The 60,948-nt window shown below is 33.9% G+C and overlaps 7 protein-coding genes across 9 annotated transcripts; 3 read left to right on the forward strand and 4 right to left on the reverse strand.

Annotated features, from left to right (window-relative positions):
* Positions 1-11,624: 11,624 nt before the first annotated feature.
* Positions 11,625-25,494, forward strand: LOC148301062 (aquaporin AQPAe.a-like). 2 transcript variants are annotated; one of them, XM_088273864.1, is made up of 6 exons: positions 11,625-11,809; positions 19,563-19,756; positions 20,727-20,951; positions 23,419-23,556; positions 23,639-23,719; positions 24,779-25,494. In XM_088273864.1, the coding sequence occupies exons 1-6, from the start codon at positions 11,734-11,736 to the stop codon at positions 24,923-24,925; spliced, it is 861 nt and encodes a 286-aa protein (XP_088129990.1). In that variant the 5' UTR covers positions 11,625-11,733; the 3' UTR covers positions 24,926-25,494. The 2 variants fall into 2 exon arrangements, with proteins under 2 accessions (XP_088129990.1, XP_088129991.1); XM_088273865.1 differs by lacking the exon at positions 11,625-11,809 and adding an exon at positions 18,800-18,865 and having other exon boundaries at positions 24,779-25,050.
* Positions 25,495-29,148: 3,654 nt separating this feature from the next.
* On the reverse strand, positions 29,149-42,466 carry LOC148301063 (eukaryotic translation initiation factor 2 subunit 3-like). Its single transcript, XM_088273867.1, has 5 exons — positions 42,375-42,466; positions 40,001-40,175; positions 32,662-32,898; positions 30,271-31,144; positions 29,149-29,301 (listed from the first exon to the last, which is right to left on the reverse strand). The coding sequence occupies exons 1-5, from the start codon at positions 42,444-42,446 to the stop codon at positions 29,244-29,246; spliced, it is 1,416 nt and encodes a 471-aa protein (XP_088129993.1). The 5' UTR covers positions 42,447-42,466; the 3' UTR covers positions 29,149-29,243.
* On the reverse strand, positions 37,544-39,188 carry LOC148301064 (histone-lysine N-methyltransferase SUV39H2-like). The gene has a single exon (XM_088273868.1). The coding sequence runs from the start codon at positions 39,085-39,087 to the stop codon at positions 37,681-37,683; it is 1,407 nt and encodes a 468-aa protein (XP_088129994.1). The 5' UTR covers positions 39,088-39,188; the 3' UTR covers positions 37,544-37,680.
* A 254-nt stretch (positions 42,467-42,720) lies between the features above and the next one.
* LOC148301065 (cullin-5-like) lies at positions 42,721-48,056 on the forward strand. The gene is made up of 4 exons (XM_088273866.1): positions 42,721-42,875; positions 42,956-43,511; positions 44,117-45,741; positions 47,240-48,056. The coding sequence occupies exons 1-4, from the start codon at positions 42,867-42,869 to the stop codon at positions 47,375-47,377; spliced, it is 2,328 nt and encodes a 775-aa protein (XP_088129992.1). The 5' UTR covers positions 42,721-42,866; the 3' UTR covers positions 47,378-48,056.
* A 143-nt stretch (positions 48,057-48,199) lies between these two features.
* On the reverse strand, positions 48,200-49,859 carry LOC148301066 (uncharacterized). The gene is made up of 3 exons (XM_088273869.1): positions 49,645-49,859; positions 49,151-49,560; positions 48,200-48,422 (listed from the first exon to the last, which is right to left on the reverse strand). Exons 1-3 carry the CDS (start codon positions 49,725-49,727, stop codon positions 48,235-48,237), a joined length of 681 nt encoding a protein of 226 aa, XP_088129995.1. The 5' UTR covers positions 49,728-49,859; the 3' UTR covers positions 48,200-48,234.
* A 1,994-nt stretch (positions 49,860-51,853) lies between these two features.
* Positions 51,854-57,857, reverse strand: LOC148301067 (trophoblast glycoprotein-like). 2 transcript variants are annotated; one of them, XM_088273861.1, is made up of 2 exons: positions 57,668-57,857; positions 51,854-55,687 (listed from the first exon to the last, which is right to left on the reverse strand). In XM_088273861.1, exon 2 carries the CDS (start codon positions 55,684-55,686, stop codon positions 54,496-54,498), a length of 1,191 nt encoding a protein of 396 aa, XP_088129987.1. In that variant the 5' UTR covers position 55,687; positions 57,668-57,857; the 3' UTR covers positions 51,854-54,495. The 2 variants fall into 2 exon arrangements, with proteins under 2 accessions (XP_088129987.1, XP_088129986.1); XM_088273860.1 differs by having other exon boundaries at positions 51,854-55,694; positions 57,668-57,856.
* An 811-nt stretch (positions 57,858-58,668) lies between these two features.
* Positions 58,669-60,622, forward strand: LOC148301068 (c-Myc-binding protein-like). Its single transcript, XM_088273862.1, has 2 exons — positions 58,669-58,850; positions 58,928-60,622. Exons 1-2 carry the CDS (start codon positions 58,836-58,838, stop codon positions 59,168-59,170), a joined length of 258 nt encoding a protein of 85 aa, XP_088129988.1. The 5' UTR covers positions 58,669-58,835; the 3' UTR covers positions 59,171-60,622.
* The last annotated feature ends 326 nt before the right edge of the window (positions 60,623-60,948 follow it).

The raw sequence follows: 60,948 nt of genomic DNA on the forward strand, positions 1-60,948 counted from the left end.
CGATACAGGATATTTATTTATTTTTCGTATACCAATAAATTACAAATTACAATAATGTGCCTTTACTGATGTTTCCCGTACCGAGGACATATTAAAAATATATATAATATGAATGAAATTTTTTTTTGCAATCAAATACGACATGGCCGAATGATGCGATCTATTTAAAATCTATCCACTTCTATTATCAAATTATGAATAGCTCTTTTATATCTAGTTTAATTTCTAATGACTTTATGGATAATAGAGAAGCGGGTTGTACAACTTTATTGCATAATAATCAAAGTTCATTAAACTAGATGAAATTACGAGTATATTAGATTTAGCGTTAGATGTGTGATGTGTTTCTGTGTTTTTTGATTTTGTAGTTCTACATATATAGAGGGCATTCTAGCAGAACGCACTAAATCATACAAATATGTTCCCAGATGATAGAGTTTAAAGAATTGAATGCAGATACCGATTTGCATATAATACTAGTAGTCAGTAGTTAGTTACTTATAATAATGGTTCTGTATTTCAATTAAAACGACTGGAATTTAATACGTTTCTGGTTAAATAATTTTATTATTAATGAAGTTTTGGTAGGTTGTTTCAACTTATAATTTGTATTTAATGTTATCAATTTATCACACGACACCATCAGTCTGATATAACTCAAAATAAATGTTTTTATTAAATCTAGGTTGGGAAATTTATGGCCCATTTATATTATGGTGAAACGTTTTTCTTTACTTTCCTATCCCAGTTTCAGATTTGATGACTCATCAAAGGTCGTTCACATAAGCTTTTAGTTTTTTCATACCGAAACATTGTGACCCTTATGACCGTATTTCACCTATAACAATCATTCACGACCATTCTGAGCAAGAGTAGGTACAACACGAGAAATGAAGAAAAGAAAACTTTAATAACGGCAATTACCACATCACATATTTTTACTTTGTCTGCAACTGCTTTGCGCAGCGACTTAGTGCTACAGTAGAACCACCCTCTCAAGATTTTAAGCCAATATAAAAATTTTATTTCTATATATAATGAATTTACCTTGTTATAAACCTCTTATTTCTGTATTGAATTTTCCTTGTTATAAACCTTTTACTTCTTTATCGAGTTTACCAAGATTTCAATCCAGTATAAACCTCTTATTATCATCAATATTGAATTTTTCCTGTTACCTCTAATTTATATTTTGAATTACCTTGTTACAGACCTCTTTTTCTGTATTGAAATTACCAAAATATCAAGCCAGTATAAACTTATTATTTCCTAAATGAATTTACCTTGTTATAAACCTTTTTTCTTTACTGATTTTATACAGTATAAACCTTTTATTTCTATATTAATTTTACTTTGTTGTAATGAACTAATCTTTTTATAAACTTATTAAATCTACAATGAATTTACAAAGATTTTAAGCCAGTATAAACCTCTTATTTCAATATTGAATTCACCGTGTTATAAACCTCTTAATTTTACATGGAATGAACTAAGATTGTAATCCATATAAACCTGCAATTTCTATAATTTATTGCATTTACCTTATTGTTTTGTAATATGTTACGTATTATTTCCCATTTATCTCCCATCATAAAATAACTAAAGTACTCCAGCTATCTTTTCTGTAGTGTAAATAACTTTTCTTTTTTTTAGTGTCTTAAAAGATCTTTGTTTCAATTATTATGATCCTATGATATTTTGAACATTCTTCCAAAGCACTATATTTCGAAAGCTTCAATATTTTTTTTGCGGCAGTTTGAGAATTCAGCTTTCAACGCCATCAGTACTGAAAGGATGTAGCATCGTACGATTCTCATGCGCAAATTTAGGTGGAAATTTCTATTACTATTGAGGTCACGTTTTTTGAAGAAGCAGCTTTTCGCCACTGCTGACCTGACTTTGATCTCTCGGGAATGGTCCCACTCGTCATTGAGCCGACTGCACACCAAAAAACAACACACAAATTCATAGGGAATTTAAAATCTGTACTTAGTTACCTTTTTAGATGTGAATAAATACTCATTACTTAAATAGGCTTACCATAATTATTATATGAAGCTTTAAACCGGGACAAGTAGGGGAAAAAACAAATACAGTGGAACCTCTTATAACGAGCATAATTCGTTCCAGCATCTTACTCGTTACGTGAAATACTCGTTAAGCGAAACATTTTTTCTCATAGAAATCAATGTAAAATACGTTAATGCGTTCAATACCGAAATATTATTAAATTTTTATGTATTTTGTTTACTACCGTTTACATATTTAAATATTATGTAAAACAATTACTTTTAAATTGTTAAGGAATGTAACAACTTCGAATATATATATATTTTTAAATAATAATAAAAAAATCTTGAATGTTTTCGCAGATACTTCGTGGCACATTTTATAAACTTTATAAAATAAAACAACTTTGTTTTAATCACTTTTTATTGGTACACTTTTTTCAACCGGTTTCAACAAGAAATTTTAGAATTAGTACATAAACCCTGATGATAATAAGGTTCTTGTGACTCTCGAAACTTGTCGTGTGATTTATATATTAAACAAGTGATTTATTTTTATTTTTATTTTAATAAATATAATATAGTAGCTGATGTGTTTTTTCTCAATTTCTACCAAAAAGGCGCCATCTTGTTCTCTTAGTAATATAATATTTATGGTTACAAATATGTATGTATGTAAATGCTTTTACTCCGTTTCTACCCGTATGACCGCTGTCACATTTCAATCTCTTTTTGTTATAAGACCGACATCGGATGTAATACAAAACGTGAGTACAGAAAACCCCTTACACTTCACTCCAAAGATGTATTTTCCATCCTCGAATTTCAAACTAGAATTTTTTAGTGGTTGACAGTGGTATACGGGTCAAGCGGTTTTATTTATACAATATATTAAAACACATATCGCTCACTCCTTTCAAGAACGTCATAAATCAAAAATCATCCATTTTCAGTTGTGATTGTTTTTGGAATCCCCAGAAAATGTACTATATCTTAGCAAAAGCGGCATATTTTTAACTTAATATTTACCCGCCACAGGCCAGAAAATGATGTTTTTGCATTTTGAAGAAAAGGTATGTTTTAATATTTTTTTAAAATATACTTAATATTTTCCAAATGGAGAAAAAACCTTCAGGTTTTACCTAAAGAGATCTTTTGCACAGTAAAAAGTTCAATATATGGCTTGATATTTATTTTCAGTACATTGTATTATATTTTTAAACTTTAAAAACGTTCTACTGAAAAATCAAGTTATTTGATTTATGACGTTCTTGAAAGGAGTGAGCGATATTTGTAGTAAAGTCATCTTCCGTACAAAGTTGTACGGAAATAGGAAAATAGTGTTTGTAGACACATTCGTGGTAGTTCACACAGCGAATGTTTTTGCCTAGAATTTTCACTCATGAATTACATGAAATTATAGTAATTTTAAACATAAAGAGTAAATCCACTCACGAGTAGGCATAGGCTATGAAACTTAAAAAGTTGAAGCCTGAGTAGGGTCATGATAAGCGGTGTTGCATAAGCCGTAGCTAGAGTCACTTGGACATTAGGTAATTTAAAAAAAAAGGTAGTTCATACAAATATGTAATTGGAGACTATTCTTCATAATAATATTTTTTTATTCATATAGCGCCTTTTACGTCAAATGCTAACTTAATGGTGCTTCATTGTGATTGAATTGAGGAAAAGGAGATAGTGCAAATTATTTAGCAAACAAATGTGTTCTTAGTTAGTCAGATTTCTAAAGATCATATTGAAGGAAGAGCATTCCATGCCATTAGGCCCACAATAGCAAAGGCATGCTCGCCAAACTTTTACAACACCACCCATCATATTCATACTTGGACTCCAACATTATAATTTTTATAGCCTGTTCTTTTAGTGAGTGGGTAAGTACATAAATATTTTATGTAATTCTTGAGTGAAATTTTGTAGACAAAAACTCACTTCTGCCGGCCCCAAAGCTCGAACCCTCCTTATAAAAGAGAAGGGTTTGTCGTGGGGCTAATCACCCTACAGCAGTGGTGGCCAACATTGAAGATTCCCATACAATGTTCAATAATGATACTGAATGCTTCGAAACACGTGTTACCATATATTTTAATAATAAGAGATAAATTTATTTTTAAATAATAATAAATTTGGATAATTTATATTGCACCATTTTCGTAAAATCCTACCTCAAGAGCACTTATTTAAGAAGTTAACTTAAATATTAGAATAAGACATTTCTGATGAAAAAAATCAGAATCCTGAAAAACAAAAGAACTGCGCTCACTTCATTCATAAAATGTGACGAGTGGCAAAAAATTAAAAAAAAAAAACAAACTTGATTAATTTATTTTTTCTAAACTATGACAGGCATTCAAAAGTACGAAAAATCAGCACAAATGTCACCTCCTACCCTCGTCTCTCATCCTTCTTCCACCCTTAACAACTTATTTTTTATTCATGAACCTATTATTTCGGTGTAAGTGGGGTACTTTACTATAATTGCCTCCTTAGGGAGGAAACTTGTAGGAAACGATAATTCATGTCTTTTTATATCATTTTGATTGAGGTCAATGGTGACAACAGACAACACTTTATCACTATCCTACATATGAATTCACTCCATTAAACAATTAAATCAGTTGAGAAACATTATATCATTATTAATGACTGTTAAATTAAGATGATATTGTGTGGAATGAGCTTTCTTTGAAATATATGTAAGTACCAGCTAAACTGGTCGTACACAATGAAGCATGGAGTTGGCAAAAAAATTATGTAATTAGACTAAATGTGGTCGAAATACAACGGTTGTCTCTGAGATAAATGTAGGGCCAAACGAGGTATTATGGATCAGTTATCAACATTCATATTTATTTTTTTCAATATACTATACAAATGATAAAAACATAAAAAGCAAACAGATTTTATATGCGTATAACACTCCAGACACAATGATTCTTACTTTTATATTTTTTTACAAAATTTTTAATAATATTAGTATTTAACCACTCACCGAGATTTTAACCTGTAGACATAAAAAAGACGTAAATACTAATATTACTAACATTTTTGTAAAAAAATATAAAATTAAAAATGACTAACCACAAAGTAAATGCTTTAAATATTAACAATATTGAGAATACAATGCTTCTTCATTACATCGTTTGTAAACGTAACGGAATGTCCTCTTACAGCCGCTATGGTGACATTTTGATCCAGCAATGTTAAATAATTTGCTTTAAACAGATTCGTAAGATAAAAACTTTTGTAACAATTTGCAACCTCTTTCAACTTAGGTATTTTTAAGACCTCATATAAGGACTTATTGTAGAAGAGAGTCAAAGTTTAGAAGGCCTTTCTTAATTAGTTTTATACCTTTGCCGTGTAGAACACATTTCGCTCACTCCTTTCAATAACGTCATACCTATATCAAAAAAATTAGAAGAACTTTTTAAAAGTTTAAAAATATAATGAAATGTATAAAAATAAATATCAAGCCACTTATTGAACTTTTTACTGTGCAACAGATCTTTTTAGGTAAAACCTGAATGTTTTTTACTCCATTTGAAAAAAAATTGTGTTTATAAAAAAATTAAACAATACATTTTCTAAAGAAAATGCAAAAACAACACTTTCTGCCCTGTAGCGGGTAAATATTAAGTTAAAAATATGCCGCTTTTGCTGGGATATAGTACATTTTTTGGGCATTCCGAAAACATGCACAACTGAAAATTGACGATTTTTGATATACATATGACGTTGTTGAAAGGAGTGAGCGATATCTGACTTAAATTTTAGCTTTTTATTTGATGGGTATATCTACTACATTATATAATTATATTTCTGTACGCTTTCATCCGTTTCATACACTTAGGTACATTTATATTAACGTTTTGGCATAAGAACGCTACGCCAAATATAACTTTTAGCTAAAACCGCGCATCGTAAGTCGTGAATTGAGATAATTTTGAACGCTAATGATAATTCTGAGCCTCTTCATATAGAACATTTATGAATGTTTGAAGCTGAACTGGAATTAAGATTGTCTTTGGGAGAATAACATTATGAAGTTAATTTTTGGTACTAGAAAATAATTTCAAAAGCTTTCTGGCACACATATTTTTAATTGAATGACTATAGTAATCATGCAGAGGTTTATGAAATGGAAATGAATTAGTGATACAAAAATGTGAAAAATCATAATCTTTAACATCATACTAATAACACGTTCTAAGTAGCAAACCAATATATGTACTCCACATAATTGAAAATTTATTCCATTCACTCAATTGCTTTCCAAAGGCTTTTTACAAATTATTATTTAGTCATTCTCACGTAAACCATTCTCTCCACAAGTCTACACTACACTACTTCAAACAAAAATCTGATTATCCTCTACACTCCGATTATCCTTAATTTATTTTTATATTCCCTTCTAATATCTTTATTTTTAATTCTGTTAACATCGATTTTTCAATACATTCATCTGAGGGATCGCAATTCGATTTCATTTGAGGGACCGGTTTTGCGGATTCTATGTTTTGTATAATAATAAAATAACCAACGTATGTTCCATACGTTAGTTATTTTTCAGATCAAATGTTTGAACTGATTATCAAAACGGAATGATTGATTATCCATAACGAAACGTACAATTCGAATACTATAATTAACATCGTATTCAAATAATTGGTTAGCAACATAATTAATAAATAATCTATGTAAATAAAAAAATTAAACGTTCGTTCATTCAAAACCTCAAATCTCCAGAAGTTATTCAGAGAAATTTACTATAACTTGTAAAAAACATGCGATTTTCGAAAAAAAAGTTTTATAAAGCAATTTCAATGGCAGAAACATACATACAGTATCAAACAGATTAATTGAAACAAATCTTATTTTTGTATTTTTTTCGTAAAAAATGTTTTGGGGTGTTCCTCGTATTATGGACCAGGGCTGCTTCTTTCAGTGACTGAGATGATGAATAGCGAGAAATATCACTGGAAAAGATACTGCCAGAGATACAAAAACGAAGGTCGAATATTAATGGAATATTTCAGCAGGATTTAACCCCCTGCCACAAATCCAAAAAAAAAAAAAATTTTCACGCAAAAACAATGAACTGTGTTGGACTGGCCAAGAATTTTGCCAGAAATTAACCGGATTGAAAATCTATCGGCAACCTGTAGGAATCGGCTCTCAAAAATTGATTGCACTACGGTGGAAAAGCTCATGTTGTCCATAATTCAGGTATGGTTTCGAGACGAAAAAATGGCATCCACGTGCCAAAACCTTATATAATAGATGTCAAGAAGAGTAAAATCTTTGACTGAGCCCAAATGAGATCATATTAATTATTAATTTGTGATGTAACTAATAAACAAAAGATTTTACAACACTTTTTACGAAAATAAAACAAACAAATATTTTTTTCAAGTAATCTGTTCGATACTGTATATGTATTTAACGAAACAGCATCATACGTCATACTCAACATTGCTTATGGTGGACAACGTGCTTCTTGACAAGAACCCGGGACCTCCAGTACGGTAGTCGAACGTGCTATCGAACATTATCCGCACCAAATGGTGCATAGGGCACTGCATCGTACTGACGCAGTGTTATCTTGATCGTCACTTACATGAAGGCAAGGTGATCACTCCCGCGCTTCAGGGACCAGTCCAGGGTAATATTAAATAAATATTAGAGTGTAAAATCAATTCTATTATATTTAATTGGTTCCCACCTGGGCATTGAACTCGAGACCTACAGTACGGTAGCTAAACACGCTAACCATTACACCACGGAGGCGGATATATCAAAGGGTAATATTGAATACATATTATAGTAAAAAATCACTTATATTATATTTAATTGGTTCCCTCCCTGGGAATTGAACCCGAGACCTCCAGTACGGTAGCTAAAAACGCTAACCGTTACTCTGCGGAGGCGGATAAATCATATAAATACTACATAAAAATATTTTTTTATAGAAAATTTGCCAGATTGGTTTATTAATAAATTACTTTTTCATTAAAATACCATATAAAATATATTTTAAATTGAAACTGTGTCAGATTGGTTCAGTAATAAATTATTTTATTTTTTATGTAAATACCATATAAAAATATATTTCAAATTGAAACTGTGTCAGATTGGTTTACTAATAAGGGATTACACGTCAGAATATTCCGGAAAATTGACGTCGCCACCGGGAATTCTAAATATTTGAGAGGCCATTGGAATTTCAAAATATCCATCGCTGATTGGACAAGGGACGTGACGTCACAGCAGAATGGCCACTCTTTCCTCGCGGGATTTGGATGGCGAGCAGTCATTACACGTGACCTGGAATGTCCAGAATCGACACGAATATACCGAATCGGCTTTTTCCCAAATAAAGCCAGACATTTGAATAATTCTGATAGTGTTTTAGGCGCATCCATTTAGTGTAAATATAAAAATACCACCACTGCCTCAACTGCGAATTTAATTATAAATCGGTTTTAATGACTTTTCTCATCCCAATGAGGAAATACAAAAAGGACCTACCTTTTTCTTGTTTTAATGCACTTATTTTTCTAAAATTTTATATATTTACTTATATAGTGGAACCTCGGTATAGTCTGCTTTGGAATATATTTTGCATATTGAAAGCTTAACTTTGTGGATCATAGTGATATATATTTTTTTGAGAAATAAAAAGACTTTGTTTTTTAATCCACTCACATTTTTATTGAAAACCAACTAGTTTCGGCAACAACCTGTTCAGAGTTTATTTTATGAAGTCATAAACCCTGAAGAGCGCAACAGGTTGTTGCCGAAATTAGTTGGTTGTTAATAAAAAATACGAGTGGATCAAAAAACAAAGCCTTTTTATTTCTCAAAATAATATATGCTTTGGAATAAGTCCAATTTTGTATACGTCATGTTTGGACGCGAAACATTTTGCTGGTATACGACCTTCGTTTTGAATACGACTTGCGTGCGTGCAAGAACTTGTTAGTTAAAATGAAACATCTCCTTCTCAACATCATAAGCAGTTGATTCTTCTCACCAAGGTAAAGTGAGGTTAAATGTTCATTTATTTCACCTAAGTTCTTTTAATTTATGTAGCTCTGACACCCCTGTCTGTCTTGCAATTGTGAAAGGCCATGTCTGTCGCTAGAGCCGGTTCGTAAAACAGGAGTGAAATTTACTAGATTGTTTGTTGGATTGTCATTTTTCCATAATATTATACTGTATGTCAATGATTTTTAACTGACTAATAGGTCTAACTGAATAAAAATAATAAGACATCTAGCGGTGAATAGACGAAGCATATGTATGGAATATGAAACACTTTTCTTCCAAACACATATTTTTCATCCGACGCAAACCAATTATACTTAGCCGCTATACTTAAACATCTATAATGATTTTTAATAATTTTTTACCTGGTAAATACCACTATTTCTTTAAATCTATAGTCACGCGTGTTTTTGATGCAAATCAAACTGCGACTGTGGAAGTTCATACATTGATCATACCAATGTATGAACTCCCACAGTCCAGAAAATTCAAAACAAGTATCAGGGAACATGCTAATAACTAACTAACTAACATGTTTAAGAAATAATAATTTATCTAAGTTCACTTACCATTGAATAGATAACGATCACACATATAACAATAATATGGAAATCTTAAAAAAATATTTATACTTACGAAAAGTCATAAAATACAACATGAAACAAAAGAAACCCATAATCAACAATATGATGATGACTAAAGCCTCCCCCCTTTTGTCCTTGTTCCTACTGATAAAAATTTTAAAAATTAAATTTAATAAATTAATAAATTAGTTAATAAAAATAAGAAACAGCTCCTACCCGCTTTTCACCCTTCAACGTCCCAAGGACACGACTCTAAAGTTTGGACTTACCTTCACATACGGTGTTTGAAAATGATGCGGAATGTATCGAAACGTGTACCAGATAGAAATAGTGGTATTTAGTAAAACTTAAACCAAGTAAAACTTAAATTTAAAATGCATAGATTTTACCACAAAGTGACTGTCGAATCAGTTACTGAAATCTAGAATGATTTCTTACCAGGACCAATAAATCGTCAGCCTTATGACATAAAGCCGGGATTTTCTTTACCTCTTCTAACCTCCACTTTCCCCATCATTATTTCATGGAAAAGTTGGTGACGATCATGCCTCATGATGAGTCCCAGATCTCCTCCCCTATCCAGAAGACTCGGGCAGGGCTGACAAATATAAGATTGCTGGAAGATCCTCAATCCAAGAAGAAAATAAAAAACGTTTTATACTAACAAAAGTAATAAAACAAAATAAAAACAAAATTATTTGTTTCCTCGTTCACATTCGTGTTTCAAATCAAGGCTACCAAGTTAAACAAAACATAATTGTATTATATAATAATAAAATGATACGGCGTTTTATACAAAATAATAGTGATTTTGTATCATTAAGTATATTATTGTCGTTCAGATAAACACTACAACATCCACGACTTTTGTTTTATGAAATAATATGCACACACATAATATAAATCATGCATATTATTTATATTTACATATATACACACTCGTCCATCATCGAAGTAATGGACAACTTTATTTGATAGTACTAGAATAAATAATTATGAATAAAAAGTCTTTGTGTAATTAGTATACGGTAAATAAAATCTCAAAGTATTTTTTATGAGATAAAATTCATGTTTAAATTGTTTGCGTAATTATAAGCACACAGAATGATTCAAACAGCCCATTCCATATTTCAACTATTTTTTCGAAGATATGAGTTTAAAGAAAGTTTATGAAGAATTTAAAACATTGCCAAGGGTATCTATGCACATATACATATTGTTTTAATGACGTCACAGTTTTTGGGATAATAACAAAAAATACAAAAATAATTAAATAAAATTAAACTATTTTATAAATTAAATCAGTAATTTCAACGCCATGATTACTCTTAAAATTTAAGTTTAACATGGTAAATACCACTATTTCTCAAAATATATAAGTGACATTTTTCGATGCATTTAATTTCATTATCGAACACCACATTGAATATTGATTTTGAATGCATCGAAACGCGGAAAGATCAAAACTTAAAACAAATTTATATTACCTCAAAATGACTACCAATGTTCTGGCATTTTTATTTTTCTTTCAAAATGATAAAAAAGTATTGTTATTAGGATTATTATAAAATTTTGAAAAAAAAAACTTACTTTATTTATAAATGGTATTTAAATTTAATTTATTCTCTTTGCTCCATGATACAAACGCTAAATCGTATTTACGTATAAGTACATATTTACTTATAAATGTACAAAAAATACTTGAATATCGAAAAAAAATAATTTAAAAACGTATGTATAATTTCTATGCATTTAATGTCAAATAAAAAAATATCATTGATAAGAATAAGAAAACTAAATAACAAAATAATAAAAGGTAACTATCTCAAGAAAATGTTTCCAACAACTTATACTAAAAAAAATATGCTGCTAAAAAAAAAGTTTGTGTAGTTTCCGAATCACCGTGCAAATTGAGATGCGAGGTTTTAATGAAGTATTCGTGGGAATTTTTATTCAGCGGAACAGTCACAACATTGAAATGGCCGAGACTGTCAGATCAATTCCGTAGATCGAATAATAGATCTATATTAATGAAAAGTTTTCTATAATACCCTGTGTAATCCAAACCCAACATGCCGGAAATTGAATTAAAAGGCAATTCGCCAAGTTCTGCAATGGAAACAAAGGATAATAATTCACTAATGCAAAGTGAGTTGAATTTTATTTTTATTTATTAAAATATCATTATTTTATGTAGTTAAATCAAACACAGATTTATTGAGTCTACTAAATTGTATGTTTAAAAAAATATAAATTTTAAAATGGAGACAATTGTTTCGTCTAGTTATGGCATTTTCAAACAAATGTCAAAAAATCTGTATTTGATTTAACAATTAATGCATTAATTAAATTTAAAAAACAATTAATGTTTTAAAATATCACCTAAAAACCGCTAATTTCCGTTTGAATCTTTATGTGAGTGAAAACGTATTTATCAAACCCAATAACACAATATTTTAAACATTATTGATTTGCAATTAACTTTATGGAATAACGTGATAATTTTAATATACAAATAAAACAATTGTACTAAAACAGTTTTAGGGTTTATTTATCGATTTGGAGTTTAATTTGTAGAACTCCATTTTCATTTACATATATATTAAATATTAAAATCACACAATGATTTTTAAATACTATTGTTAAATAATGAAATACAATTAAGTAAATAATATTCAATTTATAAAAATATAAAAAAATTGTGGCAGTTGTTTCGCCTTGTTATGGCATTTACAAACTAATGTCAATAACTTTATGGATTTATTAACATAAACACGAGTTTATATTTTAACCTGTTGATGAGAACATATGTACATAATTTTTAAAACTAATCGTGTTTGCATTGCATTAATAAACTTAAAATGCGATCTCAGACAAGTATTTTATTTTGTTTTTTATTCATATGTTTACTCGTATATACTCCACGTTTACAGAAATAATTTAAGCTAATTTGGCATAAAATTTGACAAAATATTTAGAACTCGATTTAACGTTTGAAATTCGTAGATAAAAAGTTAATAAAATAATTATTTAAATCGTTTTTGCTATGAAGACAATGTCACTTTTTTATGGCTTTAATTGCTGACATACTAATTTGATAGATAACTACTACCGTGACTAAATGAACGAAAAAATGGGAGGTTAAACTGAATAAATACTAAAAAATCTCTAGGCTGGAATAATAAAACATTTACCTCCATATTTTTACTTATCTGTAGCTTCCGATTCAGTTGCTACACATTTTTTCTCACAATTACTGAGTAGCATCGTAATGTATACCTACTACTGTTGTTAATATAACACAATTAGAACAGTCTTTATTATTTATTTGATAATGCTTCAACAAGCGATGTTATTATGACGAAAATCAAATATTTAATATACAGGTAGTTCAAAATTTACGTACTCAATAAAGATCCCCTGATTAAGGGAGTACCGATACAAGTATATTATTTTATATTTGGCAAGGTACGGTATAATCAACATACCACCAAAGGGTTGTATGTAACCGCTTTCCCTAAGGGGTAGCAAAGAGAATACAATGTCACACCACTTGGTCTTTGCTAACTATTTTGGCTACAAGCATGCATCGCCCATATACATTATTTTGACTTTATTTTGAATCTACATTCAAATACCAATGTAAGAAATTAGCTGGAAATTTATGAAAGTAAGTCATAGATATAAATTCAAAGAGAGAAAGAAGTAACAAAATGAAAGAAATACTTTTTTAATGGAAGAATCCGCAAAGGCTCTACTTTATATACATATAGGTTTGTTTGCAGGTGGGATAGTAAGGAAAGAGAAGGTGAATGTGTAAATATATCGCAAACACCCAGACTAATTGAAAATAAATATTTCTTGATTGTTTTTGCAATTGACGGGAATCGAACCCGCGTCACCAGTTTTGCAGTCGAGTGTCTACCCTAATACGACACAGGCGGCGCCTACCGTACATGTATATATTTTTTAATTATAATACCTTAAAATGTGCATATGAATTTTTTAAATGTCGATTATTATTTGTACTGCTAGATGTTATCTTATCTTGGTAGTAGTTTGGTCAAATATTTAAGCAAAAACAGTAAATCAACCCTAAGTGACAGGAAAATACGAGAAGTCTTAGTAAGATAAGACAGCAAATACTTTTATTAGAGGAAAAATTAAAAATATATTTTTCTTGTAATTATTCATTAGGCTCTTGAGATATTTTTTATTTGATTCCACTAGAACACTTGACCTGAGGATCATACATCAGCCTAAGATATATTTTTTACGATGATTATAATCACCGTAAAAAATTTCATTGTATTTTTTTAATGTGTTCACCCGTTGTGGGACATAGGTTTAACTTTGAGACATTGGGGCATAATATATCGTCATATTATTTTTTGACATCTCATCAAAGATGAAGAAGAATACGGAAGTCTGGGCATTTACGGGGCTGACGACTGTCATAGGCTGGTTTAAGTCATCACTTTACACACGTGTAACATTCACCAATTCTACCCATTATTGTTCCTTGTAAGTTCTGTATATATGAACCAATTTTGAAACATTATTCTTGAATCACTAGAACATCACTAGAGACATCTATTGGTGAGATGAAAAGAAGCTTTTTATTGAGCAGAAACTCTTTTATTAGTATGTGAGGTCCGAATCCTGGGTTATAATCACACACATCGCTCACTCCTTTCAAGAACGTCATAAATCAAAAAACTTGATTTTTCAGGAGAACGTTTTTAACGTTTGAAAATATAATACAATGTATTAAAAATAAATATCAAGCCACTTATTGAACTTTTTAGTGTGCAACAGATATTTTTAGGTAAAACCTGAAGGTTTTTTCTCCATTTGAAAAATATTTAGTATATTTCAAAAAATAATTCAACAATACATTTTGTTCAAAATGCAAAAACAACACTTTCTGCCCTGTAGCGGGTAAATATTAAGTTAAAAATATGCCTCTTTTGCTGGGACATAGAACATTTTCTGAGCATTCCGAAAACACGCACAACTGAAAATGGACGATTTTTGATTTATGACGTTCTTGAAAGGAGTGAGCGACATGAGAAACGCCAGAAAATATCATTTTAATTTTTATTATTTAAGCTTATAATTTGACCAGATAATTTATTTACAACATTTTGAGTGTGTCCAAATACTAGATTATCTCCAATTACAGGAGTTATTCAAATAAAAATAACTCCTGTAATTGGAGATAATCCAGATTTTGTGAACAAGTATTTGTACACACTCAAAATGTTGTAATAAATCTTGATATTTTGATTTAATGACAATGTTTTATTGTTCTTTTATATTTTTATCGTCAATTTGTGACAGATTGTCAAACTCAGATGCTCAGAACCGATGTTCGAAACACTTGCCCAAGTCCACAACCCTATTTTAATTTTTTTATATGAGTATGTAAGTTTTTTTTTTAAATTAAAGATATAATCATTTTTTGCTAAAATCTTTTATGGACTCCTAGTATTGAACAGTTTGAATCTAAATTTATTACCTGAAACAAAAACTCATATTACAGAAACCTTCTAGAACTCCATATATTATTAATACTTTAGACGGCAAAATACTAGTACATATTATAAAAAGCAGTACCTATGTATATATAATTTAATTAAAATAAATTTTTGCAAACGCCATCTATCTTTAATATAGCAATAATGGAAAATTTACATAATAATATTGTAGGATGATTACTAGTCACGGAAAAGCTCAATTCAATCGCTTATTTGAAAATCTTTCAACAGATGGAGCTAAGCGCTGTAGAAAATTGTCGAGAATTTTCATGTTTGTACGATAGGGCGGTGCGCAAATGTGACAATGAGCAAATTTCCATGGTAAAACATAAAAGTAATAGAATTACCACGAAATGTATATATTGTACATATATTTTAAGTAGGGGGTTAGATCCGGTCAGTCAAAATGCCAGTAAATCTGTTATTTCACTAAATACGGGCCAATCAAACGATGAATCCTTTGGTTAATATATCGTTAGTTTATTTCCTAGACGAGCCTGAAATATTAAAAAGGAATCAACTTAGGGTAAGAATTTTTGTCTTAAATCGTATTAAATAAGAGAGTTTGCTTTCACAGATCCTTACGTTTTCCGTACAAAATTCCAAATTTAATTTTAAAACCCCTTGATTTATTTATATTTATTTTCAAATCGTATCAACTACAAAAAAATCTACATAAATAAATCACTGAGTTAGAATCAGTGAGTCAGGGAACAGATCAAAGTTCGTGAACGAGAATCACGCCAAATTGGGAACCGATCATTTAATAAGTGCATATGGAGCTAGAGGTGTGACTGATGAGTGACTGTTACTTTTTCGGTTGCCCGATTGGGATATTATTTTTTGATTTTCTCAATTTATATTTATTTCCAGCTTATGTTCTTTATGTCAAATTGTAAAATATATTACAAACCATCAATACGCAAAACCCAACCAAATCCGGACACTGATTGGCGTTACTAGCTTTAAATGATCGAATCCAAAAACCGAATAATGTAACAACTTTTGATACGTTTTTTAATTGAACGGATCCGGTTATTTACGAACAAATCGCAGGTGATCTACATACATTTATACAAATGTTGTATAATATCGGCACAATATCTGCATTATCAACAATGTAACAAATCTTGGAAGTAGGTTTGTTACATTGTGTTGATGACGAAATGTAGTAATGAAGAATTTTATTTGATTGGGAATAATCATTGAAAACATATGTGTTCTAATAAAGTGTAATGCTGCGATGATGGTAATTACAAAGCGTTAATGAGAACTCGCCGACTCAAATTCATAACGATTTTTTTTAGATAAATATCGTTATGTGTCCTTTTTTAGAATATATACTGAAAAAAAATTAAAAAATTAACTCTGTACCTCCCAATAACTCTTTTTTTGCAAACCATATATTTATTTCAAAGAAAAACTTATTTTTTCAATACAAAAACGGTACCTATTTTAAACAAAAATTCAATTACGTCAAATGTTAACTGATTTTAAGGTCCAGCATTCTTAATGTCGCTTCATTCATCCGGCGACCACCGGAGAGGTCACATGTCTCTTCACGACCGATTTTTTTAAAGAATATACACATCTAAGAGATTTTTTTTTAAAACTGTTTTCCTTGCAATAATTCTTTCATTTTCGAAACCATATAATTATTTAAAAGAAAAACTTAATTTTCCATAACAAAAACGGTGTTTTAAAAATAAAATCAATTACGTAAAATGTTACCCGGATTTAGAGAAAATTTAGTTGCGATTTATAGTATATTGGGCCTTAAGTAATGGCAACATTACAGAGGAGTGAGATTCTTGGATTGTTGATAAGAAGCTACTCATACATATGTGATGCAGAGATTTTCAGATCATAAATCAATCTCAACCGGACTAAGTGGTTATCTACCAAGTCAGTCAAGCAGTTTAAACTCGTTTTTATGTAGTTACGTCTTTTACATTTTCCATAGTTATTAACAATTATATTTAAGAATTTTTCAGTTAAAAATTTTCCTGAAGAGTAAAGTTTGCATTCCAGTGAATTTCATATTAATAAATGGACAGAAGTAAAAGTACGTAAATATATAATCATTTATTTTTTGTATTTTAAATTATTTGTTTTGTATAATATTATTACTAAACTGAATATATAATATATTGTAAATTACTTCTATAATATTTATTCAATATTACCCTGGACTGGTACCTGAAGCCGAGGTCTGATCACGTTTACTTCATCTGTTAACGATTAAGATAACTTATTATTAGATTAAAACCAATATTTTTAGCTTTTCCACTTTTTTATTTGACCAGCGACCGGGTTTCGTCGTTACCGACATCATCGGTAACGTCATCGGTAACGGTAACGTCGGTAACGACGAAACCCGGTCGCTGGTCAAATAAAAAAGTGGAAAAGCTAAAAATATTGGTTTTAATCTAATAATAAATTAAAAATGCAATTCCATCACGAAGTGTCAGTGGATAATATAAATCGATTAAGATAACGCTACGTTTATATGATGCAGTGCCCTATGCACCATTGGGTGTCTATGAGGGCTTGAAGAATAACTATACCCGGCAACGTGTTGCTGTGTCTCAGTCAATAAAATAGAAAGCACATATTTTAAATAGGTACGTTTTATTTCACAACGCTTGTGAAAAAATGAAATTTTTAAAAATCTTTGAAAAAACAATGCAATTGAATACTCTAAAAATATTAAGTGACAGAAGCTGTCAAGAAGCATTCTGTCCGCCATGAACAATATTTAGTATTACATATGTTGCTGTTGCTTTCAACAGATGGTGCTGGTATTGCGGTCAATATTTTTTTAAACATGTTTTTACGAGTCATACACATATAAAAACCCGCGAAATCAATTTAATTTTAATATTGTGTCTACACCACTATAATTTTCTAAATATTTTTAGCCTTGGTTGAAATGAGAAATAAACTGCTAAACAAACTTTAAATTTCTTTGTAATTTAGTATGGAGAATTGTTTTTGACCAATGCATATTATGTACATTAAAAAAAAAATACTAATGTAAAACACTTGTATATGACTACTTTTTCAAAAACTGGTCTTATACAAGTGTGTTATCGTTATATTTAAATCATCATAATTTTCCAATAATAATAATTAAAAATAATTTAAAATAATTCAATAAAATAAAACGAGATAATCCAGATTTGTAAACAAGTATTTGGATACACTTAAAATTTTGTAAATAGAAAATAAATGTCATAATATTGTACATATGAAAAGAACGATAAATTTTCAATGAAAAACAATTTTCCGCTATAGGAATTTATCAATTGTAGATTATTTCACGACTAATTTCATGTCTATGTGAGATGAATTGAAAATAATCTGCGAAATCTAATATGTAGATAAATATATTTTACAACTTTTCATGTAACTTTTATACTCCACATAGATAATACAAAATGAGGGAGTAAATATTTGACATGTGATAATAATGATTACACACATTGTCCATAGGTTGCTTGGGTGAAATATACACCAGATGGTAAGATAAACAAATCATAAACAAACCAAACATGTATCACTCTATGCCAAAAAAAAATGTTGTCAATATTTATCTGCATAACATAGATTCCCAGTGCATTTTCAAGGAAATTGTCAATGTTTGACAATCCGCTTAGGAAAGGTAGGAACTTTATACTACTAGCATTATACAAACATGCATATTTTATTTGTCCAAATGGTGGATGGTGCAATTTGGTTTGTAAACAATGGCAGAATGTGTCAATGATTTCTTCTTCTGCTCCGTCATAGTTATCTTATCCAATGCTGGGTAAGGTGAGATTACAAAGGATTTCTTCAGATATATAACTCTTAGCCATTGCAAGTCCTGCGGCATGGATCAACCTACCCTCAAAACTGAGATGAGAGTATGAGAATTGTTTTTTACATGGCTTTATTTATATCTCAACGTAGATGGAGAAGAATATGGAAGTCTGGGTATTTACAGGTCTAGTATTAGGCTGGTTTAAGTGATTATCCTTAAATTGACACCCACTCACATTCTAATTCTTGGCACCATCTAGCGTCGAGTTGAGTAAATACTTTATTTTGCAGATGCCTTTATGAAATATTTGTAAGTTCTATAAATATTCAGACTTATATATTCTTCTTCATCTATGTTAAGATACCAATATAAATAACTCCTAAGTGGACAAAACCCAGATTCGAATACAGAGATTTGAACACTTAAAATACAGAGCTTTTTTAATTTTCAGGTAACATTTGTTTCTTAACATTTTTCTAAGGGCTAACAGGCATTTTTTCCCTGTGTCATAATTATTTTGACAAAATATTAACGGTTTTATTTTCTCATATTCCAGGGCTGCGAGGGGCATTGCGGGGAGGGGGAGATACATGGCAACAGGTGGCCGTGAAGGGGAGCGCAGAGCTCCTAGGCACAGCGCTCATAGTCTCCATGGCCTGCATGGGATGCGTGCCCGGCTGGGACTCCGGAGCGCCCCCGCAGCTACAGTACTCTCTCAGCACTGGACTAGTGGTCATGTTTGTTGTACAGGTAACTTACTTACTTCAGCCTTCTTCTTATGTCTTGTATTGAACAAAGGCCTCCCTCTTGGACTTCCACATTTCCTATTGGACGCGACTCTCTTCCAGTGAAGGCTCGTCACTTTCTGTTCCATATATCCAAACCATCTCAACATAGCTTTCTTAATTTTATCGATAATACTTATATCTCAGCCTTGCATTTTTTTCCATATATCACAATTTCAATATCTATCATACATCGTTTTGCCACATATTCGTCTAAGGGATCACATTTTGATTGCATTCAATTTACTTTCATCTTTCTTTTGCCAACTCCATGCTTCACTTCCATACATAAGGGTTGGAACCAGGACTCCGTTGTGTAGGGCCAGTTTTGCTTTCACTGATGGGTTTTTATTTGCCATAACTGATTTTAGTGGACCATTCACTCTGTACCCAGCATTAACACTCTCCTTTTTATATTTTTATCAATCTTTCCATCCATAATCAATCTTTTCCTCTTTCTAATGTTTTTATTTTTTAATCTTTTTCAAAAACCATTATTTCGGATTTGCTAACATTCATCAATAAATCACCTTCCTTGCACGCATTGTACACTTTTGTCACCAACGCCTGCAGGTTTTTTTTCTCTACTATAGAAGCACAGCATCGTCAGCATATACAGTAAAATTTTTCATTCTAGTTCCAAGATTTAAATCTTTCAGTTCTTTCATTCGTTCATGAAATTTTATTTTCATACTTAAAATTTTAATAAACAACATCAAAACTTTATTTTTAAATCTTAAACGTGTGAAAAATATCTTCCACATCATATAAGCAGTTCCAGTTAGGCATTTTTCTTGATTTAAATTTTATAACTGTAATTATCTGATAAGTTTAATTGACTTAAAACAAGGCTTACGGTTATAAACTGCTGTAAATAGTAATAAGTAATATATAAATAGTAATAAGTAATAAGACTTGTAATCTTTTTATTTCAGTTATTTGGGCATATATCAGGAGCTCATGTAAACCCAGCGGTGACACTATGTGCTGTACTGTACGGAAATATCTCCCTACTTGTAGCAGGAATATATGTCATAGCACAAGTAGTCGGAGGTATTCTAGGATATGGAGTGCTACTCATCATCACCCCGGATGAAGCAATTCAAAATGCAACGTCATTCTGTGTCACCTTGCCCCATTCCACTCTCTCACCATTACAGGTACTTGTGCATAATATATTTTAAAAGTGAAACTTCGTTTCTACACTCTGCATTACATATCGCTCACTCCTTTCAAGAACGTCATAAATCAAAATACTTGATTTTTCAGGAGATCGTTTTTAAAGTTTGAAAATATGATACAATGTATTAAAAATAAATATCAAGCAACTTACTGAACTTTTTACTGTGCAACACATCTTTTTAGGTAAAACCTGAATGTTTTTTCTGCATTTGAAAAATATTTAGTATATTTAAAAAAAATAATTATATAATACATTTTCTTAAAAATGCAAAAACATCACTTTCTGCCCTGTAGCGGGTAAATATTAAGATAAAAATATGCCTCTTTGCTGGGATATAGTACATTTTCTGGGCATTCCGAAAACATGCACAACTGAAAATTGACGATTTTTGATTTATGACGTTCTTGAAAGGAGCGAGCGATATGTCATATACAGTTTACGTAAATGCACCGCTTGTAATGCTTGTTAATGCATAGGGAACCAGCAGACGCTTGCATATTATACTGCACATTAGCTACATAAACACCTTTTAACATTTTTTAGTTAAAAATTTCCATTGTGTGAAATTGAAAATTGAAACCAAGGGAAATTGAAGTGACAAGTACAAAAAAAGTGCGAGTCTTTAGAGAACAGAAAAAAGCAAATCAACCATTATTATATAAACCATTATTATTATTATATAAAAGCATACCTTAATGTCCGCCTCCGTAGTGTAATGGTCAGCACGCTCGGCTACCGTTCTGGAGGTCCCGGGTTCGATTCCCAAGGGGGGTAAAATAAATAGAAGTGAATTTTTCACTGTCATATTTATTCAATATTATCCTGGACTGGTACCTGAAGCGGAGGGCTGATCACCTTTCCTTCATGTGTAAACGATCAAGATAACACTGCGTTTATATGACGCAGTGCCCTATGCACCATTGGGGTGCGGATAAGGGTTTATTATTTTTATTTATTATACCTTAATGAAATGAAATATTTATTGCATCCATGAATTTCCATTTTCTTTCTAAATAACCATTTTCTATTCCTGAAATAATAAAATCGTCAACAAATGCAAAGAGAGCAGTGCATAAAATAAAGAGTTTCTTTCTTGGAAAGTTTCACTTCTAACGGGCAATTCTCAATCATATTTTTTAATAAATACCCATATGCAACATAAAAGACCCCTTCGTTGTTATCAGGAAATGTATAAAAACATTTTTTCTTAATTGTGCGTCAGAAGCGGGTCACATATAAGTATGTTTTCTTTCGGAATCGTCCTGTTGGTTGTTTACGGATTTTAATGTAAGCGCAAAATACTACATCACAACTGATAACAACGAAGTGATTCAAGTGATCACTTCAAATCGCTCACTCCTTTCAACAACGTCATAAATCAAAAATCGTCAATTTTCAGATGTACATGTTTTCGGAATGCCCAGAAAATGTACTATATCTCAGCAAAAGAGGCATATTTTTAACTTAATATTTACCCGCTACAGGGCAGAATGTGTTGGTTTTTGCATTTTGAAGAAAAGGTGCTGTTTAATAATTTTTTCAAATATACTTAACATTTTTCAAATGGAGAAAAAACATTCAGGTCTTACCTAAAAAGATATGTTGCACAGTAAAAAGTTTGATAAGTGGCTTGATATTTATTTTTAATACATTGTTTTATATTTTTAAACTTTAAAAAAGTTTTTTGATATGTGATGTTGTTGAAAGGTGTGAGCGAAATGGAAACACTACACTATTCAGGATCAGGTATCAAGCAATATACCCAATGACCCATATTTATTACAAATATCTCAGCATTCTTGAAATAGGAGAGTATACCTTTCAATGATATAGTGTATTGATAATGTAGATCAATAATATAGTGTATTATATGGAACAATATGAGTGGATTGATCCTGATAGCTAATATAAGATAAGTGAAGTGTCAGTATCCATTTATTTTTTACTAGCTGTAGAAAGCGCACACTTTTAATGTTTTATTTCACAATGCTTATGAGGCAGTGAAAATATTATAAATCTAGAAAACAGTAACCGAAAACGTAGAAAATGCTAAGTGACAGCAGCTGTCAAGAAGCATGCTGTCCGCCATGAGCAATGTCAAATATTGAGTGTGTTGCTGTAACGTTCAACAGATGGCATTGCCATTGCAGTCAAAAAGCAGTTATTTTCATAAAAAGTGTATATTAAAACCAGTGCATATTTGAATGCGATGTTGCTTCAAATTTTTTGAGTAATCGGTGAATAACTAGAAAATAAAAAAAAATGACAAATAAACTTACAAATGTTACTTGAATTTATGTAAATTATTTTTAAGATTAGTATAATTAACTTCATGACAATATATTTACAAATTTAGGTTTTGAAATAGGTATCAAAATCTTTAGAAATATGAGTTTAAAAAGCTATACATATAATCTTTTTACATAAAACAATTTTATTTTCAGGGTGTTCTGGTTGAGATTCTGGTCACCAGTGTGTTAATACTATTAACATGCTCTGTTTGGGACGTAAGGAATAAAGATAATACAGATTCTACAGCGCTGAAATTTGGCTTTACTGTCGCTGTTCTCAATTTGTGTGCTGTAAGAAACGTTTTATGTAACATATGTACAATATATAAAGAGATATTTTCATAATAAACATATGTAAAACACATGTTTACAGAGCTCTTACACTGGCTGCAGTATGAATCCGGCACGATCCATGGGGCCGGTAGTTTGGACAAGTCACTGGGACCAACATTGGGTAATACTGAAGGGTTATTCTTCTTCTTTAGCTTTCTGTTATTCACTGCCGGATATAGGCCTCTTTCGTATCCTTCTATTTCCTGTTTGCAGCCAGATTCTAGCCCCCAACCGTTATGTCGTCGGATCTTTGGGGTCTTTGAATGCCTCTTTTATTCTCCCAACCATCTCTAAAATTTTGAGGTCCATCTTGTGGGGTCCTGTCTTGCAATATATCCCGCCCATTGCCACTTGAGTCTTGCTCATGTTCCAAGATCCAATAATAATTTAAAGTAACGACTGATATGCAAATATATGTCAGCAATTCAAATATGCTCCAAAAAGCATGAGCAGAAAGACAGTTGCTGACTGATGCCAAAGTCTGGAAGGTGTCCTATCTGGGGCATGTGCTTAAAGAAGTATAATCTATTGCACCTTTTTTTAGATGCGAGTTGCATTTATCATTAACCTTACTCATTATGAATGTAAGGTTTATAGATCATTAAGTGGATTTTCGTTTCTTCTAATTAAAAAACATGTTTTTTTTGTGTGGGGAAAAGAGACTCACACTCAGAACTTCTCTGAGCCACCTCCAATCCACCCTTATACTAGTTTGTATATTTCAGACACTGCTAATTTGTAGAGTTCCTCATACTACCCAAGTTGCCATTTGTCTATTACATCAATTCATATTTCTAACCATAATGAAAAGTATTGTTTGTTAAATTGACTTCTAGTTATAAACCAACATCTGACCAATGACTGCTGAAAACAAAGTCAAATTTTTACCCACTACCCTTTAGATAATTTAATCATCGCAATGTTGCAGGGCGGTTTTTTCATCAACCCCGACCCTAATTATACTCAAGACAGTCTGCCTCCCGGCCCCCAGTATACTATTCACAAGTAACCGCAAACCCGATTCCCATCTGTTCAAAGTTTTATGGCATCCCTTGCGCTTTACCAAAAGTAAGCAAATAGAACGCTTACAAGAGTCTCCCGCTCTCTACCAACAGTATGTAAAAGATTCTTTTAACCATTTCCCGCAAACAATGTGTTCAGACCACTTTATGATTTCTAGATTTACTGGGTGGGTCCGCTGCTGGGATCCACGCTATCGACTCTCCTGTATTGCGCTCTGTTCCGGAAATATGAGGCACCTTCGTTACCGAGGGAACAAGAACCACTGAGAGACATGGAAGTGAAATCCTCCATTGGTGTTGCGTAACCAGTAAAAATAATAGCATCAAGATTTTGATACAACACAGCATAGGTGAAGAAATATATTTAGATGAATATTTGAAAGTCTGTGCATTCAAGATGTTACAACCTTTAATGGCTAACTGGTCTAAATAATAATAAAATTTAATACAATATTTTCAATGTATGATATTTGAATGGTGAAATAAAGAATGTAATATTGAGATAAAAATTATTAATAAAATTGAGAAAAGTGTGTTGAAATGGTTTGTTAATGCGAAACGAATGAGTGAGGTAAGATTTGTAAAATAAATTTATTTAGAGGCGAATGTAGTTTGAAATCGGAGCAGAGGAAGTTTATTTTATAATTCAATTGTGTAATGTGGTGTTTCAATCAATAACTTTTAAGGTATCAATAATTTCCTCTACCGCAATTGCTGTAGGAGCATAAACTTTTAACCCTTAAGCAGTTCGCAAGATACGAGGTTTATTTGAAAACCTATCCAGTCATTAAGTTCAACTACAGAATTTGTATTATAATAAAACAAATTCTATTTCTATTTTATTTGACCAGTGACCGGGATTCGGAAAATAAAAGTGGAAAAACTATAATGTTGTTTAATTTATTATTAGATTAAAACCAATCTTTTTAGCTCTTCCACTTTTTTATTTGACCAGCGACCGGGTTTTGTCGTTACCGACATCATCAGACTGGTCTGATGTTGTCGGTAACGACGAAACCCGGTCGCTGGTCAAATAAAAAAGTGGAAAAGCTAAAAATATTGGTTTTAATCTAATAATAAATTAAAAATGCAATTCCATCACGAAGTGTCAGTGGATAATATAAATCTATTACAATGTTGTTTTATTATATAACATGCAGTTCCAACAAGAAATGTCAGAACGAACGTTAAATCTAAGAATTTGTATTTGTGATGGATGATAATTGCTTCATTAACAGTATTTTGATAGGGACTTGTGAAATAAAAATAAAATCTACTATGTATTTGTTTTGATCCATACTTATCCAGATACCTTTCCAATGTGTCTGACTTAATCCAAATTTATGTCATGATTCGCCATTCCTTTTTCAAGTCTGTTTAAGTTCTGACGTTCTATGTTTAAGTATTTCAATATCTGGTAAATTTACATACACATATGGCTAACAAAATGAAAAATTATTTGAACAAAATAGCTATATTTGAAATCTTCGATACTAGAATTACTCATAATAAAAATGCTGAGATATAAAAAGCCATTTTATTATAATAAGAACTATCTACTGTATGTATTTCTCGACATTACAGACATATTGAAAAGTATAAATTAAATCATTATTCATTTTTGTTACAAAAAGTCCTAACTGACAGTTAACAAAGAACTTAACACATTATAATTATTAACCTTCCCCTCCCAGTGATATGTATTTACTACAACTCGACATTAAAAATGAGAATATTAATATAAAATATAACAGATGTTATATTTTATATTAATATTCTCAGATATAATATAATATTATAAGATGCTCAGAATTTTTGTATGCCTCCGTAATATAATAATGTATTTCATAAAAGTCTTACAATATAAAGTAACTCGTTTGCAGCGATGGAGATAAATAATTTGTAAAAAAATCGGGGATAGAATCACCAATACACAAACGTTTCTCAGTATGTGCGTGCGTGCCGTGCTTTGCGTATATGTGCATGTCGAATCGTGTTTAGAACGCCAGTAGTGCGCAGATCGCCTGACTTGGCGGTCGTGTCGCTACGCCAGCTATTGGGCTACTTGCTATTTAATATTCTCAATATTATTAATATTTAAAGCATTTACTTTGTGGTTAGTCATTTTTACTTATTTATTTTTTTACAAAAATGTTAATAAAATTAGTATATAACCACTCACCGAGATTTTTACGTCTACCGGTTTCGAGACGTACCCGTCTCTTCGTCAGGACAATCACTAACACAGCATGCAAACAATACTACCCTTCACCACCATAGCACCATTTACACACTCAAAACTACACAAAATGTCTAACACATGCGATTTTTGGTCGACCCGAAGACCAACATGCACTATAGTTTTCAATACAGACATGCGTTACGAGCCGAGGTTAAACGTATATTAATATACGTTTAATACTATAGTGCTATAGTGCATGTTGGTCTTCGGGTCGACCAAAAATCGCATGTGTTAGACATTTTGTGTAGTTTTGAGTGTGTAAATGGTGCTATGGTGGTGAAGGGTAGTATTGTTTGCATGCTGTGTTAGTGATTGTCCTGACGAAGAGACGGGTACGTCTCGAAACCGGTAGACGTAAAAATCTCGGTGAGTGGTTATATCCTAATTTTATTAACATTTTTGTAAAAAAATAAATAAGTACTTGCTATTTATTTATTTTTTCGTTTTCAAATACTTACCAGATTTAACATTACAAATTTTTTACATTTCAACTATGGTCAATAAAAGCAACATTTAGAAATATTTACATGTATCCCATTTTTAAATCACATTTTCATATGGTGTACAAAATACATGTCACTGTTGCACACGGAAGTTTTTTATCACCATAATGGTGGAGACTGACCGGAGCATTTCGTCGTAACATAAAGTTGTAACATCGCTCACGGCGAGCATCACCGAGCATTTGAAACTATGGATGGAGCACTCGGCTCGCTGTACTGACTGCCTGAATGCTCGCGTCGTAACGTGTTACGTTACGACGAAATGCTCCAGTCAGTCTCCACCTTAAGGGAAAGGTTAACTAAAGAGATATGTAAATATATTATCAATATTTGAAGCATTAACTTTGTGTTTTTCCATTTCATAACTTATAAAATAGCTTTCTGTTGAAACTCATCTCAACAGAGGCCAAAAAGGTATTAAGATGAGAATATGGATGTCTGGGTATTTACAGGATTTGAGACCTGCCATCGGCTGGTTAAAATAATATATTTATGCACTGTGACATTCACCGTTCTACCCATGATTGACAACCATTTACAAAGATTTGAACACACTCAAATGATTAAAAAGGCTTTTTTTAATGGCTGTTATAATATACGTATTATCAGCGTATTCCAAAAAGTCAATCCATGTAATTTTGGTAAAGAAGTTCTATGAATTGGTTTCTAACATTCGATTATACAATTACTCCAACATCTTAGTTAAAGATTAAAATCCTTTTTTTTCTGAACTTAATATCAAGATTCAAAATGATTCATAAATTATTTGTGTGTTTCATGTCAATTCAGTAAAAAAATGACTTAAGTCTGTTTTTGTATGCTCACAATACATATGCATACAGTAAAAATCTGTTACAAGAAGAATTACAATTTAGAACAATGGTAATTAGTAATATTCACAATTTTCATGGTCCGAGAAATTACTATTTGCAAAAAATTGCGGCAACAATTCAAAATTTAACATATTTCATAATTTGAAAATTTCTTGATCGAATTGAATAAATTCTTATTCAACATTTTCAGTTGGCAACACTCGGATTTTTTCCTAACGGCTGATATGAACCCAATAAATGTTTCTCTTAGTCCATATGAACACATTGTTTGCGGGAAACGCTTAAAAGCGTCTTTTCCATACTGTTGGTAGAGAGCAGGAGACCCTTATAAGCGTTCTGTTTGCTTACTTTTGATAGAGCGCGAGACACCAAAAAACATTGTACAGATGGCAATTAGGTTTGCGAATACATGTGATTAAAAAACTATGGGTCAGGCGGCAAACTGTCTGAGTATAATTACAGTCGGGGTTGATGAAAAAACTGCCTGACAACAGTGTGTTAAAAGTTCAAAGCTGTCTAATATTTTTTTTTTTTATTTTGTTTAATAAAAAATTTCCACTTTCATTTTTAATTGGAAATTGTGTAAATGAATATTTTTTCAAAATCCTCTTCATTTGAAATTCGAATTAACGGACTTTTATTGTATAGGATTTGTTTACACAAAGATATTTTATATGTAAACAATAAGTGACAGGTCACACGAAAATCATTATAAAAATATAACATTTTCTTTAAAATAAGTATTTGCACTAAATGTCAGGTAAACTTTAATACATAAGGCAGATGCATACATATTACGCATGGAGAGTATGTAGAAAACACTGGCAAATAAAAAGATAAATTTAGAAACTCAGCTGTGTTTGACGGGTCAACATTAAACACACATGTTGGTGTAAAATTGAGCCTTGCCTGATAATTATTTCTATGGTGGAGTAATAAATAAGGTGGGCATTTATCAATAAGTTTATTATAAATAACACCTTGTATATATAACTTCAATATAAAAGTTTTTTACATTAACTGAAGACTTTAATTAATTCACAGATTAGTTCTTGGTCGGCTCAATCGTCTCTCCTCCTCGGATCTGTCCCCAACCGATCAACCTGCAAAAATTACATAAACCATGAGGGCAAGTAGGGAACATTATACACAATGTGTAACATTTAGTATCAAAATGGAAAAAAAATCAAAAACCTTTTATGATTATATATCGCTGGTGAAATGCCAAAGGGCCACGATGCAAAAAAAAATTAACTCTTTATTCCAAAAAATCTACATAAATCGTCAACATTTTCATATTCGAAAAAGACACCCATGACTCTAGAGTTACATTAATGTCCATTTCTAATGCGAGAATCATGGGTGTCTATCGAATGTGAAAATTGACAATTTAGATACCATTTTTGGAATATAGAGTTTTTAAAAAATTGTGTTGAGGCCCTTGGGCATTTAACAAGCGATATATGTATGTTATATACTGGATATATTATAATTTGTACCCAAAAGTATAAATTATCTATCTACATTTTTTAGCCTTTGTTAGCTGCAACTGATAGGTTGAAAATATATATTGCAGTTATAAACTACCTCGTTACATTACTATATTTTTAAAATTCAAAATAATCTATAAGCATATGTAACATTCCGATTTCAGACAAGTTTGACATTCTACAATATTACGTTCATAACTCAATTGTGTCCAAAAATGGATATATAAATATGTACGTTTTTATGCATACTTTTTAAAACCACAAATATAATACTTTATTGTTACTAAAAAGCCGATAAAGCCGCAATCCAATTAGCAATCTATGTATTTTTCCAATTATTATTAAAATTCTAAAACCTGTTACATAGTAAGAAAAAAAATATTGGTCTAATACTTGAAGAATTTAAATGATTGTAAAGAATGTGGGTGACAACAACATAGCCACAATTATGGGCATACCCGCTTTAGTCTGGCAAGGCTAGATTTGTCTCTCCTAGAAACCAGTCACTTACTAAGTAAAACATATTTATAATAAACCAAAGCCAAAGTAGTAGCGAGCTATTACTGAATGTAAAATATTCACCTCCAATGTTTCTCTACGCGTCTGCTGAGCGCAATCTTCTCTCCGACTTCGGTGCACACGGGACTGGTGAGGGCGATCTTGGCGAGATCGGCCTTGGTGGCTACCACGCGCCCGCCGGTGCTCAGCGATCCGATGTTGACCAGCAACACCTCGTTCTTGGCCAGCTTCTGCACCTTGGCCGCCTTCTTGTCCCCCTCGGTGCGCACCCCGAGCAGGCGCTTCAGCAAGTGGTAGGATACTTCCAAGACCACGAAGATGGCGGGCAGCGCCCCCACGGCCCCCAGAACTTGGCCCACGAGCCGATCCGCGCGACACAAGGTCGGCTCGATCAGAGTGCCGACACCGATGAGGCCGCCGGGCGCAGCGAACTGCAGCTCGTTCTGCTCCGTGTATAGAGACACGATGCGCGACCGGATGGGGCGGCACGCGAGCCGACCCTCCGCGTCCTTGCTCACCAGCCCGGGACGCACTTCGATCTCCATGCCCAAGCGAAGCACTCCTTGCAGAATAGAGCCACCCGCCACTCCCCCCTTCAGCTCGGAGACCTCGCACCCCGGCTTGTTGACGTCGAAAGACCTGATGACTATCATGCGCGGGGGCGACGTGAAGTCCCGCAGCGGCACGGGAATCTTCTTGGTGATGTATTCGCAGAGCACCTCGATGTTGTACTTGAGCTGAGCCGAGATGGGGACGATGGGGGCCCCTTCGGCCACCGTGCCCTGCACGAACTTCAGGATCTGTTCCTGCTGCTCTTTGGCCTGGCCTTCCTTCACCAGATCGATCTTGTTCTGCAGTATGATGATGTGCTTCAGCTTCATGATCTCGATAGCTGCCAAATGTTCGCTCGTCTGCGGCTGCGGACACGATTCGTTACCTGAAGAGTACAAACTGACATTGAAACTATTATCCAAAAATCTTATCTTGCGCCAATATCACCTTAATATGATCATTTGATGCTTATCACATTTATTAGTATTCAAATATGATACCGTATTTTTAAGTCAAGATATGTTTGAAAATTTGTAATCAAAAACATGAGCTGAAAAGAACTAAGTAAGGGTTGTTAGATAAATATTATTATGTGTTCTTAACACATTGTTTACGGGAAATGCTTAAAAACATCTTTTACAAACAGTTGCTAGAGAGCGGGAGACGCTTATAAGCGTTCTATTTGCTTACTTTTGATAGAGCGCAAGAGACATCCAAAAAACATTGTACAGATCATAATTGGGTTTGCGGTTACTTGCGATTAGTATACGAACCTAATTAGTATACTAATTAGGGTCGGGATAGACGAAAAAACTGCCCGGTAACAATGTGTTAGTATTATTAGTGTTGACTAAGATAGTTTATGACTAGTACATTAATAAACTTGTATCCTACGTATACTCACAAGTAAAATCATACACCTAAGTAACTTCATTGCCATCTAAGAATCATTGAATTGTATAAAATCATGTCTTTAATGCAAGTGTTTTTGCCTAGAATTTTCACTCATGAATTACATGAAATTATACTAGCTTCAAACATAAAGAGTAAGCCCACCTACAAGAAGGAATAGGCTAAATAAAAGAAATAAAGTTGGAGCCTAAGTAGGAACTTAATAAGCAGTGTTGCATAAGCAGTGTCCATAGCTAGGAGTAGGAGTCTCTTGGACATCAGGTAGTTAACCTTCCCCTCCCAGTGATATGTATTTACTACAACTTGATTTTAAAAATGAGATTATGAATATAAAATATCATAGATACGGGCTTAGAATTTTTATATTCCTCCATAATACTTTAACGTTATTCATTTGCAGTGACGGAATTGAAAAAAATGTAAAAAAAATCTGGGATAGAATCACCAATACACAAACATTTCTCAGAGTATGCGTGTGTGCCACACTTTACGTACACGCGCACGCGGCTTCATACTGTTTCTGACGATCTCATTTTAGCTAACAAGTCGTCGTTCGGGGTGGTCGTAGCAACATTTAGGAATATTTACATTTTTCCCGTTTTTAAATCACATTTTCATATGGTGTACAAATTACATATCACCGGTGTATAAAGTACATCCGCCTCCGTAGTGTAATGGTCCGCACGCTCGGCTACTGTACTAGAGGTTCCGGGTTCGATTCCCAGGGGAGGTAAAATATAAATACATATAAGTGATTTTTTCACTCTTATATTTATTCAATATTACCTTGGACTGGTACCGGAAACGGAGGGCTGATCACCTTTCCTTCATGTGTTAACGATCAAGACAACACTACGTTTATATGATGCAGTGCCCTATGCACCATTGGGGTGCGGATAAGGGTTTCAAAACAACAAACAAAATACATATCACCGGTGCACGCGGAAGTTTTTAGCACCAAAGGAAGGGTTAAAGAAAATGAGTAATGACCGGCGATGAGGAGCAGCGCGGCATCCATAACGGCGGCGCCGTTGAGCATGGTGGCCATGAGGATGTCGTGGCCGGGGCAGTCCACGAAGGAGACGTGGCGCACGAGGCAGAAGCGGCCGCTGCAGGCCGGGCGCAGGCACGGCAGCCGGTCCTCGCGCCCCGACCCGCCCGACGTGTACGAGGCGGGCCGCGGGCACGACGGGTTGTCGCACTTGTAGATCTTGGCATTGGCGTAACCTGACAAACGTAATCAAACAACACAATTTACAGACTAGAAATATTATTGCTTATTATCTACAAGGTTTATGGATCATTAAGTGAATTTTTGTTTCTTCTAACTCAATAAATATGTTTTTATTTTAATTTGTGTTGGGAACAGGAGGGATAATAATCTAGTGAAAAAAGGATGATTGTCTTTCGACTCTTTGCCGAAGACGAGTTCTCCAGTTCTTTGGCCACATTGCTTGTAGACCATCAGACAACCGTGAGAGGCATAACCGGAGGCCTAGGTCGGAGAGCTAGAGGTAGATCTCCAACCCGATGGACCTACCAGGTGAACGAGAACACAGGCCTCTCCGTTTCGGGAGCTCTTAAGGCTGCACAATGCAGGGACCAATGGTGGAGTGTTGTTCAAGGTTCCGGAGGAAGCCAGCAGGGGGGTTACGAACCTCAGCAATGAGAGAAACAACCGGAGAAGATAAATAAAATTTAGAGATTGTTTAGTTTTTATTGAAGGTTTAGTCCCAGTTAACACTGGTTACTTATATTATCAACCGTTGGCGAGAAAATTCACTGGTGAAAGAAATTGTCACCAACAAGTCGAAACAAGACTGCTGAACACCGCTCGGTTTAGTCAATAAAACAAATACATAAATATATTTAGCTCAATTATGAGATAAACATTTAGAGACATCTCAATGTAAGATTGCCTCTGCCGAGTACTTACCTCATATGTGGAGTGTTTATGTATATCAGTCATAAAATAAGTATATAGATCTATCACAAGTACTATCGAGAATGCTACAAAAAAACTAACTAAAAACTATATTCTTTAATGGAACCATTCATAATTGCTATTAATTACTCAATGTCTCAAGGGTTAGCAAAAAAAATGGGGTATTTTGTGTAGAGGTATTTTTTTCATATACCTCGTCTAAACAATATTAAATGAAAATATACACCAGAGTAAACAAAGATTTATTTATCAAAACCAAATTAAATGGTACATGTGGTTATACAATTTTAAAAAATCTGTGATGAAATGAATACTATTTACACTCCTCATATTTTAACATGTGTCAATAAAGCTAGCTATATTATAAGTAAACATAATATTATTATCGAATAATAATTTGGTTTTATGCACACAACGGAATCGACTCGTATGGTAGATCTAACAGTCGGTACAAGCCAAGTTTGACTTGCCCAAGACCGTGCCTTCCCATCATCAGTAAGCTATGTGACGGTTCCATTCCCACTCTTGCTTTGAAATCATCCATTCCTACCACCGGTCTCTTCTTAAATACCAGGCGACCTTATGAAAGAATCGCAGAAGCATCACCAGTATATTACGAATATAAATCCCCATACTTTTACTTGAACACTAACAAATTCATTGGTTCTAAGAGAAGGCCATAAATACACACTTACAACTCTAAAATAAAATGCAGTTTATGTTGGTATTTTAACAAATTAATATTTTACTATACCAGGTTCCGTTAACATTTGTCAACTGATAAATAACCTATTTTTAATTTAAGTTTTACTAAGTAAATACCACTATTTTTTCAAATCTATTGCGACATGTGTTTCGATGCATTCCGCATCATACAGAGTTTGAAAATGATGCAGAATCCATCGAAATACGTGTCAGAATAGATTTTAAGAAAAAGTGGTATTTACTAAGCAAAACTTAAATTAAAAATGGATACATTTTACCACAAACTGCCAAATAAATTAATGAAAAGATAAATAACCCACTTAGATACCCTCGGTGCTTGTTATTGTTTACTTGTAAAATATCTGATAATAGAAACATTGTATTGTAAAACACATAGCTTTAAGGTAACTTTATAATATGTGACCAACCAAATCCAAATCAGTTTTGGATGTTACGTAAACTTAAATAAAACCCTAATATATAAGGAGAGGTATTTAACTAACTAACTAACTAACTAACCATCACGCCGCTTCTCGCAGGGGTAGGCAGAGAGAATAGAACGCCACACCACTCTGTCTTTGCAAACATTCTTCGCCTCTTCCACGCTCATGCATCTCCTCATACATACCCGCCGATTGTTACGACTCCTAACCTGACCACTTTCAAGTATTTGGCATACCTGATCGTGCCATGTTTTTCTCGGTCTTCCTCTGCTCTTTTTTCCACTTACATTCGCCTCATAAATTTGTTTTACCGTTCTTTCGTCACTCATTCGTTCTACATGTCCAAACCATCTCAAGACACCTTTCTTAATTTTATCGATAATGCTTATCTTAGAGAGGTATTTAAGGATTTATAAAATCACAGTAATTTGAATACATTAAAGATTGTTGATTCGAAATTGAAAGAACAAAAACTCAAAAAAAAAATTCAATATAGGAAATCAAAGGAAAAGAAAATCACTCAATTTTGTACAAAAAGTAGTTCATGGGGATACTTGATTCTGTTTGACTACTGAGAAAATAGAAACAAGCACTAAAATTAGTAAAGAGATTTTTTTTATAATTTCATTTTTATAAAATTTTACATGGAAAGATCATTAAGAATATTGAAATACACTAAGACCTCACATTGCGTCGTAGATACGTTCCAAAATAACGCAACGCAAATTGAAATTTACAAAACGGGAAATTACCTTTTACAAAATTTTAAAATGATTCTCTGAATAATAATTTTAAAAAAACAACGCAATTCGAAAAAAACAATGACGTACAGCAAAAATGAGTCTTAATTCAGTAACGAGGCAACTTTGAAAAAACGCAAAGTGAAACGACGCAAAGCGAAGTCTGAGTATATTTTGTAATACATGGCAAAATTTTAATTAACCATTTATTAACAAATTTCATATAATGAATATGTAAACTAAAGTGATATTTACCCCTTATAAATAAATAAAATAAAACAAAACAAGAACACATGAATAAAAATGTAATGTGTCAAAACACATGTCATGAATAAAAAATACATTTAAAACTAGAACTAAACAAGGGTGAAAAAATAAATTAGTATCATATAAAGTAACAAAAATGATTCCTTGCACATTGGTTACTGTTTTACAACTTATTGTGTTGATATATTATTAGATTAAAACCAATATTTTTAGCTTTTCCACTTTATTTTTATTTGACCAGCGACCGGGTTTCGTCGTTACCGACATCATCAGACTGGTTAGCTAAAAATATTGGTTTTAATCTAATAATATATTAAAAATGCAATTCCATCACGAAGTGTCAGTGGATAATATAAATCTATTATTGTGTTGAACTTTTGAATTTTAAACTTAAAAATTGTGAAGTAGTGAGTGGTCGATAGTTTTTAGTTTCACTAAGTTCTTAATCATAATTGATTAAGCACTATATGTTTATGCTACTGGCAACACTTTATGCGTTATAACCGCAACTAGGGTTCATGTTGTTATGACAAAGTTATATAAACCTCTTGACTATCATTTTTCCCTCTTCTACTCGTAACGTTTTATTAAATCAGTTGGTTGCTTGATATATTTATTAAAATAAATTGGGTAACAGTCTAAATTCTCCATCAATCTTTCAATAAGAAGAAAACAAATATAATCCACGCCAGAACAGTATGTTTGCATACTAAAATGTCAATATTCAATGTTTACTAATATCTAAGCTAAAAATGTGGGCTATTAGTGTTATATATTGTAGTGTAGTATATTAGGAATGAAGATAATGAATACTTCTTCATCCAATAAAATACTTTATGTAAAATAGCATACAATTACTTTTAAATCAATGCTTCAGCGTAGAGCCCGAAAGTACCTAACAGTTTACGGAATCATGTCTAAAAAAAAAATATTTTTTATTAAAGAGAAATATTTGTGTTTTTATTATTTGCGCAAATATGTATTTCAATTTCATACTATTTCTGTGAGCCTAAGCGGCTCATTATTAGAAATAGGTATCAAATTGTGGTAGAGTGGGTTAGAACCGAGAAACTCTGACTTAAGAGTCCCCGACACTAACCACGGGACCGCAACCCGACACAAATATGAATATTACAGTGTAAACAATACTGATATAAAGAAATAAAACAATATTAGAAACATAAAAATGTATGCAAAATACATGTCAACCTATTTCAATTGATAACATTTTTGTTTCCTGCTCCATAAGAGGGTGACCATAATAAAAAAGTAAATGATAAAATAAGATTATCATTAGACAGAACTATTATGTACATAGGTACCTACTTAGAGCCGAGGTAGTGTCGAGGTAGCGTTAACCCGAAAGTTTAAATTGCTAAAAATAATTCATTTATCAGTTATTACTTTGTTTCCAATCACTCGGTTACTGGAAAATTAATATTCATCTATCAACCGGTGAATAACTATTGAAGTTCTCTCAATATTCACATTTTTAAGACAAAATAAAGAAATTCAGTTATAAAAATAAAACGCATTTAAAGCAAGGTCGGTATTGGGCACACATATATGCCCCTGGACTTTAAATGTAAAAATATCAGATAATTAAAATAATACTATAAATGCCGTCCAAATTTTATTTAAACTGTCAGCTAGTATGGAAAGATTTGATCACATTAGCACTCGAATGTTCCAGTTAAGAAAAAACACTAAATCATAGAAACTTTACTATATAGTTATCATCTTATACTAAATACATACTATAATTATTATCATTTATATTACAGAATATTCACTTAAAGGCACAAACTTTTGCATTAGCACCAGTAACACATTATTCTTGGTGTATATAATAATAAAATATATGTATATATATAAATGTCTCTTGTAATTGTCTATAAACAAGTTCAGATCAGAAAAGAAATTTCCGACAAGTCTCAGCACCACACTTGCACTCGGGCCGAATTCTATCGGGAAGGGTGCTCCCAAGATCGAGTCTCAGTTTTAAGGGTGACCGCAGTACATCTCTAGGGGGGTAAGACTTCTCGGGGGTGGACTCGAGTCCTGGGAGCGCTACCGGCGCACTCTCCGCGGGAGCTTCCTCCCCACTGGCCGCCTTTTGCGCATAGTCGAAGGTTATCTCCTCTCCCGGCGAAATGTCTCTAGTGGCAAACAGCGCCAGCATGGGCAAGTTGGGATCCAAGCAATTCCCCCATACGGCCCAAACGCCCAAATTGGGTTCGCACGAATGGTTGATGAAGTGAGACACGTTACCCATTTGCCGGGCGTCCACCGTGTACAGCGAGTCGGCGGCGTTGAAATCGAGGTCAAACAGATAGGTGGGCGCCACGGGATCCGCGGAGCGAGCGCGGCGCTCCGCTTCGTCGCAGGATATTATCTCTCCCAGATACTGGCAGACGAAGCTGCCGTCGGGGATGCGCTGCGCGGTGCGGACTCCCCACCCGCACCCTGAGGCCGTGCGGAAGATACGCAGCCGCACGTAGCGCCCGCTCTGCACCAGGCGGTTGGTGCAGTCGGGCGGGCAGCGGCACGCCTTGTTGCATTCGTAGATGGGCGTGCCCACACCGACGCGCAGCTTCTTCTTGAAGTTATAGGCGAACAGCCCGCCCTCCGAGGCGCACGAGCACTTGGACTTGACGTTGCAGGAGACGCACTCGCACCCGATGGGGGGGTCCTCCGGGATGACTATACCCTCCGCTGGGACATTTTGGATTATGTATCGGAAATTGGACGGCGGTCCTTCCAGATCGACGTCGTTGACTACGGATAGTTTCCCGTCCGGGTCCACGGTGTTGAGATGGTCCTCCCACTCTTTCAGAAGTCGCAATTGTCGATTACGCGCGGCTTCTAGTTCTTCCTCCTGCAGAGCTGCGCGCGCCGCTCTCCGCAGGTCGGTGCGGTAGGTCTCCTCCTCGGGGGGCAGGTTAGCGAGGGCCAGCAGCAGCGCTGCGGACGGGCCGGCGGAGGCGGCGGGGGAGGCGGGGGGCAGGGCACGCCGGGCGGCCCACGAGGCCTCCAGCTGCGCGCGCTCCAGCAGCCCGTCCCGACAGAGCTCTATTCGCAACGCCTCCGTGTCTTCTTTCCGTTCCTGTATCCGAGCGTCGAGAAATCTTTCCAGAAGAAGAGGACAATTCCTCAAGTTTTCCAAGGGCTCGTAAGTATTTTCCGTGTGGGAGAAACCTTTCCACTTGATTTCGAAAAGTAAATGACCGGCAACCGCGCGCACGTCTTCGATCGATTCGACGATGTACTCTTCTTTAGTTTCGGTTTTCCGTTTTTTACAATTCCCGTTCTGCATATCCCCCGCTTTTCTCTTTTTGGCCGGCGCACGATCCCTTCGGGAGTACTTCCTAATAACTGCATCCGGCAGTTTCTCTGCAACATACCACGTCTTTGTATAAATATGAGGCGCAATTTACAATCTACTATCCACATAAAACATAGATGTGCTCAATTTTATTTTTACATTCCGCGGATCTAATATGATTCATTTGATATTGAAAAAAAAATCATATGCTCAACAATCCTTACATTGCTTTTAACTTTTTGTATTTTGTTTTTTTTTTTCAAAAATAAACAATTTATAAGAAATAATATTCCGAGTATGGATTCTTAAAAGCAACTTAAAACATATTTAAGCAATTTTAAAATTAAGTTCTCTTTATTTCTATGGTTAAAAAAAAATTACTTGTAGTAGCACTTCTTACTAAGTATGAAAAAACTATTTGCCCTCCGATTTATATGCAGACTGTGGTATGTGCAAAACATAAATGAACAACTTCACAAAAACACTTTTTTTTCATTTTTAAATCGTAACGTGGAAGATTATTTCGTATAAATGTTGTGCTTGATACACAAAAATAAAAGGTCAAATCCAAATAATAATTTTTTACGGTGGATCCAGGTATATATATGACAGTGAGTGGACAGGAATGGTGGCTAATGAAGGATAATATTTTTATAATAAAAACAACAAGTATATAGCATTTTCCGTATACATATAACAAATACGGTGAAACATCTATCAATCGTTCCTCGAACAATCGCTTTCAAGGATGTGTCGTTTATTTCTTTTACAACAAATTCATTTCATACAAAAATTGATCTCATCGATCGATTCTTTATCACCATTTTACCGCATTCATCGTTTGAATTTTAATTCTTCTCAATTTTGATATGATTGAATCAAATGGAAATAAAGGAGCAGTTACCTAATTTAATAGTGATGTTACGTTCCAGTTCATTCTTGAAACGTACAGTCTGGACCCCGGATATGGCCTTCACAACTGTGGACTTGCCGTGGGCTACATGTCCAATAGTGCCAATGTTGATGGTCGCTTGCCTCGAGATTACCTCTGGAGACACGGCAGTCAGCTTACTCACGTCCTGGTCACAAAAATGTGGATTAAAAATATGGCAAAAAATCAAATATTCATTCATTATACAAAGTTAGTCTCTAACAAAGTCTAACTCAGTATTCAATTTTTTTGACCAACCATTATATTTGATTTTTTTACAAAAATATTAGTAATGTTAGTATACAACCACAGGTTTCGAGACGTGCCAGTCTCTTCATCAGGACAATCAGACAACAGCATCCAAAATCGCCAACATTTTATGTAGTTACAAGTGTGCGAATAGTACTATGGCAGTGACGTGTAGTATTGCTTGCATGCTGTTGTAGTGATTGATTGTCTTGACGAAAAGATGGGTACGTCTCATAACCGGCAGACAAAAAATCTCGGTAAGTGGTTATGTGCTAACATTAAAACATTTTTGTAAAAAAATAATATAAATGTAAAATTGACTAACCACAAAGTACATGGTTTAAATATTAATAATATGAATAACATTAGTATGTCCGAATGGCAGTACAAGGAAAGAATGCACGAGTTAAGCATTATTGATAAATTTAAGAAAGGTGTGTTGAGATGGTTTGGGCATGTGAATCAAGTGAGTGAAGAAAGAACGGTTAAACAAATATACAAGACGAATGTAGTTGGAAATTAAAGTAGAGGACGATCGAGGAAAACTAGACATGATCGAAATATTTCAAATACTTGAAAGTGGTCAGGTCCGGAGTCGGAATAATCGGCGGGTATATATGAGCAGATGCACAAATATGAAAGAAAAAGAAAAACGGATTGGTGTGGTATTCTATTTTCTTTCCGGGAAGCCGCGTAAGTTTTTTTTTTTATATGACCAAGATTTATGATACTAAACAACATTCCGAATGTGTCATCGTTCAATTAAGCTTTCTGGGAGTATGGACGTAAATAAACGTCAGTGCGATTTTTCCTCAAAGGAGTATCGACGTTAATGATCGTCAAAGTCAGTTGGTATGATGTAACTTGTATAGCAATGTCATCTGTGGATATTTTTATGTAATTTTGTCATAAAATAAAACTTAGAGATAGTGAATTTTATTTTTTATATTTACATTATTTCTATCTTTATAATAAATAGACCCCGTGAATTTAAAAAAATGTTCTTTAAAAAGAACCCACTCCCCAGAGAAAGTCTGACATTAATTATTGTACTCCCGAAAAGGTTAATACAGACATTTCAATAGGTAATAACTATCCATATTGCTCCATAGTCGCCCTGTCTAGGGCGACTATGGAGCAATATGGATAGTTATTATGGCTAGGTTCGAAAATGCACGGTTAAAGATATTATGGCTAGGTTCGAAAATGCACGGTTAAAGACATGACCTGAGATCACTGTCCAGAAGACCAAAACATTTTAAATTGATTCATTTTGTTTTTAATTTTCACTTTACGAGGAGTGAATTAAGCGACGTGCGCTGCGACCATTTGCACATTGATTTCTTATCAATAAACATATAAATATTTTCGCTTTAGCAGTTTTTACATTTAAAAAAATAATAACTGAAATTTTAAAAACTAATAACATTCGGTACCAATTGGAGGTCAAGAAACATACAATCTATACCTGTATAAGAATAATCTTATAAAATATGGAAGGAGCTTAAATTTTGAAAATTTGTGACGGCCTTATTTGGCCCCTGTTGAGCGACCGCTCACACCACTTATCATTTTTATTACAGTTTTTTGGGCTACGTCACAAACTCGCCGCTGCGTATGGAAATATTCTGACTGCACCAGAAACGTCCTACTCAACAACTTCAGAGCTAAATAATTATTGACTGAAATTTGATAGAACCAAAATAAATACGATCGGTATTTATAATTTATAAGATATTCTGTAGGAATAATATGTTAATGTACACAAACGCTCAACTACAGCTATCATAAACATAACGTACTGTAAAGTTCGCGGTAAATAACCACGAAATTGAGTTGCGTCAGAATTATTTCAATTAAATTAATCAAAATACTCGTATGTTACCCAACCCGGACGGTACAACTTGATATCATTTTGATAAAAACACTGTCTAATATATGATTTTAAACACAATATCAAACTAAATCTGTTGTGTTGGGCGAACATAACCCTATGGTGCGCCACGTGTTAAACCACTCTCCCTTGCGACACACCGACCACACAATGCCCGCGTCGAAAAATAACAATAATTTTCAAAATGTTAAACAATAAACTCACTAATTTTGATAAGTCCTGTTGATGCAAATTTGATTGAGAGACGCCAACGCCGCGACTCTCAGAGGTCGCCATTTTTAGGTTTATTTTAAAAGAACCACAAACGAATCCGGCGAATAGGGGTCTACTTTATCTATGAGATGATTTGACAGTAACATAAAATGTTACCAGGTTAAAAATCTCCACTATTTTTATTATGTGACTATAGTTTTTTATTGGCGCTCCATACAATTTTGGAAGGCGTTCGGCGTTGACGTCGCTACTCTGCTCGCTACTCACGACGAGGAAAAGTACAATGAAAATCACAGATAAAACATATATTTCGGGTGACTGGTGATTTCTGTGGTCTGAGAAAAAACTTTTGGTTGATGTCGTTGCCGATTTTTATTTTTTAGGAAAGTGAAATGTCCGTTATAATTGACAGTAAACATTTTGTTTTCACATATAGAAGAACCTTGATTTAAAAATAATTACACGTATGCGGTTATTATAGCAATGTTGAAGGTAAACCATCCGTTAAAGAGTAGTTACACAAATGTAGTATCATCTTATAGGTTAAGTTATATTGATCTCTGTGTTTATAGGACAAGGGGCAACTGTTTTTTGAAGACAAATGGCCATCTATGCGTCCGATTGTCTTAAAGCTCTTACAGCAAGAACCTGTTACACAGCCCGAATGGCAGGATCTGTTTTATTCCGTTCACCTAGTTTGTCTTTGGGATGAGAAGGGACCTGTTAAAGTTAGAGATGCTCTTCAAGAAGACATTGTCGCCTTCATCAAACAGGCTCAGGCGCGAGTCCTGGCCCAGTGCGAGGAACAAGCTCTACTGAAAGCCTACATCGCGGAATGGAGGAAGTTCTTCACGCAATGTAATTATTTACCCACACCCTTCAGACAGCTAGAAACTGCACTCTTAAACAAGACGACCGGTAGCGGACTCAGCTTTGGAACGCACAAGAAAGGCAATACCAACTCTGAAGAAAGTATTGTGAGGAAGCTTATGCTTGACTCTTGGAACCAGAGCATATTTCACGATATCAAGCAACGTTTACAGGACTCTGCTATGAAATTAGTACATGCAGAAAGAAATGGAGAAGCATTTGATTCACAGCTTGTCATTGGTGTTAGAGAATCATATGGTGAGGCTTTTTTTTTTTTTAAACGGTAAATTTATAAACTCTCCTCTTCTCAATACCGTTGAATTAATTTTTAAGTGATTGCAAAATGATTGAAAATAGTAAAATAAATATCTATTCTTATTTTTTATGTTCAAATTGGGTTGAGAAATTGATCCATATATTTTTATTAGCATGTTGCCTGGGAGCTTTTACAATAATAATTGGTAGCATGATGAATTAAAGAGATTTAAAGCACGAAATTAGTCATCAAAGAAGTAAAACAAAATGTTTATATCTTACAGCTTAAACCTTATCATTCAACAAAAAAAATAACAAAAGGCACCTTAAGTACACATCTACAGATTGCTGTACAAATTTTGAATTGTATTGAAATACTTTATAATTGTAAAAAGTCTGTATTAAGTTTTATTTATAATGATTTTACAGAAGAAAAATTAAATTTTTTGATACATTTGCACTAAGTTGTCCGACTTTTGCATCCAACAAAAATTTAGTAATTGAAAATATTTTATTTTTGTTTAAAAAAAAACAAAATCAATTGTGACAGACGACAGTAGAAGTAAAAGAGGTACTACAAATAATTTAATTTATAAAATTATTTTTAGTGAATCTCTGCTCAAACCCAGAGGATAAGCTTCAAATTTATCGTGAATATTTCGAAGCAGCATATATGCAGGCCACGGAGGCGTTTTACCGTCTCAAAGGTGGCGAACAGTTGCAATCCAACGGGGTTCAGGCGTACATGCGGTACGCAGAAGTTAAACTCAGAGAAGAGGAGGCGCGAGCGGCGCGATATCTGGAGGCCGGCGCGGGCTCTGTGGGCATCCTGGTGCGGCGCTGCGAGCGCGTGCTGCTGGCCGCGCCCCTGCCCACGCTGCTAGCCGAGTGCGCCCCGCTCGTACGCGCCGGAGACACGCAGCGCCTGCAGCTCATGTTCCGCCTGCTGGACCGCGTGCCCGAGGGTGTGCCCCCCATGCTGCGGGACCTCGAGGCGCACATCCTCTCCGCCGGGCTCGCCGACATGGTGGCGGCCGCCGACCTCGTCACGCAGGACTCGGAGAAGTACGTGGAGCGACTGCTGGACCTGTTCCGGCGCTTCAGCGCGCTCGTCCGCGACGCCTTCCAGGACGACCCGCGCTTCCTCACCGCGCGCGACAAGGCCTACAAGCGCGTGGTCAACGACACCACCGTGTTCCGGCTAGAGCTGGCAGGCCCCGGCCGGCCGCCGCGCGCCGCCGCTCCCGAGAGCAAGTGCCCGGAGCTGCTGGCCAACTACTGCGACATGCTGCTGCGACGCACCCCCCTCAGCAAACGTCTCACCGGAGAGCAGATAGAAGCGCGGCTTCGAGACGTGCTGTTGGTGCTCAAGTACATAGAGAACAAAGATGTGTTCATGCGCTACCACAAGGCGCACCTCACCCGGCGCCTCATCTTGGACTGCAGCGCGGATTCTGATAAAGAAGAGGATATGGTCGAGTGGTTGCGCGAAGTGGGAATGCCGGCCGACTATGTAAATAAATTAGCGCGCATGTTTCAGGATGTCAAAGTGAGCGAAGATCTAAATGCGCATTTCCGCGCGGAAACGTCTCGCCACGACGCCATCAACATCAAGATCTTAAACGCCGGCGCCTGGGCGCGTGGATCCGACCGGGTCTCCGTCAGCCTGCCCTTGGAACTCGAGGATTACATTCCCGAAGTAGAGGACTTTTACAAGAAGAAGCATTCGGGCAGGAAGCTGCAGTGGTACCATCATATGAGTAACGGCACCGTAACCTTCGCCAATGCGGTGGGCCGCTTCGACCTGGACGTGACCACTTTCCAGATGGCCGTCCTGTTTGCCTGGAACCAGCGTCCCAAGGAGAAGGTGACCTACGAGAATTTGAGATTGGCCACTGAACTCCCGGATCCGGAGCTACGGCGGACTCTCTGGTCCTTGGTGGCATTTCCCAAACTCAAAAGGCAACTTTTACTCTACGAACCGGCAGCCCAAGGACCGAAAGATTTTGCGGAGAATACCCAATTCTGGGTTAACCAGGAATTTGCATTGGTCAAAAATGGGAAACCGCAAAGACGTGGAAAAATTAATTTAATCGGACGACTTCAGCTGAGCACGGAACGATCACAAATAGAAGACAACCATTCAATTGTACAGTTGAGAATATTACGGACTCAGGAAGCCATTATCAAAATACTCAAGATGAGAAAACGAATCTCAAACTCTTCGCTGCAGGTGAGGCTCCTTTATATTATTTCATACGTGTTGGTGCACAAACATACTAAAAAAAAACCCTTATCCGCACACAAGTGGTGCATAGAGCACTGTGTCATATAAACGCAGTGTTATCTTGATCGTTTCCAAAAGTTAATATCCATAAAAACAAAAACACTGAAATTATCAGAAGTATTATTTAAACTAACTAACTAACCATCACGCCGCTTCCCCGCAGGGGTAGGCAGAGAGAATCGAACGCCACACCACTCTGTCTTTGCAAACATTCTTTGCCTCTTCTACATTCATGCATCTCCTCATACATACCCGACGATTATTACGACTCCTGACCCGGCCGCTTTCAAGTATTTGACATACCTGATTGTGCCAAGTTTTCCTCGGTCGTCCTCTGCTTCTTTTTCCAACTACATTCGCTCCATAAATTTGTTTAACCGTTCTTTCTTCGCTCATACGCTCCACATGTCCAAACCATCTCAACACACTTTTCTTAATTTTATCGATAATGCTTATCTCAGCCTTACATTCTTTCCTTATTTCATCATTCGAACATCTATCAAACATCGTTTTGCCACACATTCGTCTGAGGGATCGCATTTCGACTGCATTCAGTCTGCTTTCATCCTTCTTTTGCCAACTCCATGCTTCGCTTCCATACATAAGGGTTGGAACCAGAACTCCATTGTGTACTGCCAGTTTAGCTTCCGCTGATAGATTTTTATTTGCTAAAACTGATTTTAGTGCACCATTCACTCTGTTCCCAGCATTCACTCTCCTTTCTATGTCTTTATCAATCTTTCCATCCCTAGAAAACATATCATATGAAAACATATCATTTGCATCCTTGTACGAGGATAGCACTGCATGCATTAGGGTAAATGGCTCTTTTTCATCCTGGTTTGACATCTCTAAAGGTGTAAAACAGGGATGTGTAATGTCGCCTTGGCTGTTTAATCTATACATGGATAACTGCATGAAAGAGCTGAAAGGTTTGAATATTGGAGCAAGAATGAATAATTTGACCGTTTGTTGCCTTTTATATGCTGACGACGCTGTTCTTCTTGCCGATAGCAAAGAAGACCTGCAAACGTTGGTGACAAAAGTGTATAATGTGTGCAAGGAAAGTGATTTATTGATGAATGTTAGCAAATCCAAAATCATGGTTTTTGAAAGAGATGAATGTAGATCTGAGTGTGAAATATTGGTAAATGGGGAGATTTTGGAACAGGTAGATGATTTCATATATTTGGGTAGAAGTATTATTTAATTATCTAAAAGATATTAAGTAAAAACAATTAAAGAATAATACACGTTTCTTAGTAAATACAATAAACCTGTAAAATTGTGAATAAGATCATTATTATAATTAGTATCTTTGGGCGCTAAAGCATTGACGAGATAACCAGTGATGCCTCCTTGTTCTTTTTTTTATTTAAAACCTTCATGTTTTCTAGTTGAAAAATATTTGTTTATGTAAATTAAATTAACAATCTTCTTTCAGGCCGAACTCATTGACATCCTGAAAAATATGTTCCTTCCTTCTAAAAAGATGATAAAAGAACAGCTGGAGTGGTTGATAGAGCATAAATACATGAAAAGAGACGACGATGATATCAATACATTCATTTACATGGCATAACACGCAAGACAATCCAACGAACAAACCTTTTGGGGAACTTGTGATTCGACATTATTTTTTAATGAGAAAATCTCTAGGAACTAATAAAGTACTGCTGTGATTTCTTCTTGTATTATATTATCGTAACATATTTTAATTTGTATTAACACGCATCAAATTCATTTTGTAAAAATATATATATTGAGAAAATCTTTTAATTTATAATGCAATGGTCTTTTCATCAGTTTGGTATACATCAGTCCGTTATGCCGAGGAATAAAAACTTTTAGTTTTGTCTTATGCAATAAAAGCATGTTATTTTATTCCACGAACACCTTAACGCGGGCCGCTTGGAGCAGTTGCGGTTGAGGCGTTCTTCAGATTCAAAACCAAAATCCCTTTCTGTATCTTTCCTGTCTGGATGTTCCAATGGCACTCAGTGTTTTTTTAACTGGCAACACAATGTGTAGTTACTTTATACAATAATTTAAAGGTTTGTGTCTGTCAGTGGGCGGTGTAATTGAACGGGGTTTTTCCGCATTCAAACCCTCACAATGTTAGCAACCACTTTTTACTCTTGCTTATAAATTGTTTTCGGCATTGTGACGAATGAGACGATTAATAAAATACACAACATGAAAACTTTGAGAGACATTGGAGTTGCAAGAGCAAGGCTAGTTCTAATAAAGATCTGCGATATGGCGAGTTTTTTTTTCATACCTTCAGCGTTTAAGTTTTAAATTACTACATACCTCTCAAAAACTTCACTCATATTCTTACTTACTATTCCCAATGCATTTCCACTCTTTGTCTAAAGGCCATGTACAATAAAAATATATACAATATGTATTAAAATATATATTTTCATGAAACTTTTATTACATATACAAATTGGATGATGACGCATTAACTTTCCGATTGAAAGTACTGGAAATTGGGATGGTCAAGTGATTGAATAAATTCACAAATGGTCGACTACTGATGGAATCCATTCCATATACTGGGGTATCATCATAGATTGCGTACGCCGTTCCCGGTAAATCAAGATGGTCACGGAGACTGAGAACTGAAACAATAAAACCTGAATAAGTATGATGGAGATATTTACAGCCCAATTAAATTTGGATTTCAATTCCTTAATATATTTTTTAAAAGGAATAACTCGCCAATCCTCTATTTTTAGAGGCTTGTCAGGAAAGGGAAGGTGAATGTCAAAAGTACATCACAAACGCCCAAACCAGTTTAAAATTATTTTAATTAATTTTGCGATGGCGGGAATCGAACCCGCAATCCTTGTTTCGCAGTCGAGTATCTAACCAACTATGCCACGTCACTTGTTATATTTGATATCTTGTTATTAATCTTAGTACTATCTACGTTAAGTTATCATGACATAACATAAGTAGGTACCTATAACAAATTTAAATTTATGATTTGAATATGGAATAAATGTTTTTTTTTTTATAAATTTTCAAATAAACTGCACTTCCACTTTTAAACTAAAAAATCTTGGTCTAAATTTTGTTCTTCTAACATGCACTCAAGTTATATTAAGCTTTTCCCGAGTTCATGATCTTAATAACTTTTTTAAGTAAGAACAAGATTGTGAGCCCTATTTTGAAGTAAAAAATAAGGTTTATCCGGCATTGGGTGCCAACAAATGAAGTTTAATAAAAAAAAGACAAATTTATTCATGAAAATTTGTGGCGATGATGAGGAACCACAATAAAAATAAGGAAAAGTTTTTTATTTCCCCTTTAAAAGGTTATATAGAGCCAAAAATAGTATCCCTACCTCCTGCTGTCAATCCACTCAATATATTTGGCTGTTCAAGTTGGTTCTCCAACTTCTTTTTCGATGTCGATGTCTTTAAACCCCGAATAATACTTCCTGAGGTTGAAGAAGACAAATTCTGGTATCTTGTGGACGATAAGGCTTGGATGCAGATGACATCTTTGGATTTTTTTAGCCATGGTTGCAGTAGTAATGTAATGTCTCCAAAAATATTGTCATCTTCATTCAAAGATGTACAAACGATAGTATTAGTATCAGGAATTTGGTAAATTGATACTTTGGCGGGAAGGATTTCGTCAATCGGTTCCGACTTTATCAAACAAGACTTGGCAAACTCCACAGCTAAGCCTCCTTCCATAATTAATAGAAGCTCGGCGTCTTCAGAGGACACATTCTTGACCCATGATAAACTGAAAATAAAATATTCTTTGTTATTTCGTGAAAAATTTGCAATACTTCATGTAATTTATAACAGTAAAAAACAATATGCTTACTCGATGCTTACTTCATCCTCATCGTCACTAGCGTCCCAAAGTGCCCTGCTAGAAGGTTCAATAATTTCTCCAAAACAGCCCATTTCTTATGAGATTTTTAAAAATTACTAATTGTTTTATTTATACTTTATTTATGTGTATAAACTGGTATAATAAATAATACCTTAACTACAGTGAAAACAAAATTACTGGAAGCACGCGCGTAAATAATGACATGACAAAAACAAAATACGCGGCTGTCAAAGTTTTAGTTATACACAGACAATAATTATATAGAACAGTATAGGCAGTTCAAATCAGACCACGGCCAAAGATACTACCACACAGTGTTGCCATATGCCAAGCCAAAAAATCTTTATCAAACATTCTAGAAATCTGTATAGAATCAATAACCCAAAATGTAGCATTTATTTTTATACACATTTTTATTAATTTACGAAATCAAATCCTTTTCTATTTTTAGTTTGTAGCATGGATCATTGTAGTTGTTTTGATAGATCCTTCCAACGTTTCAGTGCTTATTTTCAAATGTTAATTTTAAATCAGGCACAAAATTTATATAGATCGCCCACTCTTTCAAAAACTTTGGGATGGAAATAGAAATTCAACAACAAATGCGAAAGCTTACGGCCGAAAGTAAATATTTTATAGATATTTTATCTTCTAATAATTAATTTGTCCGCCTCTGTGGTGTAATGGTCAACGTGTTTAGCTACCGTGCTGGAGGTCCCGGGTTCGATTCTTAGGGGGGGGTGAAAATATGTATTTGTGATTTTACACTGTAATATTTATATGATATTACCCTGGACTGGTTCATGAAGCGCAAGAGTGATCACCTTGCCTTCATGTAAGTAATGATCAATATAACACTGTGTCAATTCGATGCAGTGCCCTATGCACCATTGGGTAAGGATAAGGGTTATAAGTAAATAATAAGTAATTAATGGAGCACCATTTTCGTATGATACTGCCTTTTCAATACAGCGCTTTCCTGATTGTTTTATTTTTTTATTTTAATCAACTGCTATTTAAATTCAAATTTGTTGTTTTATATTTTTTTTAAATCTCTTACCGCACCCCAATGGTGCATAGGGCACTGCTTCATATAAACGCAGTGTTATCTCGATCGATTACACATGAAGGAAAGGTAATCAGCCCTCCACTTCAGGTACCAGTCCAGTGTAATATTGAATAAATATTGGAGTGAAAAAATCACTTATATTTATTAAACCCCCCTGGGAATCGAACCCGGGACCTCCAGAACGGTAGCCGAGCATGCTGACCATTACACTACGGAGGCGGACAATTTTTTTAGGTTTCATAATAATATAAATGTCAGAAAAGGGGTATTTTGTCAACAATTACAAACGGGTTATATTCCCGCTCTCAGAGGGTCTCGAACTTTTGAGTCAGTCTTCGAGTTCAAGCCCACCCTATCACAATTTGGTTTATTTTTTTACTAACTAGTCTCCCAGACTTATAAAAATATACTGAATTCGAACTATATATGGACAGAAATGAAAATGTTAAAATATCTGTGCTATATATTTTTTCATTAAAAAATAATTCATGTTGATTCTTTATAAATAACTAGGCCTCGGCTGCTCACGGCTATAACGTTTCATTTTTAAAATGATTCAGTAATGGTCCCTTAGCTCAACCTTGTCACATTTATATTCATTTAAGTATTCTTCGCTTGGCCCACTAGCTCCACGTTTCACATGTTCTAGGTATAAACGACAATTTTTGCCTATTTCTATAGTTTTATGATTTTCTGAAGTACTACCCTTATGGCATGTTATTATCTTTTGTCGTTTAAAAAAGGTAAATATCACAGTTTATAATGACCAGGGAGGGTGATCCAAATTTTTATCACATCCTCCATATTTTGTACCAAAAAGCAAATATCAAAAAATAAGTAAAGGCGCAAGTATAGCTATCATGGCAACACAATAGAAACTACAGTGAAACCCCTATTACTGTACACGTTTTTAAGGGGCTGAAAAAAACGGAGGGAAAATAAAATTGCATTGAAAAAATAATAATAATTAACTGTGTAAATCATGAAGATGAGCTTATTGCAAATATTAAAAAAAAAACCTAAATGGATGGAAAATGTAAATGGGGGTATTGAAAAAAATGTATTTTTGAATTATGGTGAAAAACAATAATAATGTGGTGGGTATAATTAAAACAGATTTATATGACTAGATAATTTTATTTTCACGAAAATATTCAAATTCATTTTTATCAACTTATTTTCAAAATAATTATGTATACTTATAACACATTTTAAAAATATTTTCTATCCAAACAATTTATTTGTGCTCTTTAAAATACTATAATTTTTTATATACTAAATGAAACAATAGTAAGAAAATTTAAATATATACAATGTAGTTGGGATAGATACGATGTATATTATATTCAACAGTTTTATTATATATGAATAGTTTTATTAAAGGTAAAAAAACATATTTTACTTGTTCGAAAATTTCAACTGTGTATCACTTTTTAAACATTTTATGGAAATAATGGCACAATTCATACATACGTTTATAAATAATATAAAATATAAAATACAAATAAAATATCACGTTTTGCAAATACTTTTCGAGTAGGAATACTGCATATGTGGATTGAGACCCCCTTTGTTATATCTTATTTATTAAACAGAGGTAGGTACAGAATTATACCTTACCTCCTAACCTCCATAGTGTAGTGGTTAGCGCACTAGGCTACCATGCTGAAGGTCCCGGGTTCGATTCCCAAGAGGGTCAAAATAAATATTAGTGATTTTTCAGTCTAATATGTATTTAATATAACACTGGACTGGTACCTGAAGCGGAAGGCTGATCACCTTTCCTTCGTGTATTTAACGATCAAGATAACATTGCTTTTATACGATGCAGTGCCCTATGCACCGTTGGGTGCGGATAAGGGTTAGAAGAAGAAGAAGGTACAGAATTAGCGGAGATTATATCCTCTGAGGTCAGGTATGATTCGATGTCAAAGTTATTAATTATTATATATATATTAAATAATGAAAATTGTTCCTTATATGTTTATCCGTGTGACATTAGACTTACTATATATTTTACGACGTTTGAGATCACCATAATTAGTTATTATTGATAAGCAGTGATCGTGATTTCTGCTGTATTTTAAAATATTCAATATGCATTTTGGCTGCCAATTTCCTACCCAGTTTTAAATAACTATTTATAGAGGTCAATAGGTTTTATTGTATGTCAGATAAACTAACTAAATTTGAAGGGAATTAAAGCTGGTGGTTGTAGAGGAGAAGGTGATTTTACTGGTGAGTTATAGATACTCGTGAATGCAATTATTAATGATAACATGAATGCAATAGATGTTACAAAACAATTAAATGATGGTTGTTTTAAGATCAAGGAAAATATACAGTTTAAAGCGTTATTTACGTCATTGGGAATAAAAAAATAACGTTTTGATTTTATAAAACGCAAAATTATTTGCTAACATTTGTGCACGAATATATTACAAAACTAATAAAATTGGCAAAAATTGCGATTGTTTCGATTTTCAAATACTTTAATAAGTTTAGGATTACAGCAAGTAGTATCATACTTAGTACATATAGTATTGCTGTAATTTTTGCACAAAAATCAGAATGCGGGAAAGTACAGAAAAACCCCCTACAACGTCGAGATAAGTACCTCGTTATCGGAGGGAACGTTATAGAATGATTTTAAATTGTATTTAATTTTAATAATGACTCATTTCAGCTATTTTCGCCGGTTGCAATTTTAAAAATTCAATTTACAACATCAGTCCCTTATTACGTTGCCTCCGATTACGCGGTACCTATTTCAACGTTATAGGGGGTTCACTTTAATGATTTCGAAACATTATACGATATTATTTACGGATAAAATATGTATTTATAAGATCGATTGGCGCCTATTTTTTTAAAGGACTTAGTACGACATAACCGCTGTCCAAACTTAAATAAAACACAGTAAGGGACATTTTTTTGTTGTTTTTTTTTTGTATTTTTAGACTAAGTAGATTTTACTTAGTCCAAAAATGTAAAAAACGTTTTTAAAAAAATTGTCCTTTACTGAAATCGACGTATCGTTTGTAGAATTATACAAAAGTTGATTAAGTACGTTCAAGGAATTATGATATTAATAACACCAGACACTGGATTATTCACCGAAGTTTAATAAAATAAAATGGGATCCCAATAAAGTTTAATCGAGTAAAATGTTACGATAAATTCAAAAACATATATTTTGAATTCATGTTTTTTTTAACACTCCACCTTGCGTTGAAATATACTTTTTTATACTAATGTTTTGGTTATATTTCATTGAAGCTGCCTTGCAGATTTATTTTTAAGTTACATTTTTTTTAAAAAGGTGCAAAATTAAAACAACTTGGTAAACGAGCAAAAAAATATTAATTGGTTCGGAAGTCACTTTGTGATAATATCTATCTTATGGTATATGTTTGCATGTGTTTGAAAAAATCCATCGAAACACGTGCTACAATGGATTTTAAGAAAAAATATGTTTACCAAATGAATTTTAAATTTTAAAAAAGTTAAAATGTTGCTAAACTTTTATTGTTCATATTTACATATTTAGATACCGTTTTAAAATAAATACATCTATTATTTAGCGACGGTATTTTAACTTTAACGTCATCAATAAATACTTGAATAATTTTAATTTATCTGTTTGATTTAAAATCAGTTCAAATTTTTGTATATCTAATAATATGACATAATTCACTTAAAGTAATGATAAATAATAAAAAAGTAAGTACGTGTATAGTATCAATCTGATAAATAAAATATCACGTCATTTAAATATCTTCAATATTTTCTCGATTTTTAATTGTTGTGTATTGAACTTTTTTAGTGATTGCTTCTACCATAGGTGACAGTTTTGCCCGGAATTGAAATCTGCTGGTGTAAATCAACATTACGATCAAAGAAAACAGAGCCAAAGTAACCAAAACTAAAAGACCCATCGTAGCCTTTTGTCCTGTACTAGTAACATTTTTAGGGGCTGCTAACGAACATGGAGTAACTTTCAGCTTCAGTAAAGTAGTGCCGGAAAAGGGTTTAGGTTTAGAGCATCGTAAATTTTCTTTTCGACGAACTGTAACGTTCGTCTTCTTAAGCCAGCTATAAAGATCCCATACTGAGCAATCGCAGGCAAAAGGATTTCCTCTCAAATCGACAATTAAACCTTCCTCTCTGTGAGGACGAGAGTTGATTTTATCAAATATACTCAACTCGTGAGCGGTTAATGTTTCCAATTGGTTCTCTTCCAGGTCAAGAAACCTCAAATGCTTCAAACAACTAACATTGAAGTTTATTCCGGCCAACAGATTATCCCCAAGATGCAAATCCCTCAATTCCGGCAAATCGCAAAATACCCGATGATCTCTAAAAGTTATAATCTCGTTTTGTTCCAAGTGAAGTTTTTGCAATCTCGTCAGATTACTATTAACAAATATGTCGTGCAGATCGTCGGCGAGGGCCGCATCCGTGTTATCTTCAAACGCATTGGTTAAATGTAGTTCTAGAAGATTGACGAAATTAGATAAAACTCTTGGATGGTGGTAATTGACATCAGAGTCTTCGTCGGATATCACCAGTTCGTTATGATTTAAAATGAGCCTTTCGACATTTTGAACATGGTGATAGGTTTTACCTTTGATTTCCTTGATTTTGTTATTGCTCATGTCTACTACTCGCAATTTTTCGAGAGTATTAAGAGTCCCAAACACATTCCATGGCATCTCCGGAATGTGGTTTCCGGTAAAAATTAAGACCTGCGTTTCAGGCGGCAGGTTCTGCAGGATATCAGTGTCTCGGAAAGCTTGGTCTGTGCAATTAACAACATACTGGCTTCGACCATCGTAGTCTCGAACGCCGCAGGAGCATTTGCCTTTGAATGATGGTCCGCAGTCTCCCTGGCCAGCCCCTCGTACTACCAATCCTCCGGATACAGCCAGGAGGAACAAAAGAACTCCCTTCGAGGTCATCCTAAAAACTACAAACATTGTTAGAGTCTCAACTTTGTAGACTGGGTACCGGGTAAGGGTGGAGACTGACCGGAGCCATTTCGTCGTAATGTAACACGTTACGATGCGAACATTCGTATAGACGTACAGCGAGCCGAGCTCTCGATCCATAGTTTCGGATGCTCGCTGTTGCTCGTCGCGAGCGATGTTACGACGTTACGTTACGACGAAATGCTCCGGTTAGTCTCCATCATAACTTTCGAAACAGAGTGAAATATAATATTATATTTCTTCTACCCTTATCACGCGTAGGGCTCTGCATTGTAGCAACGCAGTGTTATTTAGATCGTTAATTACATGAAAGCAACGTGATTATTTCTACACGCAGGTACCAGTGCAGGATGTTAAGGTGAAGGCTGACCGGAGCATTTCAACATCGCTCGCGGCGAGCATTAGCGAGCATCCGAAACTATGGATGGAGCGCTCGGCTCGGTGTACTGACTGCCTGAATGCTCGCATCGGAACGAGTTGCGCTACGACGAAATGCTCCGGTCAGTCTCCACCTTTAAATAAATACTGAACTCAAAAATGATTAGTATTTACGGTGATCCCTGAAAATAAGACCCGGGACCTCCAGCGTGGTAGCTATGCGCAGGGAAGCCGACGCCGAAAAATTACTTTGAGGAAAACTTTCGGAATCCTGAAAATATTTTCTTTGTTTTTTGTATGGCCACCATACAATTTTTTTCTCCGGTATTTATTTAACATCATCCTATGTTTTCATAGTTTGAATACAACAAATATAATAAACTAAGAAACACAAAGCCATATTTCTTCTGGTTAAATAATTATTATCTTCCTATTTCATCATGCCATATATTAATCAAAACAGTTATCTGAGAGAGCTGTTTTGATAAGGAATATAAGCGTGATCTACGCTTACTACCGACTATTATCTACGTTTCATAAAAATATATTTATAGAAACTAATTATAAATACGACGTTTTAAACATTTGCGATATTTTATTTCTAGCTACTATTAAAAAACTCAACAATTAACAATATTCAAACAAACTAAAAAAATCTGCAAATACCAACCTAACACGACGGAGAGAAAAATATTTTTAGGTTTGTTTTTTATTGTTGTTGATAGTTAAAATATCCTTCACAAAGGTTTTAAGTCTGACTGTGCGTTGATATTCTTGATCCTGAATATCAAACAATATCAGAAAACATTATCATAGAAAAATAATTTGCAACCCTCAAGCGACTCGTACATATAAGCGGAGTACAACGTACACACGCTGGTATTGGTACGGCTATGCAACCGCGAGTGTCCTAGCAATTGCTGCTATTCTTTTTTTCGCACATTCATTTATCTTATTTTTCTTTTCCTAATGGCGTAACATCATTGACATTATGCTCCATCACGTACGTCATATGTATCTTATCAAACGTATTTTATTCTCTAACATAAATCCAAGAATCTGGAGCACCGGACAGACTATTTTCCCTTTATATAATTAACAATCATGTCAACACAGCGTCGATCCAATACAGTGCCCTATGCACCATCTTGGTGCGGACAAAGGTTGAAGAAAAAAGAAAATTATGTGTAATATTGTTTCGAAAGGTTCACGAATATCAAACATATTTTAGTGGGTTTTGTGAGTCATGACCAAATATCATCGTGACCTTATTTTTTACAGGTGGCTTAGTAAACATCATGACAAAACATCAGAGGTTATGTTGCAACTTAGCTTATTTCTAACAATTTAACACGATATTTAATGCACTAAATGGTAGGAAAACAAAATCACAATAAAATACGATACCAATGCATATCTAAACGTGAATACTTCGTTGAATTTTTAATAACTGCAAGGTCGCCTCTTTTGACAAGTATTGTAAGTAGCATCGTGCATAAGAAAAATTCTCTGTTTCCACTTTTTATATTCTAAAACCTGAGTCATATTTAATATCAAACAATTTCAAACTTACCGTTATGTTTATAAGTATCCTTTCGAATATATTAATAAATCGAATCTTTGTCAATGAACACAACACACGACTGAGAATCAATTCGAAATCATCCCGAGCTCCGCCCATGCAAAGGCTTTGTCTGCAGTCTCTAACCAAAACTACTAAATGTTAACATGCACAGGAATTTACTGCACTTTGTAAAAAGCTATGCATCGGCAACTAAACTGTAATCTAATTGTGTATCATGTACTATGATTTTTTTGTATATTCACTTAAAAGTTTATACATGCTGTCAACAATCAACACCTGTAAGACGGAGGTGAAGTAAAGTGATCATTGCGCTGGTATAAATTTATTTGTTTATGTTTTTTATACAACTTTTTGTACTCCGCTTTTTTGTTCTGCCGAGTTTTCTTGTGCCAAGGGCACATTATACAATATTTGAGTTATGCAACCATGGATATGTGGCTGATGACACCATCTATTTTGTTTCTACCCGCATCCATTATTCAATAAGTAATAACTCTTTTATCAATAATAATATCATTTAATTATTATGAATAAGAAGTAGGTTATAACACTTCGTTCCTTGGACCAAATGTGGTATTTGATTTTTTCAGCATTTTTGTTCTTCTGGCTCTATTAATGTTTTCATGGAATGTGTTAAAATATATGATTAATGAATAAGTCAAGTATTTTTTTTAAATAAATTTTTCAGATATAGTTTATGGTATATGTAGTTATTTAATTGCCATGTAATTTGTTGAATATTTTAACCATTAATTAATTGTATAATACTATATTTTGTAATATATTCTTACTTGTGGTACACTCGCAAACTTACATCCTTGATAATAAAAAAAATCCTTGAAAGGAAAACAATAATATAGATACATAAAAAGCTAATGATATTATTCCAATGCCAGAAGGGCAAATATAACTATAAAAAAGTGGGTAGGTACTGTTTGATTTCTTTTAGAGTTAGATTTTTTTGGACTGGCATCACTGAACAATACGACATTCCAAAAGAGAATATATTCAATTTTGCCGTAACAATATTGAAATTGAAATTCGACATCGCCAATTTGCTTTGGTCGACGTAATTCGCCGTATTCAGCAGATAATTATACATCACACATAAAATTATATATATATAAGGAAGAGCCCCGTGTTTATTTTATGAAAAATGTCTGCATACAAGGTATTTTATTGGGTATACTTAAATCTTTATTTTGACAATAAGTTATTTGTTTGTTTTAATTAAACTCATTGTTTCAGCCCCTAGATACGAAGCGTGAAGAATTCCGTAAATATTTGGACCGAGCAGGAGTAATGGATGCTTTGACAAAAGTGCTGGTGAGTTTGTACGAGGAGGCTGAAAAGCCCGAGGACGCCCTGGGATATGTGCGTCAACATCTCGGCGGTGTATCTTCGGAAGAATATGAAATAGCAACTGCTAAAATTGCAGAATTAGAGGCTGAACTGCTAGCTTACAAAGGAGCTCCAGCCGCCGAAGGTTAAGCAGCAAACTACGGATAAAAAACTGGTTCCTTAAAACTAGTCACAATTAGATATGTTTCAAATAAACGTTAAAAATTTATATAATATAAATAATGTACAAATTATTATTGTTTAAAGTGTGACTAAAACATTTTCTGTTGCAAAAAAGATTAATGTTTATATAGCTATTATGTACGAGTAAATCCTATGTCACATTTATCGATGATTTAGAAAATGTACAAATATCCTTACATTTTGGAACCCGCTTATTTTGATATCAAGGCTGAACAACTGAACATCAAAAATCTTAAATCCTTATAAATTTACTATCGCGCCGTTTTTTGTGAAAACGAATTTGCACTATCATAACTAATTTACTCTTAATAATATGAACATAAATATTTTCTCATTAATTGATTCGACAGTCACATTGTGGTAAAATCTATCCATTTTTAATTCAAGTTTTAATTGGTAAACACCACTATTTAGTAAAGTGGTATTTACCAAGTACTACTACTACTACCATCACGCTGTTTCCCGCAGGGGTAGGCAGAGAGGATGGAACGCCACACTCTTCTGTCCTGACATACACTCCTCGCCTCCTTCACATCCATACATCTAGTCATACACATGCCCTCCGATTACGCAGACTTTTGACACCGCCAGATTTTAGGTTCTGATTGATCTGATCGTGCCAAGTCTTTTTTTTGGTTTACCAAGTAAAACTTAAATAAACAAAAAAATGTATGTTTATTTCATTGATTGATATTTCGGTCACTTAAATAATATATATTAATTTTAGGATTTGATCTTAACATGATAAAAATCACTATAATAAATATAGGTATTTATCAAGTAAATGTTAAATTTTCAAATAAATATTTTTCATTCACCAAATTACTTTGAATAATACTGCTTATATCTTATTCTATAATATTGGTAGAAAAGGCACTTGTAACTAAATAGCAATTCAACAAATCTTGGAGATTTTTGAGAAATGAATCTAAATAATGTAAAGCAAAAGTTTAGCTTTTTAAGATATTACCTAACCAATCAATCATTGTGTATAAAATTTGCTGAAAATAGTGCGTATTTTCCCTTAAAATTTTAATTCTTTGGTGGAGAATGTAAATATTTATACTTTACACAAAATTGTGTAATAAAGAAAACTGAAAATGTACACAGCGGGTGAAATTTTAGTTGCTTTTTGTAAAAATTATGACTGTTTATACTAGAGCCAATTCCTTTCAATGTTAGTTTTATTAGTATCCTTTTTTTACACATTCCTTAGATACATTCCGTAGCTATCGTAATGTTGCGTGCTAGCCATTTTTGATTGTTGTGCTGATTATGTAATGTATAACAGTAATGTTGAATAAAATGTTTATTTCCTTTTCTTTATTAACCTTTCACTATATTATGCTAATAAATCACTGTGTTAATATATCATAATTAAAAAGCTGTCAAAAAACATATTTTGAATTTTAATTATCATATTTATCCCACGATCAGTAAAGGTTTTTAAGTAACAGAGTATTGTTACTCAGGAAAACTATTATATTTAACATACTTTACATCTGGGATTTGCTGCTTTGAGAAGGATGCTGATAAAAAAAAGTATGAAGATATTCTTCTTGAATGCAAGTGTGATGAAGGAATGTACACATTAAAAACTTAATGGCGGTGTACACTTTGTAGTCTGCTCACATATAAATATGTGTTTTTGAAGTTGATAACAGAATGGTGCAACTAACACGAGTAACGATGTTTTATTTTGGTCAGATGACGTTATTCCTGGT

This window comes from Brachycentrus maculatus, unplaced genomic scaffold (assembly GCF_059751285.1).
Source record: "Brachycentrus maculatus isolate JH-2025_06_01 unplaced genomic scaffold, ASM5975128v1 h1tg000614l, whole genome shotgun sequence".
Classification (NCBI taxonomy): Eukaryota; Metazoa; Arthropoda; class Insecta; order Trichoptera; family Brachycentridae; genus Brachycentrus; species Brachycentrus maculatus.

What these genes read in the sequence shown, in the direction of transcription:
- LOC148301062 (XM_088273864.1), top strand. Translation starts at nt 11,734, where the DNA reads ATGCCGGAAATTGAATTAAAAGGCAATTCGCCAAGTTCTGCAATGGAA. An exon ending in TAATAATTCACTAATGCAAA is followed by an intron (nt 11,810 to 19,562) that starts GTGAGTTGAATT and finishes CTCATATTCCAG; the next exon opens with GGCTGCGAGGGGCATTGCGG. An exon ending in GTCACTGGGACCAACATTGG is followed by an intron (nt 23,720 to 24,778) that starts GTAATACTGAAG and finishes TATGATTTCTAG; the next exon opens with ATTTACTGGGTGGGTCCGCT.
- LOC148301064 (XM_088273868.1), bottom strand. Translation starts at nt 39,087, where the DNA reads ATGCAGAACGGGAATTGTAAAAAACGGAAAACCGAAACTAAAGAAGAG.
- LOC148301063 (XM_088273867.1), bottom strand. Translation starts at nt 42,446, where the DNA reads ATGGCGACCTCTGAGAGTCGCGGCGTTGGCGTCTCTCAATCAAATTTG. An exon ending in AACAGGACTTATCAAAATTA is followed by an intron (nt 40,176 to 42,374) that starts GTGAGTTTATTG and finishes TTTTGTGACCAG; the next exon opens with GACGTGAGTAAGCTGACTGC. An exon ending in CGCGTAGAGAAACATTGGAG is followed by an intron (nt 29,302 to 30,270) that starts GTGAATATTTTA and finishes TAATTTTTGCAG; the next exon opens with GTTGATCGGTTGGGGACAGA.
- LOC148301065 (XM_088273866.1), top strand. An exon ending in TGGTGTTAGAGAATCATATG is followed by an intron (nt 43,512 to 44,116) that starts GTGAGGCTTTTT and finishes AATTATTTTTAG; the next exon opens with TGAATCTCTGCTCAAACCCA. An exon ending in TCTCAAACTCTTCGCTGCAG is followed by an intron (nt 45,742 to 47,239) that starts GTGAGGCTCCTT and finishes ATCTTCTTTCAG; the next exon opens with GCCGAACTCATTGACATCCT.
- LOC148301066 (XM_088273869.1), bottom strand. Translation starts at nt 49,727, where the DNA reads ATGGGCTGTTTTGGAGAAATTATTGAACCTTCTAGCAGGGCACTTTGG. An exon ending in GAGGATGAAGTAAGCATCGA is followed by an intron (nt 49,561 to 49,644) that starts GTAAGCATATTG and finishes TTTTATTTTCAG; the next exon opens with TTTATCATGGGTCAAGAATG. An exon ending in GAGTGGATTGACAGCAGGAG is followed by an intron (nt 48,423 to 49,150) that starts GTAGGGATACTA and finishes TTATTGTTTCAG; the next exon opens with TTCTCAGTCTCCGTGACCAT.
- LOC148301067 (XM_088273861.1), bottom strand. Translation starts at nt 55,686, where the DNA reads ATGACCTCGAAGGGAGTTCTTTTGTTCCTCCTGGCTGTATCCGGAGGA.